This window comes from Argopecten irradians, chromosome 11 (assembly GCF_041381155.1).
Source record: "Argopecten irradians isolate NY chromosome 11, Ai_NY, whole genome shotgun sequence".
NCBI lineage: Eukaryota > Metazoa > Mollusca > Bivalvia > Pectinida > Pectinidae > Argopecten > Argopecten irradians.
Window position 1 is genome coordinate 2,845,807 of NC_091144.1, and position 72,089 is coordinate 2,917,895.

The 72,089-nt window shown below is 32.2% G+C and overlaps 3 long non-coding RNA genes across 15 annotated transcripts; all 3 read right to left on the minus strand.

Moving 5' to 3' along the window:
* Window positions 1-3,379: 3,379 nt before the first annotated feature.
* On the minus strand, window positions 3,380-11,785 carry LOC138334298 (uncharacterized). Of its 7 annotated transcripts, none has more exons than XR_011210094.1 (9): window positions 11,348-11,785; window positions 11,033-11,147; window positions 10,604-10,701; window positions 8,649-9,800; window positions 8,097-8,208; window positions 7,815-7,892; window positions 6,459-7,705; window positions 6,014-6,111; window positions 3,380-5,348 (listed from the first exon to the last, which is right to left on the minus strand). It is a non-coding gene; the product is annotated as an uncharacterized lncRNA (long non-coding RNA). The 7 variants fall into 7 exon arrangements; XR_011210089.1 differs by having other exon boundaries at window positions 8,649-9,804; XR_011210093.1 differs by having other exon boundaries at window positions 10,604-10,731.
* A 254-nt stretch (window positions 11,786-12,039) lies between these two features.
* Window positions 12,040-34,342, minus strand: LOC138334299 (uncharacterized). 6 transcript variants are annotated; one of them, XR_011210100.1, is made up of 9 exons: window positions 33,599-34,342; window positions 21,567-21,711; window positions 21,168-21,265; window positions 19,211-20,367; window positions 18,656-18,767; window positions 18,374-18,451; window positions 17,010-18,264; window positions 16,565-16,662; window positions 12,040-15,904 (listed from the first exon to the last, which is right to left on the minus strand). It is a non-coding gene; the product is annotated as an uncharacterized lncRNA (long non-coding RNA). The 6 variants fall into 6 exon arrangements; XR_011210098.1 differs by lacking the exon at window positions 33,599-34,342 and adding an exon at window positions 21,909-22,095 and having other exon boundaries at window positions 21,168-21,295; window positions 21,597-21,711; XR_011210096.1 differs by lacking the exon at window positions 33,599-34,342 and adding an exon at window positions 21,909-22,095 and having other exon boundaries at window positions 21,168-21,295.
* Window positions 34,343-56,387: 22,045 nt separating this feature from the next.
* Window positions 56,388-58,111, minus strand: LOC138335622 (uncharacterized). 2 transcript variants are annotated; one of them, XR_011210313.1, is made up of 3 exons: window positions 57,225-58,111; window positions 56,884-57,028; window positions 56,388-56,582 (listed from the first exon to the last, which is right to left on the minus strand). It is a non-coding gene; the product is annotated as an uncharacterized lncRNA (long non-coding RNA). The 2 variants fall into 2 exon arrangements; XR_011210315.1 differs by having other exon boundaries at window positions 56,914-57,028; window positions 57,225-58,110.
* Window positions 58,112-72,089: the final 13,978 nt, after the last annotated feature.

A 72,089-nucleotide genomic window follows, 5' to 3' on the forward strand; every position in this document is an offset into this window, starting at 1 on the left:
ATATTTGTTTTTAAAATCATTCATTTTTTGACTATTTCTTTAACATTCATTCATTTTTTGATAATGTGTTTTGACATTGATACATTATTATTTTTGACAATTTCTTTGACATTCATTCACTTTTTTTTGTTACATTCATATGTTTTGACATCCATACATTTATTTTTTAACATTGATTGCTTCATTCATTATTTGAGAAAAAAAAATTTCATTGATACATTTTTTTGACAATTTCTTTGACATTCATTCATTCAATTTTTTTTTCATTTTTTTCTACGTTTATACTATACATTCATTTTTTTGACAATTTTTATATTCACTCTTTTTTACATTGATTCATTCATATTTTGGACATTCTTTTGACATTCATTTGAACATTTTTTGACATTGATTCATTTAATTTTTTGACAATTTCTTTGACGTTCTTTTTTTGACAATTTCTTTGACATTCATACATTCATTATTGTGACAAAAGTTTTTTACATTTATTTTTTTGACATTGATTCGTTCATTTTATGTTTATTTTGCATTCATTCATTCATTTCCTTTGTTGACAATCCCTTAAACATTCAATCTTTGACAATTTCTTTTACCTTCTTTCATTTCTTTGCCATTTATTTTTTTGACAATTTTTGACATTCATATGTTCATTTTTTTGACAATTTGTTAACATTCATTTTTTTGACATTGATTCATTCATTTTTCGGACATTCTTTTGACATTCATTCACTCATTTTATGATTATTTTATTACATTGATTCATTCATTTTTTGACATTGATTCTTTTCATTTTTTGACAATTTCTTTGCCTTTGTACATTCAATTTTTGACAATTTTTTTTTTACATTTATTTTATTCATTTTTGTTTTGACATTTTTTTGACATTCATTCATTCATTTTCTGGCAATATCTTTGACAGTCATTCATTTTTTTGACATTCATTCCTTCATTTTTCAAGAGTTGAATTTGACATTGATACATTTTTTTTTTGACAATTTCTTTATCATACATTCATTTTTTTATGATTAATCTGACATGCAATTCATTCATTCAATTTTTGACAATTTGCTTGATATTCATTCATTTTTTGGACAATATTTTGGCATCCATTGATTCATCATTCATTTTTTGTAAAATTTTTCGCATTTGTTCATTCAGTTGTTTTTTCATATTTTTTAACATTCATTCATTTTTGACAATTTCTTTAACATTCATATTTTTGACAATTTCTTTAACATTCATTTTTTTGACAATTTCTTTGACATTTATACATTCATTCATTTTTTGACAATGTGTTTTGACATTGATACCTTATTATTTTTGACAATTTTTTTCTACATTTATACATTCACTTTTTTTTGCATTTTGTTACATTCATACATTCATTTATTTGACATTTTCTATTACATTAATACATTAATTTTTTGCATTTTTTCACATTCATTGATTCAGTTTTTTTGACAAATTCTTTGAAATGTATTCATTTTTTTACATTAATTCATTCGGTTTTTGACAATTGATTTTTGACCATCGGTTTTGACAATGATTTATTTTTGACAACTTCTTTGACATGCATTCAATTATTCAATTTTTGACAATTTGTTTGATATTCATTCATTTATTTTTTGACTATTTCTTTGTCATTCATTGATTCAGTTTTTGACAATTTCTTTGACATTCAATCATTCATTTTGGAACAATTTGTACATCCGTTCATTCAGTTTTTTGACATTTTTTTTTTACATTAATTAATTTTTTACTTTTGTTTTTTGACATTTTTCTTTTTGACATTCATTCTTTCATTTTTTGACTTTTTTGCATTCATTCATTCGCTTTTTTGACAGTTTCTTTCACATTCACCTTTTGACAATTTTGTTTGTACTTGATGAAATTAAGACATGAGTAACAAAATATGAAATTTTGAAACAAAATAACACTATAATAAAACCTTTATGGTCTGAAAGACAGTAGATAAAAAATGTTTCCCCGATTTAGAAAGTTTAGAATTTGCATAAAAAGTATTATATAAGCAGTAGCAATTGTATAAAATACTAAAATTATCAAGAGGCCCAGAGGATATGTACCATTGAAATTCCTATTTTAAATAAGTTTCTAGTACTGTGTTGATATTGCCTCAAAATTATCACTCATTGCACATATACATTAAACAAACATCTTGTTGTTTCAATCAACACTGAAAACAAATAAAGTTAGTTCCTTACAATGGCTGGTTCATGGTAGGGGAGACAACTTACGGTTTGTTTTGTGTAGACGCTTGATTACTGACCGATGCCTAAAGCTCTTCAATTGCTTAAATGGCATATTTATGCTGAACAGGGTGAATCTTTGAATTCATTTCAAAACAACAATTACAACCTCCATAATTCAATAATGTGATTGTTTTATTCAGTATATATTGATTAAATAATGTTTAAATAATTTAGAATTAAAGACTAAAAAATAAAGGGAGATAATTCCTTAATTAACAATCTGTATCAATGACAATCAAAATAGTTTGTTAAAATTGATATATCTTGCAAAATCTTGGTCTAAATTTCAAAACCTTGATGAAATATTTCAACTTGTATCAAGATTCCTATCATATTGATTATTTAATGATAATTGTATTACCATCGTTTTTTCTTGGGAAATTTAGTATAAAACAAAGCTATTTTCTGGTCTACAAGGGGATGGTCATAACAGCTCAAGCCAGTACGTTTAGAAGAAAATTTGAAATTAACACTTACTTGCAACAAAATATTTTCAATTATCATTAGAATTTATCAATCATTTATTCATATTATAAAAATATATACAATTTTGAAATTTATGGTAAAATTATTAACTGAAGAATATAGGAAAGTCCTTTGCAGTGAGAATGTGAATTAGTAGTTTTAATGATAGGGTCAGTTCGTCCCCGCCTCCCATGTCAGTCCCGTCTAATCGTTTGTGTCCTGTCAGTTGGGAGGTTTTTTTGTCAATGCAGAGTGAGTATACAGATTAAAGAACTTTTATTTTTCTATATTCTTCAATTGAATACCCAGGTACTATAAAACGAAATTTGGAAAACATATTACTAAAAGCTGGGCATGATATCAAATAGTTTGTTTACTATAAGATTTATTTAAATTTTGCACAAGATCGATTAATGCATAGTTATAATGAATAACAATTATTTTCAAAAATATACTGATTATTGCAAGAGCTAAAAATGACCTTACTGGCCCTCATAGACTAAAACATAACATTAAAAAATATGTCATTTTTATAATAAAAAATACTGAATTATTTGGAAAAAATATTAGTTTGAAAATGAAAAATAAAAGCAAAGAAAATAATTTAGAATTTTATCTTCAGTTTTTCAATATTAATATGATAATATTCTTAAGGATGTATTCTTCTGAGGTTTCAGTCCCGTTGAAGTCTCGTTTCGACAAAGATCAAAGAAGTTATGAGATTTTCAAATATATTTTATCAATATCTGTAGCAAGTTGCCAGATGCAAATTTTGTCAAAAAATTACATTTCTATTTTCAGTAGATTTTTTTATACAGGGATTTTAAGAAATGGCCCATTTGGCGGCCATTTTGAAATTGTGTCTTTTTCCTCTTTGAGTAGAGCCATAGTTTAACTATTTTTTACTGAAATTGTTTTTACTTAAATCATCACTACACCAGCATTTTTAGCTGTATCGAGCTAATTTTTGCTGTTAATCTTTCCTGGCTGAAAATAGTGTATTTTGTAGCTCAAAATTAAGGGGTAAGAGTAGCATATGTTGTTATTCTGAGAAAAAATATGAGTCTTATTAATTAAAACTTGTATATTTTTAAAGAAGACTTAAGGAAAATAGATTCTTCAAACTTCCATACATATCAAACATCTCATTAGAAAATTATGGCTTTAAACTCTTGTGTATATGGTCAAAACGGCAAAAATCCCAAAAAATCTAAGATTTTGTCAACTTGGTATCTTTGAGTGACAATAGCTCAAAAACAAACACACCGACATGTGTTTTTTCTTCCATTTTCTTGTATGGTATAAACTCCTATTTCCAAAAATCTATATGAGAAAAAAAGTTTAATACAAGAAACTTTTGACTTCTCAGAGGTGTACATCCTTAAAGTGAACAGTCGGGCAAGGATAGCTAAACTCGGTAAAAATGATGTGAGTGTATCCAGTAGAATTTCTTTTGAAATAGAAAAATAAAATATCTCGTCAAAATCTGTCTGCATACGAAGAAATTAATTTAAAGTACAGGAATCCTAAAACGTCCCCCCGGCTGACTATGTCCGTCCCCCCGGCTGACTATGTCCGTGGTTACATTTCCACGCAGCCTCGCTTTCAATGCTTTCAACTTTTCTTTATTTCAATGGTCAGAACTGGGAAACGCAAGCCGAACTTGACCGTCGTTTAATATGTGAGAACTTTTGGAAGGCCAATGAATGCATTTAGACTGAATTTCTTTGCCCGACTATTCACTTTAACCTTAAGACTGTATCTAGAAATTATGGAGGTTTCTGTTTTGATGAAAAAGACGGCTTTCTTTTTTAAAAAAGAAAGAATGAGTATACTTAAATATAAAGTCTATCTTAGCTACTTTTGACCTAAACACACCATAGTCTATCAAAGTGGTAAAGGGAGCGAGTGGGACGACTGGTATGCCTGCTTTCTGTATAATGTCTGGGTGTGCTTGTTCAGTATCTTTTAGTGACATGCTCCTGTGAGGTAGCACTAAAAAAGTTCTACAATTACAAAATAGTACAACACGAACATACTGCAGCCTCCAAAAATACAAATGACATACAACACATCAGTGAGGCTGGCCTTAAATGATTCTGGCTGTTGATTGGATATTAGTATAATCAACCAACCAAAAAACGAAAAATTTTGAAATGTAGTGATACAAATCCTCTGGACCACTCTGGATCCCTTAGTGTTCCTAGATTTCCCTTCTGTTATTATGATATCAGTAAAAAGAAAAAAAAAATATTTTTTTGAAATACTGGACCAAATGGGAGGAATTTACATAAAACATTTAAAACTCTACAAGAAAAAACTTTCCTTAATTCCATCAAATTAACATATTTTGCTACTGTCAAACAACAATAATTGCATTTTTTAGTTTCTGAAACATTAAACACATTTATCCAAAAACGCTCCAGTTCTGAATTACTCTTGCCACAAGGAAACTCTTCAAAGTTACTTCTACACAGCTGGTATGTAATGTCATTTTCCACAACAGATCCCATTCACATGGCAATAGGCTTTCCTAACCAATGATTGCTTTGATACAGGCTTCTGCGACCAAAAACGGACAAACTGCGACCGAGGTGAGAAATTCTTGCCATTCTGAAATTTACAAGCAACAATCATCATTATTAGGAATCTGAAAGGTCTTTAAGATACATCAATCTGATTAAAATACAATCCTTTTTATCACTAAATTTGATACCGTTCTCACCAGGGTAGCCATTTTGAAAAAAATCCTGAATTTCATAATTAACCAGCCAACCAGTGTCCAGGTCCAAATAATTCTATTCGGGGCTCTATCTTGTGTACACAAGGGACCGTTTCCAAGGTTTTTTTTTTTTTTTTGGTTTTTTTTTAAAGATGCTCCACCGCCGACAGAGCATAAATGATATTCATTATTTGAACAATAATTTGTGAATAATCGTGTATATAAAGGTATAATTAACACTAAAAATAACATAAAATAATTTATTTTGCCTTTGGTGCATGCGCAATCAATACTTCATTCCATATAGAATATAGTGCCACAGATTTTTTTGGGATGCAATTAATTCTTTTTCATATTTTTAACTTGAAGTAAAATTAGAAGCTCAAACTTTTCAATGGTGGTAATGGTGTAAAGTAAGTAAGTTTAGTAACTGAAGAAAAATACTATATCGTCTACTCCTGCTTTTGATAGTGAAAAAATACCATTTGTCAGAGCTGGAGCATCTTTAATATAGTTGGTGTTCCCTAAAGAAGAAGTTAAAATTTTCAATGCTCACCTGTGATGTTAATTACATTTTGGCTGTATGTCAAATCTGTGTCAACTGGTTGGTCCAGGACAGGGCTTTACCTTCGGGCAGTCACCTGCGGAGTAATCCTGTAAACATAACATGTTGAACTTTCACACTGTATTGTTAACAAATTATATATCAAATATTGAAATGGTATTGAAAGTGTTTTGGTTTTTTTGTTGATAAGATGATTAACATTTCTAAATATAATGAATAATAGGAGAGATCTCCAATCAGGGGGAGATAATTTATTTAATAATCAGAATAATCTGAAACAGGTTTTACAGAGCCTGTCTGTTAAAAATAATGTAAGATGAAACGGTTCAGCACACTTGCAGTAAGAAACAGTTATAATAAGTACACAGGTCCTGAGAAAAGACGATGCCAACAGTGATTATTGTCAATGTTCAGTTTGGAGAAATTGAAGACTCACCGTTAACTCACTGCTGTTTACGTCACACTATTAGTCTGCTTTTGACATATCGTGTATTAATACTGGTTGCACTGGTATGGCTGCTCTGATGGTTCCTGTATTGTAGGATGATGGGTTGAATTTTGAAGAGTGTTGTTTCCAGGCTGTATTCACATGAAATTTGAACGAGTTCAGGGTTTTAGCAGTTATCACCTGCGATAGACTTCCAATTATCTGTGACACGGTTTCAGAAAGAGTTTTACGCAGCAGTAGTTTGGTCATTCTGTCTTAACACGGTAAAGAATTTATCTGGTGTAGTATCTACTGTTCCATTACAGATTTTGTATTTTATCACGTCAGGTCTATCACATCTGTACTCTAAAGATGGTAAACCAAGGCTTTTAAAGAGTTCATCATTTGCCTCATCTCTTTGTTCAAGCACTAGTCTTGCGGCGTGGCGTTGTACATTTTAAGGATTATTCTGTCTTTGTTGAACATGAGGAACCAGACTGAAGCACAGTATTCCAGATGTGGTCTAACAAGGGATTTGTACAATGTTAGAAATATGTCCTTATTAATATAAAGGAAGGTTTTGATAATGAGACCGATGTTTACTTTCTTCACCTGTATATCGACATGCTCTGTAAATTTCAACATGTCGTCAAAGTTCACACATATGTCCTTTTCCAAGTTTACTTTCTGGATTGTTGACTCGCTGCCTCCTGGGATCCAGTAGAGATAATCAGGTGTATTGATGGATTTACATTTTTCCTCGTTGACAATTGCCACTTCTTGGTCTAGTTGTTGACCATGTCAATATCTTCCTGCATGGATACAATAGGGTTTGGTGCAGAAATTTCTTTGAACAATTTTGCATCATTGTAAACATTTTGATCTTGTTGTTGACTTCATTTGTTAGGTCATTTAAACAATTGAGAAACAGGATAGGTCTCAACACATTTCCTTGAGGGACTCCACTTGATACATTTATGGACCTTGAACGATTACAGTTAGTTACTACTGTCAGCTCCTTGTATAAAGTCACTAATCCATTTCCTGATGTTTCCGCCGGCTTTTTCCTGGTCATTTGTTCATCAAAAACATTGGTAACTGATGCTCTAGTTTTGGTCTTTGATCTTGTACATTTCTAGAATTGTTTTGGATCACTTTTCATGTTCTTTGCAATGTCTTTCTCCTAAGTAACCATTGACCTTCTTACTAGGTTGGTTGCCTGATTTCTTGCCTCTTTATCTTTCTCGTAGAAGGCACTTAAAGAGAAACACATGTCATATGTTAAAATCTTGTAATTACAGCAACAGGTTTTACCTGAAAAAAGGTTTCATAGAGCCAGTCTGTAAAAACATTAAGTACACTTACACTAAGAAACATTGAGTGCACAGGTACTAAGGAAATGCTGATAGAGATTATGGTCAAGGTTGGAGAAAATCTAAGGCACTGAAAGAGAAACACATGTCCTTTGTTAAAATCATGTAATTATAGCAACATTCTACATGATAAAATTAGAATCATATCTTAGATGACCACATTACTAGTGATGATTGGAAAGAAAGCAGAAACCGAAGAAGATAACAGAATATACCAGAAAGGAGTTCACCAAATCTTACTGTAATTAGCAGAAAATGATAATTCAGTTTTTACCTCAGAAGTAAAGTATATTTATGGATATATCCTTCCTGTGATTTTTGACTTGATCTATTAACCCAATTCTTCAGGACTTAATATCAGCCTCAGACATCAAACCATGGACAAACTGTGAAAAATAGTGAATTTACAATGAAATAGATTTATTGTAATTATCATATATTAATTACTGAAATGGTATTGGTCAGTTTTTTGTTTTATATTGAGTATATATTTGATAAGCTCTTTGACCAGAAACAAAGAATATTGATATTAATCAAGGGGAGACAATCTCAGACAATTCAACAAGAAGCGCTAGCATGCACTTCATGGATTTTGCCTCTGTCCAGTTGGGATTCATATTGGCTATGAATGCCAACTGAAAGATGTTAAATACTTAATTCAGATATTCATTATAATGATTCCAACATCAATGACATCTGTCATATTATTTTGTAACTGAATAATGTATTTGATAATTGGACCCAAACTTAGCATCAAATATGTTCAATTGTTTCATTTTCACTCCATTTTCACCTGTGTTTTGCTCATTAGCAAGATCTGGCCTACCTCATTTTGGTATAAAAGGATTCTTGTTCGTTATTTTTTCTTCCCTCCAGTCTTCATGTGTTCTCCATTGTTACAGGCTATAGGCTTGTCTTCTTCGCCATCCGATAACCATCTTCTTGTTAAGTAGATACTTATCTTATCAAGTAATTGTTGTGTTGCAATTTTTGCATCTGAATTTTCCACTTCATTTGGCAGTGGAAGCCGACTTATGCCGACTTACCAGCCTTGATTTGTGGACTTTGGCCACAGGTGCCTAGTTGGTAATCCAGGCAGGCTTTTTGTGATGGCAGTTTCATTTTCTGATTGAAAGACAAAGGTTCTACAGAAATCGTACAGTCAAATCAATGCAGTTGCCCCCAACAGCACAGCACTACCCTTTAAAGTGTCTACGTTAACTATAAGTCGGAAAGGTTGCCGATAATTACGGGGACAAATTACCTATTTTCTGTCTTTCCGTCTAGAAAAGTAATCCCGCCCTATATCAGTACACTCTAGTTTTTGTTGATCCTTTTGGAGTTGTGCACCGTGGTTAGTGACAAAAGTGGTGAAATCGACTGCGATTGTCATAGAACCATTCTTCAATCAAATGAAACGGCCATCAATAAGGCTGCCTGGATTACCTCTGTGACAATAATGATCGAGGTGGACTTTATGTGATGGCAGTTCAATTTTTTTATTGAAAGGCGAAAGTTCTTTTGCAATCGAACAATCAATTCAATGCAGTTGTCACCTACAGCGCAGCACTACCCTTAAAGTGTCCACATGAACTATAAGTCGGAAAGGTTGCCGATAATTACGGGGACGGATTACTCATTATCTTTCTTTCCGTCTAGAACAGTAATCCCGCCCTAAATCGGTACACCCTAGTTCATGTGGAAACTTTCGGAGTGGTGCGCCGCTGTTGATGACAAAAACAATGCAATTGACTATGCGATTGTCGTAGAACTTTCGTTCTTCAGAAAATTGAACTGCCATCACAGAGCCTGCCTAGATTATCATTGTGGCACCAGCGACCAAAGTTTTATAGTCACAAGTCAAACCTAATGGCCAATCTAAGCTGAAAATAAAGAGACAAAAATGGCACACAACATATATTGGATGAGATAATTTCCTACGTCACAAGAAGAGTCATCAATAGGTAGGAAGGGTCCCCTGTCTAACAGAAAAAGCAGCAATGTCATCTTTGCTTGAGAGAACATATGTGCATGGCCTTATGATTTAAAACGACTTCTTAAAGACACAAATATTAAGATGGTGACAAATGACACACTTTGAAGCAGACGATATATGATAAATTCAACCAGCAGCAGCAACAGAGCATAACATAATGATGAATTTACACAGCAACATCAGTACCATCCTTTTATCGTTAACCCTCTTACTGCACATTTATCTGGACCTATAACTTGTGTGAAGACCTACTATGTCAGAAGTTAGAAAACTGTTTGACAGATTACTGCTACCTACAAACAAAGGTTCATAAAGGTTATATTTAAAAGCGTTGACCACCTCTCTATGAATTGAAAATTTAAACGATTGATCATCTTGCTAAACTTTGACATACAACTGTAGCTGCTGCCATCTTTGTCTGAAACATGCACTTTGTGATGCAAGTAGAAATTTGACACAGTGTTACTATCACCTAATACAAACCATTTCAGTACAGGACCCCAACCAAATCTTGAAGCTGACTGCAATGGTGCCAATTTTTGAAAATGTGGCTTAGTTTAAACAAGAGGTCCAGAGGGTCTGTATCACTAACCTGGTTTATTTAGTAATCATCACAAAAACTTTATAATTGGAAATAGCTAAAACTCTACCTTTTTGGCCACACCATTTAAACAATTTTAATCCCCACTTCATCAAGATGCTAAAAATTAATGCAATATAAGTGTTATCTAATGCTTAGATTCAGAGAAGTCCTTAAAATATGGAAAATGAGCAATAAAACTTACATTTAAATTGACCTGAAAGGAATTGCAACTTCTAATCACTCATTGCCCGGAATGTCTGTCAGCTGATGGTTGTCGCTATCCTGATGAGTGTCACTATCCTGATGGATTAAAAGGTCCAGTTACTGGAGCTGTTATTCCAGTCAACATAGTGATATCATAAGTGTGGTTGAAAACATATGATAAATAAAACCAGTTAATGCATTGCCTGATTTGATAGTTAATGTTCTATTAAAAATATGATTTTTTGTTTTCAAACACTTCACTTGAATTTATCTTTCCTCCTACAAATATTCCAGGCCTTAATGCCAACTTAAAATAAATATTTGATATAATTTGAAAACGAATATTTTTCTTGTCACTATTCTAATGGTTGTCACTGTTCTGAAAGTTGTCACTAACCTAATGGAGATGTTCTTCCAAGATATTTACCATTTTGGATTGCCAGCAAGGGTCATCAAACAAAAACTTCCTTGTCATGGAAAGAACTGGTAAAGAGTAGAGTCAGGAGCCTCTCGGGTCACCAAAAGAGGTCCATATGCTGGAGCTGCCATTGAGGAGATAGTGAAAACAATCAGTATGGTGGAAAACATATATGCTAATTTAAACCAGCAAATGCATTGTTTATTGTTATAGTTTCTTTCAAAATCCCCAGTTATTATTAAAATCTTTGTCTTCTTTATGAGAAATAACGGGAATTGTTAATGGACAATAAAACTTTTCATTGTAGTTTTATATTGAATATACCTTGATGAAACTCTGTTCATCTCTAATGGTCGCTATCAAGGAACTTCTGCTATCGGATGTCACTGTCCTGATGGTTGTCACTATATTGCTGGTATCACTATCCTGAAAATATATTAATACTCGAAATAATCATGGCATCATGACAATTATAGCCATTGATAATTATTTTTATATACATTTTTTTTTTAATGTTTTTTTTTTTTTTTTTATGATTTTTTTTTTTTTTTTTTATGTTTTTTTTTTTTATGTTTTTTTTTTCTTTTTTATGTTTTTTTTTTTTCATAAAAACCATTTTAATACCCCAGAACATTTACACATTTTAAGGCTGCCAAGGTTGGGGCCTTGGGATCAGCCTTTTAAATATAAACAGATGTCCCCTCACAGGGGGGCTTTCATTCGTCACACATTGTCACTAGATTCTTTCTGTCCATCTTTCTTTTAACAAACAACTTTACATTCAAACTTTCTTTTTACATATCTTTCTTTCTAACTTTCTTTTCACAAAACTTTCTTTCTAACTTTAATGCTTTCTAACTTTCTTTCGAACTTTCTTTCACACAAACTTTCTCTCGAACTTTCTTTCACACAAACTTTCTCTCTTATTTTCTTTTTAACAGTCTTGTCTTTCTTACTAACTTTCTTACTAACATTCTAACATTTATACTAACATTCTACATCCATACTAACATTCATACTAACATTCATACTAACATTCTAACATCCATACTAACATTCATACTAACATTCTATCTTTTTTACTAACATTCTTACATTCATCCTAACATTCTAACATTCATACTAGCATACTAACATTCATTCATACTAACATTCTAACATTCATTCTAATATTCATACTAACATTCATACTAACATTCATACTAACATTCTAACATTCATACTATTTGTACATCCTTTCGTTCAGTTTTTTGACTTTTTTTTACATTCATTAATTTTTTACTTTTGTTTTTTGACATTTTTCTTTTTGACATTCATTCTTTCATTTTTTGACTTTTTTGCATTCATTCATTCGCTTTTTTGACAGTTTCTTTCACATTCACCTTTTGACAGTTTTGTTTGTATTTGATGAAATTAAGACATGAGTAACAAAATATGAAATTTTGAAACAAAATAACACTATAATAAAACCTTTATGGTCTGAAAGACAGTAGATAAAAAATGTTTCCCCGATTTAGAAAGTTTAGAATTTGCATAAAAAGTATTATATAAGCAGTACCAATTGTATAAAATACTAAAATTATCAAGAGGCCCAGAGGATATGTACCATTGAAATTCCTATTTTAAATAAGTTTCTAGTACTGTGTTGATACTGCCTCAAAATTATCACTCATTGCACATATACATTAAACTAACATCTTGTTGTTTCAATCAACACTGAAAACAAATAAAGTTAGTTCCTTACAATGGCTGATTCATGGTAGGGGAGACAACTTACGGTTTGTTTTGTGTAGACGCTTGATTACTGACCGATGCCTAAAGCTCTTCAATTGCTTAAATGGCATATTTATGCTGAACAGGGTGAATCTTTGAAATTATGAATAAATTAATATATATGAATTCATTTCAAAACAACAATTACAACCTCCATAATTCAATAATGTGATTGTTTTATTCAGTATATATTGATTAAATAATGTTTAAATAATTTAGAATTAAAGACTAAAAAATAAAGGGAGATAATTCCTTAATTAACAATCTGTATCAATGACAATCAAAATAGTTTGTTAAAATTGATATATCTTGCAAAATCTTGGTCTAAATTTCAAAACCTTGATGAAATATTTCAACTTGTATCAAGATTCCTATCATATTGATTATTTAATGATAATTGTATTACCATCGTTTTTTCTTGGGAAATTTAGTATAAAACAAAGCTATTTTCTGGTCTACAAGGGGATGGTCATAACAGCTCAAGCCAGTACGTTTAGATGAAAATTTGAAATTAACACTTACTTGCAATAAAATATTTTCAATTATCATTAGAATTTATCAATCATTTATTTATATTATAAAAATATATACAATTTTGAAATTTATGGTAAAATTATTAACTGAAGAATATAGGAAAGTCCTTTGCAGTGAGAATGTGAATTAGTAGTTTTAATGATAGGGTCAGTTCGTCCCCGCCTCCCATGTCAGTCCCGTCTAATCGTTTGTGTCCTGTCAGTTGGGAGGTTTTTTTGTCAATGCAGAGTGAGTATACAGATTAAAGAACTTTTAATTTTTCTATATTCTTCAATTGAATACCCAGGTACTATAAAACGAAATTTGGAAAACATATTACTAAAAGCTGGGCATGATATCAAATAGTTTGTTTACTATAACAGATTTATTTAAATTTTGCACAAGATCGATTAATGCATAGTTATAATGAATAACAATTATTTTCAAAAATATACTGATTATTGCAAGAGCTAAAAATGACCTTACTGGCCCTCATAGACTAAAACATAACATTAAAAAATATGTCATTTTTATAATAAAAAATACTGAATTATTTGGAAAAAATATTAGTTTGAAAATGAAAAATAAAAGCAAAGAAAATAATTTAGAATTTTATCTTCAGTTTTTCAATATTAATATGATAATATTCTTAAGGATGTATTCTTCTGAGGTTTCAGTCCCGTTGAAGTCTCGTTTCGACAAAGATCAAAGAAGTTATGAGATTTTCAATATATATATTATCAATATCTGTAGCAAGTTGCTAGATGCAAATTTTGTCAAAAAATTACTTTTCTATTTTCAGTAGATTTTTTTATACAGGGATTTTAAGAAATGGCCCATTTGGCGGCCATTTTGAAATTGTGTCTTTTTCCTCTTTGAGTAGAGCCATAGTTTAACCATTTTTTACTGAAATTGTTTTTACTTAAATCATCACTGCACCAGCATTTTTAGCTGTATCGAGCTAATTTTTGCTGTTAATCTTTCCTGGCTGAAAATAGTGTATTTTGTAGCTCAAAATTAAGGGGTGGGGGTAGCATATGTTGATATTCTGAGAAAAAAATATGAGTCTTATTAATTAAAACTTGTATATTGTTAAAGAAGACTACAGGAAAATAAATTCTTCAAACTTCCATACATATCAAACATCTCATTAGGAAATTATGGCTTTAAACTCTTGTGTATATGGTCAAAACGGCAAAAATCCCAAAAAATCTAAGATTTTGTCAACTTGGTATCTTTGAGTGACAATAGCTCAAAAACAAACACACCGACATGTGTTTTTTCTTCCATTTTCTTGTATGGTATAAACTCCTATTTCCAAAAATCTATATGAGAAAAAAAGTTTAATACAAGAAACTTTTGACTTCTCAGAGGTGTACATCCTTAAAGTGAACAGTCGGGCAAGGATAGCTAAACTCGGTAAAAATGATGTGAGTGTATCCAGTAGAATTTCTTTTGAAATAGAAAAATAAAATATCTCGTCAAAATCTGTCTGCATACGAAGAAATTAATTTAAAGTACAGGAATCCTAAAACGTCCCCCCGGCTGACTATGTCCGTGGTTACATTTCCACGCAGCCTCGCTTTCAATGCTTTCAACTTTTCTTTATTTCAATGGTCAGAACTGGGAAACGCAAGCCGAACTTGACCGTCGTTTAATATGTGAGAACTTTTGGAAGGCCAATGAATGCATTTAGACTGAATTTCTTTGCCCGACTATTCACTTTAACCTTAAGACTGTATCTAGAAATTATGGAGGTTTCTGTTTTGATGAAAAAGACGGCTTTCTTTTTTAAAAAAGAAAGAATGAGTATACTTAAATATAAAGTCTATCTTAGCTACTTTTGACCTAAACACACCATAGTCTATCAAAGTGGTAAAGGGAGCGAGTGGGACGACTGGTATGCCTGCTTTCTGTATAATGTCTGGGTGTGCTTGTTCAGTATCTTTTAGTGACATGCTCCTGTGAGGTAGCACTAAAAAAGTTCTACAATTACAAAATAGTACAACACGAACATATCTGCAGCCTCCAAAAATACAAATGACATACAACACATCAGTGAGGCTGGCCTTAAATGATTCTGGCTGTTGATTGGATATTAGTATAATCAACCAACCAAAAAACGAAGAATTTTGAAATGTAGTGATACAAATCCTCTGGACCACTCTGGATCCCTTAGTGTTCCTAGATTTCCCTTCTGTTATAATGATATCAGTAAAAAGAAAAAAAAAATATTTTTTTGAAATACTGGGCCAAATGGGAGGAATTTACATAAAACATTTAAAACTCTACAAGAAAAAAAATTTCCTTAATTCCATCAAATTAACATATTTTGCCACTGTCAAACAACAACAATTGCATTTCTTAGTTTTTGAAACATTAAACACATTTATCCAAAAACGCTCCAGTTCTGAATTACTCTTGCCACAAGGAAACTCTTCAAAGTTACTTCTACACAGCTGGTATGTAATGCCATTTTCCACAACAGATCCCATTCACATGGCAATAGGCTTTCCTAACCAATGATTGCTTTGATACAGGCTTCTGCGACCAAAAACGGACAAACTGCGACCCAGGTGAGAAATTCTTGCCGTTCTGAAATTTACAAGCATCAATCATCATTATCAGGAATCTGAAAGGTCTTTAAAATACATCAATCTGATTAAAATACAATCCTTTTTATCACTAAATTTGATACCGTTCTCACCAGGGTAGCCATTTTGAAAAAAATCCTGAATTTCATAATTAACCAGCCAACCAGTGACCAGGTCTAAATTCTATTCGGGGCTCTATCTTGTGTACACAGGGGCCGTTTCCAAGGGTTTTTTTTGGTTTTTTTTTTTAAAGATGCTCCACCGCTGACAGAGCATAAATGATATTCATTATTTGAACAATAATTTGTGAATAATCGTGTATATAAAGGTATAATTAACAGCTAAAAATAACATAAAATAATTTATTTTGCCTTTGGTGCATGCGCAATCAATACTTCATTCCATATAGAATATAGTGCCACAGATTTTTTTCGGGATGCAATTAATTCTTTTTCATATTTTTAACTTGAAGTAAAATTAGAAGCTCAAACTTTTCAATGGTGGTAATGGTGTAAAGTAAGTAAGTTTAGTAACTGAAGAAAAATACTATATCGTCTACTCCTGCTTTTGATAGTGAAAAAATACCATTTGTCACAGCAGTGGAGCATCTTTAATATAGTTGGTGTTCCCTAAAGAAGAAGTTAAAATTTTCAATGCTCACCTGTGATGTTAATTACATTTTGGCTGTATGTCAAATCTGTGTCAACTGGTTGGTCCAGGACAGGGCTTTACCTTCGGGCAGTCACCTGCGGAGTAATCCTGTAAACATAACATGTTGAACTTTCACACTGTATTGTTAACAAATTATATATCAAATATTGAAATGGTATTCAAAGTGTTTTGGTTTTTTTGTTGATAAGATGATTAACATTTCTAAATATAATGAATAATAGGAGAGATCTCCAATCAGGGGGAGATAATTTATTTAATAATCAGAATAATCTGAAACAGGTTTTACAGAGCCTGTCTGTTAAAAATAATGTAAGATGAAACAGTTCAGCACACTTGCAGTAAGAAACAGTTATAATAAGTACACAGGTCCTGAGAAAAGACGATGCCAACAGTGATTATTGTCAATGTTCAGTTTGGAGAAATTGAAGACTCACCTTTAACTCACTGCTGTTTACGTCACACTATTAGTCTGCTTTTGACGTATCGTGTATTAATACTGGTTGCACTGGTATGGCTGCTCTGATGGTTCCTGTATTGTAGGATGATGGGTTGAATTTTGAAGAGTGTTGTTTCCAGGCTGTATTCACATGAAATTTGAACGAGTTCAGGGTTTTAGCAGTTATCACCTGCGATAGACTTCCAATTATCTGTGACACGGTTTCAGAAAGAGTTTTACGCTGCAGTAGTTTGGTCATTCTGTCTTAACACGGTAAAGAATTTATCTGGTGTAGTATCTACTGTTCCATTACAGATTTTGTATTTTATCACGTCAGGTCTATCACATCTGTACTCTAAAGATGGTAAACCAAGGCTTTTAAAGAGTTCATCATTTGTCTCATCTCTTTGTTCAGGCACTAGTCTTGTGGCGCGGCGTTGTACGTTTTTAAGGATTATTCTGTCTTTGTTGAACATGGGGAACCAGACTGAAGCACAGTATTCCAGATGTGGTCTAACAAGGGATTTGTACAATGTTAGAAATATGTCCTTATCCATATAAAGGAAGGTTTTGATAATGAGACCGATGTTTCTGTTTACTTTCTTCACCTGTATATTGACATGCTCTGTAAATTTCAACATGTCGTCAAAGTTCACACATATGTCCTTTTCCAAGTTTACTTTCTGGATTGTTGACTCGCTGCCTCCTGGGACCGAGTAGAGATAATCAGGTGTATTGATGGATTTACATTTTTCCTCGTTGACAATTGCCACTTCTTGGTCTAGTTGTTGACCATGTCAATATCTTCCTGCATGGATACAATAGGGTTTGGTGCAGAAATTTCTTTGAACAATTTTGCATCATTGTAAACATTTTGATCTTGTTGTTGACTTCATCTGTTAGGTCATTTAAACAATTGAGAAACAGGATAGGTCTCAACACACTTCCTTGAGGGACTCCACTTGATACATTTATGGACCTTGAACGATTACAGTTAATTACTACTGTCAGCTCCTTGTATAAAGTCACTAATCCATTTCCTGATGTTTCCGCCGGCTTTTTCCTGGGTCATTTGTTCATCAAAAACATTGGTAACTGATGCTCTAGTTTTGGTCTTTGATCTTGTACATTTCTAGAATTGTTTTGGATCACTTTTCATGTTCTTTGCAATGTCTTTCTCCTAAGTAACCATTGACCTTCTTACTAGGTTGGTTGCCTGATTTCTTGCCTCTTTATCTTTCTCGTAGAAGGCACTTAAAGAGAAACACATGTCATATGTTAAAATCTTGTAATTACAGCAACAGGTTTTACCTGAAAAAAGGTTTCATAGAGCCAGTCTGTAAAAACATTAAGTACACTTACACTAAGAAACATTGAGTGCACAGGTACTAAGGAAATGCTGATAGAGATTATGGTCAAGGTTGGAGAAAATCTAAGGCACTGAAAGAGAAACACATGTCCTTTGTTAAAATCATGTAATTATAGCAACATTCTACATGATAAAATTAGAATCATATCTTAGATGACCACATTACTAGTGATGATTGGAAAGAAAGCAGAAACCGAAGAAGATAACAGAATATACCAGAAAGGAGTTCACCAAATCTTACTGTAATTAGCAGAAAATGATAATTCAGTTTTTACCTCAGAAGTAAAGTATATTTATGGATATATCCTTCCTGTGATTTTTGACTTGATCTATTAACTCAATTCTTCAGGACTTAATATCAGCCTCAGACATCAAACCATGGACAAACTGAAAAAAAAAATAGTGAATTTACAATGAAATGGATTTATTGTAATTATCATATATTAATTACTGAAATGGTATTGGTCAGTTTTTTGTTTTATATTGAGTATATATTTGATAAGCTCTTTGACCAGAAACAAAGAATATTGATATTAATCAAGGGGAGACAATCTCAGACAATTCAACAAGAAGCGCTAGCATGCACTTCATGGATTTTGCCTCTGTCCAGTTGGGATTCATATTGGCTATGAATGCCAACTGAAAGATGTTAAATACTTAATTCAGATATTCATTATAATGATTCCAACATCAATGACATCTGTCATATTATTTTGTAACTGAATAATGTATTTGATAATTGGACCCAAACTTAGCATCAAATATGTTCATTTGTTTCATTTTCACTCCATTTTCACCTGTGCTTTGCTCATTAGCAAGATCTGGCCTACCTCATTTTGGTATAAAAGGATTCTTGTTCGTTATTTTTTCTTCCCTCCAGTCTTCATGTGTTCTCCATTGTTACAGGCTATAGGCTTGTCTTCTTCGCCATCCGATAACCATCTTCTTGTTAAGTAGATACTTATCTTATCAAGTAATTGTTGTGTTGCAATTTTTGCATCTGAATTTTCCACTTCATTTGGCACTGGGAGCCAACTTATGCCGACTTACCAGCCTTGATTTGTGGACTTTGGCCACAGGTGCCTCGTTGGTAATCCAGGCAGGCTTTTTGTGATGGCAGTTTCATTTTCTGATTGAAAGACAAAGGTTCTACAGAAATCGTACAGTCAAATCAATGCAGTTGCCCCCAACAGCACAGCACTACCCTTTAAAGTGTCTACGTTAACTATAAGTCGGAAAGGTTGCCGATAATTACGGGGACAAATTACCTATTTTCTGTCTTTCCGTCTAGAAAAGTAATCCCGCCCTATATCAGTACACTCTAGTTTTTGTTGATCCTTTTGGAGTTGTGCACCGTGGTTAGTGACAAAAGCGGTGAAATCGACTGCGATTGTCATAGAACCATTCTTCAATCGAATGAAACGGCCATCAATAAGGCTGCAGGATTACCGCTGTGACAATAATGATCGAGGTGGGCTTTATGTGATGGCAGTTCAATTTTTTTATTGAAAGGCGAAAGTTCTTTTGCAATCGAACAATCAATTCAATGCAGTTGTCACCTACAGCGCAGCACTACCCTTAAAAGTGTCCACATGAACTATAAGTCGGAAAGGTTGCCGATAATTACGGGGACGGATTACTCATTATCTTTCTTTCCGTCTAGAACAGTAATCCCGCCCTAAATCGGTACACCCTAGTTCATGTGGAAACTTTCGGAGTGGTGCGCCGCTGTTGATGACAAAAACAATGCAATTGACTATGCGATTGTCGTAGAACTTTCGTTCTTCAGAAAATTGAACTGCCATCACAGAGCCTGCCTAGATTATCATTGTGGCACCAGCAACCAAAGTTTTATAGTCACAAGTCAAACCTAATGGCCAATCTAAGCTGAAAATAAAGAGACAAAAATGGCAACACAACATATATTTGATGAGACAATTTCCTACGTCACAAGAAGAGTCATCAATAGGTAGGAAGGGTCCCCTGTCTAACAGAAAAAGCAGCAATGTCATCTTTGCTTGAGAAGAACATATGTGCATGGCCTTATGATTTAAAGCGACTTCTTAAAGACACAAATATTAAGATGGTGACAAATAACACACTTTGAAGCAGACGATATATGATAAATTCAACCAGCAGCAGCAACAGAGCATAACATAATGATGAATTTACACAGCAACATCAGTACCATCCTTTTATCGTTAACCCTCTTACTGCACATTTATCTGGACCTATAACTTGTGTGAAGACCTACTATGTCAGAAGTTAGAAAACTGTTTGACAGATTACTGCTACCTACAAACAAAGGTTCGTAAAGGTTATATTTAAAAGCGTTGACCACCTCTCTATGAATTGAAAATTTAAACGATTGATCATCTTGCTAAACTTTGACATACAATTGTAGCTGCTGCCATCTTTGTCTGAAACATGCACTTTGTGATGCAAGTAGAAATTTGACACAGTGTTACTATCACCTAATACAAACCATTTCAGTACAGGACCCCAACCAAATCTTGAAGCTGACTGCAATGGTGCCAATTTTTGAAAATGTGGCTTAGTTTAAACAAGAGGTCCAGAGGGTCTGTATCACTAACCTGGTTTATTTAGTAATCATCACAAAAACTTTATAATTGGAAATAGCTAAAACTCTACCTTTTTGGCCACACCATTTAAACAATTTTAATCCCCACTTCATCAAGATGCTAAAAATTAATGCAATATAAGTGTTATCTAATGCTTAGATTCAGAGAAGTCCTTAAAATATGGAAAATGAGCAATAAAACTTACATTTAAATTGACCTGAAAGGAATTGCAACTTCTAATCACTCATTGCCCGGAATGTCTGTCAGCTGATGGTTGTCGCTATCCTGATGAGTGTCACTATCCTGATGGATTAAAAGGTCCAGTTACTGGAGCTGTTATTCCAGTCAACATAGTGATATCATAAGTGTGGTTGAAAACATATGATAAATAAAACCAGTTAATGCATTGCCTGATTTGATAGTTAATGTTCTATTAAAAATATGATTTTTTGTTTTCAAACACTTCACTTGAATTTATCTTTCCTCCTACAAATATTCCAGGCCTTAATGCCAACTTAAAATAAATATTTGATATAATTTGAAAACAAATATTTTTCTTGTCACTATTCTAATGGTTGTCACTGTTCTGAAAGTTGTTACTAACCTAATGGAGATGTTCTTCCAAGATATTTACCATTTTGGATTGCCAGCAATGGTCATCAAACAAAAACTTCCTTGTCGTGGAAAGAACAGGTAAAGAGTAGAGTCAGGAGCCTCTCGGGTCACCAAAAGAGGTCCATATGCTGGAGCTGCCATTGAGGAGAATAGTGAAAACAATCAGTATGGTGGAAAACATATATGCTAATTTAAACCAGCAAATGCATTGTTTATTGTTATAGTTTCTTTCAAAATCCACAGTATTAAAATCTTTGTCTTCTTTATGAGAAATAACGGGAATTGTTAATGGACAATAAAACTTTTCATTGTAGTTTTATATTGAATATACCTTGATGAAACTCTGTTCATCTCTAATTGTCGCTATCAAGGAACGTCTGCTATCGGATGTCACTGTCCTAATGGTTGTCACTATATTGCTGGTATCACTATCCTGAAAATATATTAATACTCGAAATAATCATGGCATCATGACAATTATAGCCATTGATAATTATTTTTTTTTTATATACATTTTTTTTTTTTTTTGTTTTTTTTTTTTTTTTTTTTTTTTTTTTTTTTTTTTTTTGATTTTTTTTTTTTTTTTTTTTATTTTTTTTTTTTTTTTTTTATTTTTTTTTTTTTTTTTTTTTCATAAAAACCATTTTAATACCCCAGAACATTTACACATTTTAAGGCTGCCAAGGTTGGGGCCTTGGGATCAGCCTTTTAAATATAAAACAGATGTCCCCTCACAGGGGGGCTTTCATTCGTCACACATTGTCACTAGATTCTTTCTGTCCATCTTTCTTTTAACAAACAAATAAATATGTAGATTGCTACTTTCCTTCCTTTCGTCTTTCTTTCTAACTTTCTTTCTGACTATCTAACTTTTTTTACATTCAAACTTTCTTTTTACATATCTTTCTTTCTAACTTTCTTTTCACAAAACTTTCTTTCTAACTTTAATGCTTTCTAACTTTCTTTCGAACTTTCTTTCACACAAACTTTCTCTCTTATTTTCTTTCTAACTTTCTTTCTTACTAACAGTCTTGTCTTTCTTACTAACTTTCTTACTAACATTCTAACATTCATACTAACATTCTTACATTCATCCTAACATTCTAACATTCATACTAACATTCTAACATTCATACTAACATTCTAACATTCATACTAACATTCTTACATTCATCCTAACATTCTAACATTCATACTAAACATTCATACTAACATTCATAACATATAAATTCTAACATTCATTCTAACATTCATACTAACATTCATACTAACATTCATACTAACATAACATTCATACTATTTGTACATCCATTCGTTCACTTTTTTTTACATTCATTTTTTACTTTTGTTTTTTGACAATTTTTCATTTTTGACATTCACTAACATTCATACTCACATTCACCTTTTGACAATTTTGTTTGTACTTGATGAAATTAAGACACGAGTAACATATGAAATTTTACTAACAACATTCTAACATTAAGCAGTCAATTACTATATAAAATACTAAAATTATCAAGAGGCCCAGAGGATATGTACCATTGAAAAATTATCTATTTTAAATAAGTTTCTTGTTACTGTGTTGATACTGCCTCAAAAATTATCACTCATTGCACATATACATTAAACTAACATCTTGTTGTTTCAATCAACACTGAAAACAAATAAAGTTAGTTCCTTACAATGGCTGATTCATGGTAGGGGAGACAAACTTTCGGTTTGTTTTGTGTAGACGCTTGATTACTGACCGATGCCTAAAGCTCTTCAATTGCTTAAATGGCATATTTATGCTGAACAGGGTGGAATCTTTGAAATTATGAATAAATTAATATATATGAATTCATTTCCAAAACAACAATTATAACCTCCATAATTCAATAATGTGATTGTTTTATTTTAGTATATATTGATTAAATAAATGTTTAAATAATTTAGAATTAAAGACTAAAATGTAAAGGGAGGGATAACTCCTTAATTAACAATCTGTATCAAATGACAATCAAAACTTATTTTGTTAAAAATTGATATATCTTGCTAAATCTTGGTCTAAATTTCAAAACCTTGATGAAATATTTCAACTTGTATCAAGATTTCTATCATATTGATTATTTAATGATAATTGTATTACCATCGTTTTTTCTTGGGAAATTTAGTATAAAACAAAGCTATTTTCTGGTCTACAAGGGGATGGTCATAACACCCTCAAGCTAGTACGTTTAGATGAAAATTTGAAATTAACACTTACTTGCAATAAAATATTTTCAATTATCATTAGAATTTATCAATCATTTATTTATATTATAAAAAATATATACAATTTTGAAATTTATGGTAAAATTATTAAATGAAGAAATATAGGAAAGTCCTTTGCAGTGAGAATGTGAAGTTAGTAGTTTTAATGATAGGGTCAGGTCGTCTGCGCCTCCCATGTCAGTCCCGTCTAGTCGTTTGTGTCCTGTCAGTTGGGAGGTTTTTTTTTTGTCAATGCAGAGTGAGTATACAGATTAAAGAACTTTAATTTTTCTATATTCTTCAATTGAATACCCAGGTACTAATAAAAACGAAAATTTGGGAAAACATATTACTAAAAGCTGGGCATGATATCAAATAGTTTGTTTACTATAACAGATTTGATTTAAATTTTGCACAAGATCGATTAATGCATAGTTATAATGAATAACAATTATTTTCTAAAAAATATACTGATTATTGCAAGAGCTAAAAATGACCTTACTGGCCCTCATAGACTAAAACATAACATTAAAAAATATGTCATTTTTATAATAAAAAAATTCTGAATTATTTGGAAAAATATTAGTTTAAAAGCAAAGAAAATATTTTAGAATTTTATCTTCAGTTTTTCAATATTAATATGATAATATTCTTAAGGATGTATTCTTCTGAGGTTTCAGTCCCGTTGAAGTCTCGTTTCGACAAAGATCAAAGAAGTTATGAGATTTTCAAATATATATATTATCAATATCTGTAGCAAGTTGCTAGATGCAAATTTTGTGTCAAAAAATTACTTTCTATTTTCAGTAGATTTTTTTTTATACAGGGTGATTTAAGAAATGGCCCATTTGGCGGCTGCCATTTTGAAATTGTGTCTTTTTCCTCTTTGAGTAGAGCCATAGTTTAACCATTTTTTTTACTGAAATTGTTTTTACTTAAATCATCACTGCACCAGCATTTTCAGCTGTATCGAGCTAATTTTTTGCTGTTAATTCTTTCCTGGCTGAAAATAGTGTATTTTGTAGCTCAAAATTAAGGGGTGGGGGGGTAGCATATGTTGAATATTCTGAGAAAAAATATGAGTCTTATTAATTAAAACTTGTATATTGTTTAAAGAAGACTACAGGAAAATAGATTCTTCAAACTTCCATACATAATCAAACATCTCATTAGGAAATTATGGCTTTAAACTCTTGTGTATATGGTCAAAACGGGCAAAAATCCCAAAAAAATCGAAGATTTTGTCAACTTGGTATCTTTGAGAGTGACAATAGCTCAAAAAACAAACACACCGACATATGTTTTTTCTTCCATTTTCTTGTATGGTATAAACTCCTATTTCCAAAAAATCTATATGAGAAAAAAAAGTTTAATACAAGAAACTTTTGACTTCTCAGAGGGTGTACATCCTTAAAGTGAACAGTCGGGCAAGGATGGCTAAACTCGGTAAAAATGATGCGAGTGTATCCAGTAGAATTTCTTATGAAATAGAAAAATAAAATATCTCGTCAAAATCTGTGTGCATACGAAGAAATTAATTTAAAGTACAGGAATCCTAAAACGTCCTCCCGGCTGACTATGTCCGCGGGTTACATTTCCACGCAGCCTCGCTTTCAATGCTTTTCAATTTTTCTTTATTTCAATGGTCAGAACTGGGAAACGTAAGCCGAACTTGACCGTCGTTTAATATGTGAGAACTTTTGGAAGGGCCAATGAATGCATTTAGACTGAATTTCTTTGCCCGGACTATTCACTTTAACCTTAAGACTGTATCTAGAAATTATGGAGGTTTTTGTTTTGATGAAAAAGTCAGCTTTCTTTTTTTAAAAAAGGAAGAATGAGTGTATACTTAAGTATAAAGTCTATCTTAGCTACTTTTGACCTAAACACACCATAGTCTATTATTAAAGTGGTAAAGGGAGCGGGAGTGGGACGACCTGGTATGCCTGCTTTTCTGTATAATGTCTGGGTGTGCTTGTTCAGTATCTTTTATGTTACATGCTCCTGTGAGGGTAGCACTAGAAAAAAGTTCTACAATTACAAAATAGTTACAACACGAACATAACTGCAGCCTCCAAAAATACAAATGACATTACAAACACATCAGTGAGGTCTGGCCTTAAATGATTCTGGCTGTTGATTGGATATTAGTATAAATCAACCAACCAAAAAACGAAAAATTTTTGAAATGTAGTGATACAAATCCTCTGGACCACTCTGGATCCCTTAGTGTTCCTAGATTTCCCTTCTGTTATAAATGATATCAGTAAAAAGAAAAATTTATTTTTTTTTAAATACTGGGCCAAATGGGAGGAATTTACATAAAACATTTAAAACTCTACAAGAAAAAAAATTTCCTTAATTCCATCAAATTAACATATTTTGCCACTGTCAAACACCAACAATTGCATTTCTTAGTTTTTGAAACATTAAACACATTTATCCAAAAACGCTCCAATTCTGAATTACTCTTGCCACAAAGGAAACTCTTCAGAAGTAACTTCTACGCACAGCTGGTATGTATTAATGCCCATTTCCACAAACAGATCACCACTTCACATGGCAATAGCGCTGTTCCTAACCAATGTGAATTGCTTGGATACAGGCTTCTGCGACCTCAAAAAAACGGACAAACTGCGACCCCAGGTGAGAAATTCTTGCCGTTCTGAAATTTACAAGCATCTTTAATCACTTCATTATCAGGAATCTGGAAAGGTCTTTAAAATACAATCAAATATGATTAAAATACAAATCCTTTTATCACTAAATTTGATACCGTTCTCACCTAGGGCGTAAGCCATGTTTTGATTTAAAAAAATCCTGGAATTTCATAATTAACCGAGGGGCCAACGCACGTGTCCAGGTCCATTATAATTAAGCTAGTGGTCGGGGCTCTATCTTGTGTAACACAGGGGCCTGTTTCCAACAGGTTTTTTTTTTTTTTTGATTTTTGTTTATAGATTGCTCATCGCCAATCAGGGCATAAATGTGTATTTATTGTTCTATTAGTTTGTGGATACAATTATAATTTGTGAATAATTCGTGTATATATAAGGGTATAATTAAGCACTAAGATATATATATCAGTAAAAATATATTTATTTTGCCTTTGGTGCGATGCGCATATTGCAATACTTTCATTTCCAGTATAGAATGATAGTGCCCAACAGATTCTTTTTCGGGAGTGCAAAGATGAATTTTCATTTTTCATATTTTTAAGCTTGAAGTAAAATTTAGAAGCTCGCAAACTTTTCAATGGTGGGTGGTAATGGTGTGTAAGTAAGTAAGTTTTAGTAACTTGAAAGAAATAATACTATATCCGTCTACTCCTGCTTGTTTTGCATGTGTGAAAAAATACATTTGTCAGCGGTGGAGCGAGATCTTTAATATAGTTGGTGTTCTACTAAGAAGAAGATAAGTTAGGAATTATTTCACATGCTCACCTGTGATGTGTTGTAATTACATTTTGGCTGTATGGTCAAATCTGTGTCAATAGCTGGTTGTCGTCCCAGGACAGATGGCTTTACCTTTCGGGGCAGTCACTGCGGAGTAATCCTGTAAACATAACATGTTGAACTTTCACCCACTGGTATTGTTACAAGAATTATATTATCAAATATTGATTGAATGGTATTCAAAGTGTTTTGGTTTTTTTTGTTGATAAGATGATTAACATTTCTAAATATAATGAATACATAGGAGAGATCTCCAATCACGGGGGAGGGGAGTATAATTTATTTAATAATCAGAATAATCTGAAACAGGTTTTACAGAGCCTGTCTGTTAAAAATAATGTAAGATGAAACAGTTCAGCACACTTGCAGTAAGAAACAGTTATAATAAGTACACAGGTCCTGATGGAAAAAGACGATGCCAACAGTGATTATTGTCAATGTTCTGTTTGGAGAAAATTGAAGGCTCACCGTTAACTCACTGCTGTTTACGTCACACCTATTAGTCTGCTTTTGACGTATCATGTATTAATACTGGTTGCACTGGTATGGCTGCTCTGATGGGTTCCTGTATTGTACGGATGATGGGTTGAATTTTGAAGGGTCTGTTGTTTCCAGGCTGTATTCACATGAAATTTGAACGAGTTCAGGGGTTTTAGCTGTTATCACCTGCGATAGACTTCCAATTATCTGTATGACACGGTTCAGAAAGAGTTTTACTGCTGCAAGTAGTTTGGTTTCATTCTTTGAGGTTCTAAAACTGCGTAAGAATATTATACTGGTGTAGTATCTACTGTTCCATTTACAGATTTTGTGTTCAATTTTTATCACGTCATGGTCTATCACATCTGTACTCTAAAGATGGTTAAACACCAAGCGTGTTTTTAAAGAGTGATCATCACTTTTGTCTCATCTCTTTGTGTCAGCGACTAGTCTTGTGGCGCGGCGTTGTACGTTTTTAAGGATTATTCTGTCTTTGTTGGAACATGGGGAACCAGACTGATGCTGCAGTAGTATTCCAGATGTGTGGTCTCCAGTAAACATAGTGCGATATTTGTTACCAATAGTTAGAAATATGTCAACTTATCCATATAAGGAAGGTTTTGATAATGAGACGATGTTTCTGTTTTACTTTTCTTCACCTGCGTGTATTGACAATGCTCTCTGTAAATGTCAAACATGTCCGTCAAAAGTTCACACTATATGTCCTTTTCCAAGTGTTACTTTCTGGATTGTGTGACTCGCTGCCATCTCTGGGATCGAGTAGAGATAATCAGGTGTATTGATGGATTTACATTTTTCCTCGTTTGACAATTGCCACTTCTTGGTCTAGTTGTTGACCATGTCAATATCTTCCTGCCATGGATACAAATGGGGTTTGGTATGCAGAAATACTCTTTCTTTGAACAATTTTTGCATCATTGTAAACATTTTGATCTTGTTGTTGACTTCACCTGTTAGGTCATTTAAACAAGTTGAGAAACAGGATTAGGTCTCAACACAACTTACTCTTGTCAGGGACTCCACCTTGATACATTTATGGACCTGGAGTCGATTACAGTTAATTACTACTGTCAGTCTCTTGTAGATAAAGTCACTAATCCATTTCCTGATGTTTTGTCGTGCGAGCCGTCCGTTGGTATGCTGTCTTAGGTTCGATGGTTGGTTGGCTTATGGCAAATGAAAGGCGTATTGCGTATGAGTACGTTACTGTTAGCTGGAGGGGTGTGGCAGGGTTGTCATTTGATCTTGTACATTTCTAGAATGTGTTTTGGATCCACTTTTCATGTTCTTTGCATGTCTTTCTCCTAATTAACCAGATTGATCCTTCTTACTAGGTTGGAATTTGGTTGCCTGATTTCTTGCCTATTTATATTTCTCGTAGAACGGCACTTAAAGAGAAACACATGTCATATGTAGAAAAATCTTTGTAATTATAGGCAACAGGGTTTTACCTGAAAAAAGGTTTTTTCATAGTGCACGGTCTGTAAAAACATTTTAAGTACACTTACACTAAGAAACATTGATGCTGCAACTGGTACTATGGGGGGAATTGCTGATGAGTTTATGGTCAAGGTTGGAGAAAATCTAAGGCACTGAAAGAGAAACAATGTCCTTTGTTAAAATATGTAATTATAGCAACATTCTACATGATAAAATTAGAATCATATCTTAGATGGACCACATTACTAGTGATGATTGGAAAGAAAGCAGAAACCGAAGAAAATAACAGAATATACCAGAGAAAGGAGTTCACCAAATCTTACTGTAATTAGCAGAAAATGAATAATTCAGTTTTTACCTCAGAAGTAAAGTATATTTATGGATATATCCTTCCTGTGATTTTTGACTTGATCTATTAACCCAATTCTTCAGGACTTAATATATCAGCCTCAGTTTACTATAATAAAACACTGAAACATCTGGTAAAAACCATGGATCAAACTATTGAAAAACAAGTATATGAATTTACAATTTGAAATAGTGATTTACAATTGTAATTATTCACCTGTCAAATTTGTTACAATTCCATGCATTAATCTTGGACACCAAGCAGTAATTGTTTTAAGTAGGATTCTTACCTCGTATTTTTCCCATTAATATTGGGCTGATTACGTCCTATATAATTTGGGGGCCATCCGAGTGCAATAGATACTTATGTTATAAGTTGGTCTGTTTCATAGTTCCCCCTAATAAGAGCATATGAATTTAATCACAATGTTACATGTTTTGACTCTAGAATCTCTTTTTTATAGGACATTGACCTAAATTTCCCCTATTGGTTGCCTAATTTCTTGCCTTGATTGTGATCTTTTTTCTTTAAGAAAATTTATAAGAAATGTTTCACATCATATGTTCCCCCAAGGATGTTTTGCCCCCAAAGCAAAGGTTTATGAAAAATGTGAAGATAAGTCGGAGAACTGCGATTTTTAGGATTAAGAAAGATTACAAAATGTATAAAGTTTTTAATGTCGGAAATAATTCATGTTTTTACCTAGAAGTAAAGTGATATTTATGGATATATCCTTCACTGTGATTTTTGACTTGATCTATTAACTCAACTTTCTTCAGGACTTAATATCAGCCTCAGACATCAAACCATGGACAAACTGTGAAAAACAAAAAATAGTGAATTTACAATGAAATAGATTTATTGTAATTATCATATATTAATTACTGAAATGGTATTGGTCAGTTTTTTGTTTTATATTGAGTATATATTTGATAAGCTCTTTGACCAGAAACAAAGAATATTGATATTAATCAAGGGGAGACAATCTCAGACAATTCAACAAGAAGCGCTAGCATGCACTTCATGGATTTTGCCTCTGTCCAGTTGGGATTCATATTGGCTATGAATGCCAACTGAAAGATGTTAAATACTTAATTCAGATATTCATTATAATGATTCCAACATCAATGACATCATCTGTCAATATATTATTTGTAACTGAATAATGTATATTGATAATTGGACCCAAAACTTAGCATCAAATATGTTCATTTGTTTCATTTTTCACTCCATTTTCACCTGTGCTTTGCTCATTAGCAAGATCTGGCCTACCTCATTTTGGTATAAAAAGGATTCTTGTTCGTTATTTTTTCTTCCCTCCAGTCTTCATGTGTTCTCCATTGTTACAGGCTACAGGCTTGTCTTCTTCGCCATCCGATAACCATCTTCTTGTTAAGTAGATACTTATCTTATCAAGTAATTGTTGTGTTGCAATTTTTGCATCTGAATTTTCCACTTCATTTGGCAGTGGAAGCCGACTTATGCCGACTTACCAGCCTTGATTTGTGGACTTTGGCCACAGGTGCCTAGTTGGTAATCCAGGCAGGCTTTTTGTGATGGCAGTTTTTCATTTTCTGATTGAAAGACAAAGGTTCTACAGAGAAATCGTACAGTCAAATCAATGCATGTTGCCCCCAACAGCACAGCACTTACCCTTTAAAGTGTCTACGTTAACTATAAGTCGGAAAGGTTGCCGATAATTACGGGGACAAATTACCTATTTTCTGTCTTTCCGTCTAGAAAAGTAATCCCGCCCTATATCAGTACACTCTAGTTTTTGTTGATCCTTTTGGAGTTGTGCACCGTGGTTAGTGACAAAAGTGGTGAAATCGACTGCGATTGTCATAGAACCATTCTTCAATCAAATGAAACGGCCATCAATAAGGCTGCCTGGATTACCTCTGTGACAATAATGATCGAGGTGGACTTTATGTGATGGCAGTTCAATTTTTTTATTGAAAGGCGAAAGTTCTTTTGCAATCGAACAATCAATTCAATATGCAGTTGTCACCTACAGCGCAGCACTACCCTTAAAAGTGTCCACATGAACTATAAGTCGGAAAGGTTGCCGATAATTTCGGGGACGGATTTTACTCATTATCTTTCTTTCCGTCTAGAAACAGTAATCCCGCCCTAAATCGGTACACCCTAGTTCATGTGGAAACTTTCGGAGTGGTGCGCCGCTGTTGATGACAAAAACAATTGCAATTGACTATGCGATTGTTGTAGTACTTTCGTTCTTCAGAAAATTGAACTGCCATCACAGAGCCTGCCTAGATTATCATTGTGGCACCAGCAACCAAAAGTTTTTATAGTCACAAGTCAAACCTAATGGCCAATCTAAGCTGAAAATTAAAAGAGACAAAAATGGGCAACACAACATATATTTGATGAGATAATTTCCTACGTCACAAGAAGAGTCATCAATAGGTAGGAAGGGTCCCCTGTCTAACAGAAAAAGCAGCAATGTCATCTTTGCTTGAGAGAACATATGTGCATGGCCTTATGATTTAAAACGACTTCTTAAAGACACAAATATTAAGATGGTGACAAATGACACACTTTGAAGCAGACGATATATGATAAATTCAACCAGCAGCAGCAACAGAGCATAACATAATGATGAATTTACACAGCAACATCAGTACCATCCTTTTATCGTTAACCCTCTTACTGCACATTTATCTGGACCTATAACTTGTGTGAAGACCTACTATGTCAGAAGTTAGAAAACTGTTTGACAGATTACTGCTACCTACAAACAAAGGTTCATAAAGGTTATATTTAAAAGCGTTGACCACCTCTCTATGAATTGAAAATTTAAACGATTGATCATCTTGCTAAACTTTGACATACCATTGTAGCTGCTGCCATTTTTTTGTCTGAAACAATGCACTTTTGTGATGCAAGTAGAAATTTGGCACAGTTGTTTCTATCACCTAATATCTAACTACTATCAAACCATTTCAGTACAGGACCCCAACCAAATCTTGAAGCTGACTGCAATGGTGCCAATTTTTGAAAATGTGGCTTAGTTTTAAACAAGAGGCCCAGAGGGTTCTGTATCACTAACCTGGTTTATTCAGTAATCATCACAAAAACTTTATAATTGGAAATAGCTAAAACTCTACCTTTTTGGCCACACCATTTAAACAAATTTTAATCCCCAACTTCATCAAGATGCTAAAAAATTAATGCAATATAAGTGTTATCTAATGCTTAGATTCAGAGAAAGAAGTCCTTAAAATTATGGAAAATGAGCAATTAAAAACTTACATTTAAATTGACCTGAATGGAATTGCAACTTCTAATCACTCATTGCCCGGAATGTCTGTCAGCTGATGGTTGTCGCTATCCTGATGAGTGTGTCACTATCCTGATGGATCAAAAGGTCCAGTTACTGGAGCTGTTATTCCAGTCAAAATAGTGATATCATAAGTGTGGTTGAAAACATATGATAAATAAAACCAGTTAATGCATTGCCTGATTTGATAGTAAATGTTCTATTAAAAATATGATTTTTTGTTTTCAAACACTTCACTTGAATTTATCTTTCCTCCTACAAATATTCCAGGCCTTAATGCCAACTTAAAAAATATAAATATTGATATAATTTGAAAACGAAATATTTTTTCTTGTCACTATTCTAATGGTTGTCACTGTTCTGAAAGTTTGGTCACTAACCTAATGGAGATGTTCTTCCAAGATATTTACCATTTTGGATTTGCCAGCAAGGGTCATCAAACAAAAACTTCCTTGTCATGATGGAAAGAACTGGTAAACGAGTATAGAGTCAGGGAAGACCTCACAGGTCACCAAAAGAGAGGTCCATATGCTGGAGCTGCCATTGAGGAGAATAGTGAAAAACAATCAGTATGGTGGAAAAACATATATGCTAATTTAAACCAGCAAATGCATTGTTTATTGTTATAGTTTCTTTCAAAATCCCCAGTTATTATTAAAATCTTTGTCTTCTTTATGAGAAATAACGGGAATTGTTAATGGACAATAAAACTTTTCATTGTAGTTTTATATTGAATATACCTTGATGAAACTCTGTTCATCTCTAATGGTCGCTATCAAGGAACTTCTGCTATCGGATGTCACTGTCCTGATGGTTGTCACTATATTGCTGGTATCACTATCCTGAAAATATATTAATACTCGAAATAATCATGGCATCATGACAATTATAGCCATTGATAATTATTTTTTATATACATTTTATTTTTTTAATGTTTTTTTTTTTTTTTTTTATGATTTTTTTTTTTTTTTTTATGTTTTTTTTTTTTTATGATTTTTTTTTTTTTTTTTATGTTTTTTTTTTTTTTTTTTCATAAAAACCATTTTAATACCCCAGAACATTTACACATTTTAAGGCTGCCAAGGTTGGGGCCTTGGGATCAGCCTTTTAAATATAAACAGATGTCCCCTCACAGGGGGGCTTTCATTCGTCACACTTATTGTCACTAGATTCTTTCTGTCCATCTTTCTTTTAACAAACAAATAAATAATGTAGATTGCTACTTTCCTTCCTTTCGTCTTTCTTTCTAACTTTCTTTCTGACTTTCTAACTTTTTTTATATTCAAACTTTCTTTTTACATATCTTTCTTTCTAACGTTCTTTTCACAAAACTTTCTTTCTAACTTTAATGCTTTCTAACTTTCTTTCGAACTTTCTTTCACACAAACTTTCTCTCTTATTTTCTTTCTAACTTTCTTTCTTACTAACAGTCTTGTCTTTCTTACTAACTTTCTTACTAACATTCTAACATTTTATACTTACAATCTAACATTATACATCAACATTCTAACATCCATACTACAAACATCCATACTAACATTCATACTAACATTCTATCTTTCTTACTAACATTCTTACATTCATCCTAACATTCTAACATTCATACTAGCATACTAACATTCATTCATACTAACATTCTAACATTCTAACATTCATTTCTAATATTTCATACTAACATTCATATTCTTACTAACATTCATACTAACATTCATACTAACATTCTAACATTCATACTATTTGTACATCCTTTCGTTCAGTTTTTTGACTTTTTTTTACATTCATTAATTTTTTATTTTTTTTTTCACTTTTTGTTTTTTGACATTTTTCTTTTTGACATTCATTCTTTCATTTTTTGACTTTTTTTGCATTCATTCATTCGCTTTTTTGACAGTTTCTTTCACATTCACCTTTTGACAATTTTGTTTGTACTTGATGAAATTAAGACATGAGTAACAAAATATGAAATTTTGAAACAAAATAACACTATAATAAAACCTTTATGGTCTGAAAGACAGTAGATAAAAAATGTTTCCCCGATTTAGAAAGTTTAGAATTTGCATAAAAAGTATTATATAAGCAGTAGCAATTGTATAAAATACTAAAATTATCAAGAGGCCCAGAGGATATGTACCATTGAAATTCCTATTTTAAATAAGTTTCTAGTACTGTGTTGATATTGCCTCAAAATTATCACTCATTGCACATATACATTAAACAAACATCTTGTTGTTTCAATCAACACTGAAAACAAATAAAGTTAGTTCCTTACAATGGCTGGTTCATGGTAGGGGAGACAACTTACGGTTTGTTTTGTGTAGACGCTTGATTACTGACCGATGCCTAAAGCTCTTCAATTGCTTAAATGGCATATTTATGCTGAACAGGGTGAATCTTTGAAATTATGAATAAATTAATATATATGAATTCATTTCAAAACAACAATTACAACCTCCATAATTCAATAATGTGATTGTTTTATTCAGTATATATTGATTAAATAATGTTTAAATAATTTAGAATTAAAGACTAAAAAATAAAGGGAGATAATTCCTTAATTAACAATCTGTATCAATGACAATCAAAATAGTTTGTTAAAATTGATATATCTTGCAAAATCTTGGTCTAAATTTCAAAACCTTGATGAAATATTTCAACTTGTATCAAGATTCCTATCATATTGATTATTTAATGGATAATTGTATTACCATCGTTTTTTCTTGGGAAATTTAGTATAAAACAAAGCTATTTTCTGGTCTACAAGGGGATGGTCATAACACCTCAAGCTAGTACGTTTAGATGAAAATTTGAAATTAACACTTACTTTTTGCAATAAAATATTTTCAATTATCATTAGAATTTATCAATCATTTATTTATATTATAAAAATATATACAATTTTGAAATTTATGGTAAAAATTATTAACTGAAGAATATAGGAAAGTCCTTTGCAGTGAGAATGTGAATTAGTAGTTTTAATGATAGGGTCAGGTCGTCCTGCGCCTCCCATGTCAGTCCCGTCTAATCGTTTGTGTCCTGTCAGTTGGGAGGTTTTTTTGTCAATGCAGAGTGAGTATACAGATTAAAGAACTTTTATTTTTCTATATTCTTCAATTGAATACCCAGGTACTATAAAACGAAATTTGGAAAACATATTACTAAAAGCTGGGCATGATATCAAATAGTTTGTTTACTATAAGATTTATTTAAATTTTGCACAAGATCGATTAATGCATAGTTATAATGAATAACAATTATTTTCAAAAATATACTGATTATTGCAAGAGCTAAAAATGACCTTACTGGCCCTCATAGACTAAAACATAACATTAAAAAATATGTCATTTTTATAATAAAAAATACTGAATTATTTGGAAAAAATATTAGTTTGAAAATGAAAAATAAAAGCAAAGAAAATAATTTAGAATTTTATCTTCAGTTTTTCAATATTAATATGATAATATTCTTAAGGATGTATTCTTCTGAGGTTTCAGTCCCGTTGAAGTCTCGTTTCGACAAAGATCAAAGAAGTTATGAGATTTTCAAATATATTTTATCAATATCTGTAGCAAGTTGCCAGATGCAAATTTTGTCAAAAAATTACATTTCTATTTTCAGTAGATTTTTTTTATACAGGGATTTTAAGAAATGGCCCATTTGGCGGCCATTTTGAAATTGTGTCTTTTTCCTCTTTGAGTAGAGCCATAGTTTAACTATTTTTTACTGAAATTGTTTTTACTTAAATCATCACTACACCAGCATTTTTAGCTGTATCGAGACTAATTTTTGCTGTTAATCTTTCCTGGCTGAAAATAGTGTATTTTGTAGCTCAAATTTTAAGGGGTGGGGGGTAGCATATGTTGATATTCTGAGAAAAAAATATGAGTCTTATTAATTAAAACTTGTATATTGTTTTAAAGAAGACTACAGGAAAATAGATTCTTCAAACTTCCATACATATCAAACATCTCATTAGGAAATTATGGCTTTAAACTCTTGTGTATATGGTCAAAACGGCAAAAATCCAAAAAAATCTAAGATTTTGTCAACTTGGTATCTTTGAGTGACAATAGCTCAAAATCAAGCACACCGACATATGTTTTTTCTTCCATTTTCTTGTATGGTATAAACTCCTATTTCCAAAAATCTATATGAGAAAAAAAGTTTAATACAAGAAACTTTTGACTTCTCAGAGGTGTACATCCTTAAAGTGAACAGTCGGGCAAGGATAGCTAAACTCGGTAAAAATGATGTGAGTGTATCCAGTAGAATTTCTTTTGAAATAGAAAAATAAAATTGCTCGTCAAAATCTGTGGCATACGAAGAAATTAATTTAAAGTACAGGAGAATCCTAAAACGTCCTCCGCGGAACAATGTCCGTGGGTTCTCTTTACACGCAGCCTCGCTTACTAATTGCTTTCAATTTTTTCTTATTTCAATGTCAGAACATGGGGGAACGTAAGCCGAACTTGACCGTCGTTTAATATGTGAGACGAACTTTTGGTGTAGGCCATGAATGCATTTAGACTGAAATTTCTTTGCACTGACTATTCACTTTTAACTTTTAAGACTGTATCTAGAAATTATGGGAGGTTTCTGTTTTGATGAAAAAGTCGGCCTTTCTTTTTTTAAATAAGGAAGACTGAGTATACTTAAATTATAAAGTCTATCTTAGCTACTTTTGACCTAAAACACACCATAGTCTATTAAAGTGGTAAAGTGGAGCGGAGTGGGACGACTGGTAATGCCTGCTTTCTGGTATAATGTCTGGGTGTGCTTGTTCAGTATCTTTTAGTTACATGCTCCTGTGAGGTAGCACTAAAAAAGTTCTTACAATTACACAAAATAGTACAACACGAACATACTGCAGCCTCCAAAAATACTAATGACATACAAACACATCAGTGAGGCTGGCCTTAAAATGATTCTGGCTGTTGATTGGATATTAGTTTAATCAACCAACCAAAAACGAAAAATTTTTGAAATGTAGTGATACAAATCCTCTGGACCACTCTGGATCCCTTAGTGTTCCTAGATTTCCCTCTCCTGTTATTATGATATCAGTTAAAAAGAAAAATTTATTTTTTTTACAATATACTGGCAAATGGGAGGAATTTACATAAAAACATTTAAAACTCTACAAGAAAAAAAAATTTCCTTAATTCCATCAAATTAACAAAATATTTTGCCACTGTCAAACACCAACAATTGCATTTCTTAGTATTTTGAAACATTAAACACATTTAATCCAAAAACGCTCCAATTCTGAATTACTCTTGCCACAATGGGAAACTCTTCAAAGTAACTTCTACACAGCTGGTATGTAATGCCATTTCCACAACAGATCCCAGATCACAGATTGGCAATAGGCTTTCCTAAACCAATGATTGCTTGGATACAGGCTTCTGCGACCAAAAACGGAACAAACTGCGACCAGGTGAGATAAAATTCTTGCCCGTTCTGAAAATTTACAAGCATCAATCATCATTATCAGGAATCTGAAAGGTCTTTAAAATACATCAATCTGATTAAAATACAATCCTTTTATCACTAATTTTGTATGATACCGTTCTCACCAGGGTAGCCATTTTGAAAAAAAAATCTTGAATTTCATAATTAACCAGCCAACCAGTGTCCAGGTCCAAATAATTCTATACTGGGGCTCTATCTTGTGTACACAGGGGCCGTTTCCAAGGTTTTTTTTTTTTTTTTTTTTTTTTTTTTTTTTTTAAAAGATGCTCCACCGCCAACAGGGCATAAATGATATTCATTATTTGAACAATAATTTGCGGAATAATCGTGTATATAAAGGTATAATTAACACAAAAAATAACATAAAATAATTTATTTTGCCTTTGGTGCATGCGCAATCAATACTTCATTCCATATAGAATATAGTGCCACAGATTTTTTTCAGGATGCAATTAATTCTTTTTCATATTTTTAAACTTGAAGTAAAATTAGACAGCTCAAAAACTTTTCAATGGTGGTAGGTAATGGTGTAAAGTAAGTAAGTTTAGTAACTGAAGGAAAAATACTATATCGTACTCCTGCTTTTGATGGTGAAAAAAATACAATTTGTCAGCAGTGGAGCATCTTTAATATAGTTCGGTGTTCCCTAAAGAAGAAGTTAAAATTTTCAATGCTCACCTGTGATAGTTAATTACATTTTGGCTGTATGTCACCAAATCTGTGTCAACTGGTTGGTCCAGGACAGGGCTTTACCTTCGGGCAGTCACCTGCGGGAGTAAATCCTGTAAACATAACATGTTGAACTTTCACACTGTATTGTTAACAAATTATATATCAAATATTGAAATGGTATTGAAAGTGTTTTGGTTTTTTTGTTGATAAGATGATTAACATTTCTAAATATAATGAATAATAGGAGAGATCTCCAATCAGGGGGAGATAATTTATTTAATAATCAGAATAATCTGAAACAGGTTTTACAGAGCCTGTCTGTTAAAAATAATGTAAGATGAAACGGTTCAGCACACTTGCAGTAAGAAACAGTTATAATAAGTACACAGGTCCTGAGAAAAGACGATGCCAACAGTGATTATTGTCAATGTTCTGTTTGGAGAAATTGAAGACACACCATTAACTCACTGTTGTTGACGTCACACACTATTAGTCTGCTTTTGACGTATCAGTGTTGTATTAATACTGGTTGCACTGGTATGGCTGCTCTGATGGTTCTTGTATTGTAGGATGATGGGTTGAAATTTTGAAGGGTGTTGTTTCCAGGCTGTATTCACATGAAATTTGAACGAGTTCAGGGTTTTAGCAGTTATCACCTGCGATAGACTTCCAATTATCTGTGACACGGTTTCAGAAAGAGTTTTACGCTGCAGTAGTTTGGTCATTCTGTCTTAACACGGGTAAAGAATTTATCTGGTGTAGTATCTACTGTTCCATTACAGATTTTGTATTTTATCACGTCAGGTCCTATCACATCTGTACTCTAAAGATGGTAAACCAAGGCTTTAAAAAAGAGTTCATCATTTGTCTCATCTCTTTGTTCAGGCACTAGTCTTGTGGCGCGGAGTTGTACGTTTTTAAGGATTATTCTGTATTTGTCCTTGTTGAACATGGGGAAACCAGACTGAAGCACAGCTATTCCAGATGTGGTCTAACAAGGGATTTGTACAATGTTACAAATATGTCCTTATCCATATAAAGGAAGGTTTTGATAATGAGACCGATGATTCTGTTTACTTTCTTCACCTGTATATTGACATGCTCTGTAAATTTCAACATGTCGTCAAAGTTCACACATATGTCCTTTTCCAAGTTTACTTTCTGGATTGTTGACTCGCTGCCTCCTGGGATCGAGTAGAGATAATCAGGTGTATTGATTGGATTTACATTTTTCCTCGTTGACAATTGCCACTTCTTGGTCTAGTTGATTGACCATGTCAATATCTTCCTGCATGGATACAATGGGGTTTGGTGCGCAGAAAATTCTTTGAACAATTTTGCATCATTGTAAACATTTTGATCTTGTTGTTGACTTCATTTGTTAGGTCATTTAAACAATTGAGAAACAGGATAGGTCTCAACACATTTCCTTGAGGGACTCCACTTGATACATTTATGGACCTTGAACGATTACAGTTAGTTACTACTGTCAGCTCCTTGTATAAAGTCACTAATCCATTTCCTGATGTTTCCGCCGGCTTTTTCCTGGTCATTTGTTCATCAAAAACATTGGTAAACTGATGCTCTAGTTTTGGTCTTTGATCTTGTACATTTCTAGAATTGTTTTGGATCACTTTTCATGTTCTTTGCAATGTCTTTCTCCTAAGTAACCATTGACCTTCTTACTAGGTTGGTTGCCTGATTTCTTGCCTCTTTATCTTTCTCGTAGAAGGCACTTAAAGAGAAACACATGTCATATGTTAAAATCTTGTAATTACAGCAACAGGTTTTACCTGAAAAAAGGTTTCATAGAGCCAGTCTGTAAAAAACATTAAGTACACTTACACTAAGAAACATTGAGTGCACAGGTACTATGGAAATGCTGATAGAGATTATGGTCAAGGTTGGAGAAAATCTAAGGCACTGAAAGAGAAACACATGTCCTTTGTTAAAATCATGTAATTAATAGCAAACATTCTACATGATAAAATTAGAATCATATCTTAGATGACCACAATACTTAGTGAAGATTGGAAAGAAAGCAGTAAACCGAAGAAAAATAACAGAATATACCAGAAAAGGAGTTCACCTAATCTTACTGTAATTAGCAGAAAATGATAATTCAGTTTTTACTCAGAAGTAAAGTATATTTATGGATATATCCTTCCTGTGATTTTTGACTTGATCTATTAACCCAATTCTTCAGGACTTAATATCAGCCTCCAGACATCAAACCATGGACAAACTGTGAAAAATAGTGAATTTACAATGAAATGGATTTATTGTAATTATCATATATTAATTACTGAAATGGTATTGGTCAGTTTTTTTTGTTTTATATTGAGTATATATTTGATAAGCTCTTTGACCAGAAACAAAGAATATTGATATTAATCAAGGGGAGACAATCTCAGACAATTCAACAAGAAGCGCTAGCATGCACTTCATGGATTTTGCCTCTGTCCAGTTGGGATTCATATTGGCTATGAATGCCAACTGAAAGATGTTAAATACTTAATTCAGATATTCATTATAATGATTCCAACATCAATGACATCCTGTCATATTATTTTGTAACTGAATAATGTATTTGATAATTGGACCCAAACTTAGCATCAAATATGTTCATTTGTTTCATTTTCCACTCCATTTTCACCTGTGCTTTGCTCATTTAGCAAGATCTGGCCTACCTCATTTTGGTATAAAAGGATTCTTGTTCGTTATTTTTTCTTCCCTCCAGTCTTCATGTGTTCTCCATTGTTACAGGCTATAGGCTTGTCTTCTTCGCCATCCGATAACCATCTTCTTGTTAAGTAGATACTTATCTTATCAAGTAATTGTTGTGTTGCAATTTTTGCATCTGAATTTTCCACTTCATTTGGCAGTGGAAGCCGACTTATGCCGACTTACCAGCCTTGATTTGTGGACTTTGGCCACAGGTGCCTAGTTGGTAATCCAGGCAGGCTTTTTGTGATGGCAGTTTCATTTTCTGATTGAAAGACAAAGGTTCTACAGAAATCGTACAGTCAAATCAATGCAGTTGCCCCCAACAGCACAGCACTACCCTTTAAAGTGTCTACGTTAACTATAAGTCGGAAAGGTTGCCGATAATTACGGGGACAAATTACCTATTTTCTGTCTTTCCGTCTAGAAAAGTAATCCCGCCCTATATCAGTATCCACTCTAGTTTTTGTTGATCCTTTTGGAGTTGTGCACCGTGGTTAGTGACAAAAGCGGTGTGAAATCGACTGCGATTGTCATAGAACCATTCTTCAATCGAATGAAATGGCCATCAATAAGGCTGCCTGGATTACTGCTGTGACAATAATGATCGAGGTGGGCTTTATGTGATGGCAGTTCAATTTTTTTTATTGAAAGGCGAAAGTTCTTTTGCAATCGAAACAATCAATTCAATGCAGTTGTCACCTACAGCGCAGCACTACCCTTAAAAGTGTCCACATGAACTATAAGTCGGAAAGGTTGCCGATAATTACGGGGACGGATTACTCATTATCTTTCTTTCCGTCTAGAACAGTAATTCCCGCCCTAAATCGGTACACCCTAGATTCATGTGGGAAACTTTCGGATGTGGTGCGCCGCTGTTGATGACAAAAACAATGCAATTGACTATGCGATTGTCGTAGAACTTTCGTTCTTCAGAAAATTGAACTGCCATCACAGAGCCTGCCTAGATTATCATTGTGGCACCAGCGACCAAAGTTTTATAGTCACAAGTCAAACCTAATGGCCAATCTAAGCTGAAAAATAAAGAGACAAAAAATGGCAACACAACATATATTTGATGAGACAATTTTCCTACGTCACAAGAAGAGTCATCAATAAGGTAGGAAGGGTCCCCTGTCTAACAGAAAAAGCAGCAATGTCATCTTTGCTGAGGAGAAAACATATGTGCATGGCCTTATGATTTAAAAGCGACTTCTTAAAGACACAAATATTAAGATGGTGACAAATAACACACTTTGAAGCAGACGATATATGATAAATTCAACCAGCAGCAGCAACAGAGCATAACATAATGATGAATTTACACAGCAACATCAGTACCATCCTTTTATCGTTAACCCTCTCTTACTGCACATTTATCTGGACCTACAACTTGTGTGAAGACCTACTTTGTCAGAAGTTAGAAAACTGTTTTGACAGATTACTGCTACCTACAAACAAAGGTTCGTAAAGGTTATATTTAAAAGCGTTGACCACCTCTCTATGAATTGAATTTTTAAACGATTGATCATCTTGCTAAACTTTGACATACAATTGTAGCTGCTGCCATCTTTGTCTGAAACATGCACTTTGTGATGCAAGTAGAAATTTGGACACAGTGTTACTATCACCTAATACAAACCATTTCAGTACAGGACCCCAACCAAATCTTGAAGCTGACTGCAATGGTGCCAATTTTTGAAAATGTGGCTTAGTTTAAACAAGAGGCCCAGAGGGTCTGTATCACTAACCTGGTTTATTCAGTAATCATCACAAAAACTTTATAATTGGAAATAGCTAAAACTCTACCTTTTTGGCCACACCATTTAAACAATTTTAATCCCCACTTCATCAAGATGCTAAAAATTAATGCAATATAAGTGTTATCTAATGCTTAGATTCAGAGAAGTCCTTAAAATATGGAAAATGAGCAATAAAACTTACATTTAAATTGACCTGAATGCAAATTGCAACTTCTAATCACTCCATTGCCCGGAATGTCTGTCAGCTGATGGTTGTCGCTATCCTGATGAGTGTCACTATCCTGATGGATTCAAAAGGTCCAGTTACTGGAGCTGTTATTCCAGTCAAAATAGTGATATCATAAGTGTGGTTGAAAACATATGATAAATAAAACCAGCTAATGCATTGCCTGATTTGATAGTTAATGTTCTATATTAAAAATATGATTTTTTTGTTTTCAAACACTTCACTTGAATTTATCTTTCCTCCTACAAATATTCCAGGCCTTAATGCCAACTTAAAATAAATATTTGATATAATTTGAAAACGAATATTTTTTCTTGTCACTATTCTAATGGTTTGTCACTGTTCTGAAAGTTGTCACTAACCTAATGGAGATGTTCTTCTAAGATATTTTACCATTTTGGATTGCCAGCAAAGGGTCATCAAACAAAAAACTTCTTTGTCATGGAAAGAAACTGGTAAAGAGTAGAGTCAGGAGCCTCACAGGGTCACTAAAAGAGGTCCATAATGCTGGAGCTGCCATTGAGGAGAATAGTGAAAACAATCAGTATGGTGGAAAAACATATATGCTAATTTAAACCAGCAAATGCATTGTTTATTGTTATAGTTTCTTTCAAAATCCCCTCAGTTATTATTAAAATCTTTGTCTTCTTTATGAGAATAACGGGAATTGTTAATGGACAATAAAACTTTTCATTGTAGTTTTTATATTGAATATACCTTGAATGAAACTCTGTTCATCTCTAATGGTCGCTATCAAGGGAACTTCTGCTATCGGATGTCACTGTCCTGATGGTTGTCACTATAATTGCTGGTATCACTATCCTGAAAATATATTAATACTTGAAATAATCATGGCATCATGACAATTATAGCCATTGATAATTATTTTTTATATACATTTTTTTTTTAATGTTTTTTTTTTTTTTTTTTATGATTTTTTTTTTTTTTTTTTATGTTTTTTTTTTTTATGTTTTTTTTTTCTTTTTTATGTTCTTTTTTTTTTTTTTTTTTTCATAAAAAACCATTTTAAATACCCCAGAACATTTACACATTTTAAGGCTGCCAAGGTTGGGGTCCCCCCTTGGCCTTGGGTATCAGCCTTTTAAATATAAACAGATGTCCCCTCACAGGGGGGCTTTCATTCGTCACACATTGTCACTAGATTCTTTCTGTCCATCTTTCTTTTAACAAACAAATAAATATGTAGATTGCTACTTTCCTTCCTTTCTTCTTTCTTTCTAACTTTCTTTCTGACTTTCTAACTTTTTTTATATTCAAACTTTCTTTTTACATATCTTTCTTTCTAACGTTCTTTTCACAAAACTTTCTTTCTAACTTTAATGCTTTCTAACTTTCTTTCGAACTTTCTTTCACACAAACTTTCTCTCGAACTTTCTTTCACACAAACTTTCTCTCTTATTTTCTTTTTAACAGTCTTGTCTTTCTTACTAACTTTCTTACTAACATTCTAACATTTATACTTACAATCTAACATTCATACTAACATTCTAACATCCATACTAACATTCATACTAACATTCATACTAACATTCTAACTAACATACTAACATTCATACTAACATTCTAACATTTTTACTAACATTCTTACATTCATCCTAACATTCTAACATTCATACTAGCATACTAACATTCATTCATACTAACATTCTAACATTCATTCTAATATTCATACTAACATTCATACTAACATTCATACTAACATTCTAACATTCATACTATTTGTACATCCTTTCGTTCAGTTTTTTGACTTTTTTTTACATTCATTAATTTTTTACTTTTGTTTTTTGACATTTTTCTTTTTGACATTCATTCTTTTCATTTTTTTGACTTTTTTTGCATTCATTCATTCGCTTTTTTGACAGTTTCTTTCACATTCACCTTTTGACAGTTTTGTTTGTACTTGATGAAATTAAGACATGAGTAACAAAATATGAAATTTTGAAACAAAATAAACAGCTATAATAAAAACCTTTATGGACTGAAAGACAGTAGATTAAAAAATGTTTCCCCGATTTAGGAAAGTTTAGAATTTGCATAAAAAAAAGTATTATATAAGCAGTACCAATTGTATATAAAATAACCAAAATTATCAAGAGGCCCAGAGGATATGTACCAATGAAATTCCTATTTTAAATAAGTTTCTAGTACTGTGTTGAGTACTGCCTCAAAATTATCACTCATTGCACATATACATTAAAACTAAACATCTTGTTGTTTCAATCAACACTGAAAACAAATAAAGTTAGTTCCTTTACAATGGGCTGATTCATGGTAGGGGGAGACAACTTTCGGTTTGTTTTGTGTAGACGCTTTGATTACTGACCGATGCCTCAAAGCTCTTCAATTGGCTTAAATGGCAATATTTATGCTGAACAGGTGAATCTTTGAAATTAATGAATAAATTAATATATATGAATTCATTTCAAAACAACAATTATAACCTCCATAATTCAATAAATGTGATTGTTTTATTAGTATATGATTGATAAAATAATGTTTAAATAATTTAGAATTAAAGACCTAAAATGTTAAGGGGAGATAACTCCTTAATTAACAATCTGTATCAATGACAAATGGGAAAAATATTTTGTTTAAAAATTGATATATCTTGCTAAATCTTAAAAAAACGTCAAAAATTTCAACACCTTGATGAAATATTTCAACTTGTATCAAGATTTCCTATCATATTGATTTATTTAATGATAATTGTATTACCATCGTTTTTTTCTTGGGAAATTTAGTATAAAACAAAGCTATTTTCTGGTCTACAAGGGGATCGGTCAAATAACACCTCAAGCTAGTACGTTTAGATGAAAATTTGAAATTAACACTTACTTGCAATAAAATATTTTCAATTATCATTAGAATTTATCAATCATTTATTTATATTATAAAAATATATACAATTTTGAAATTTATGGTAAAATTATTAACTGAAGAATATAGGAAAGTCCTTTGCAGTGAGAATGTGAATTAGTAGTTTTTAATGATAGGGTCAGGTCGTCTGACCGCCTTCCCATGTCAGTCCCGTCTAGTCCGTTTGTGTCCCCTGTCAGTTGGGGGGAGGTTCTTTTTGTCAATGAGCAGAACTATTATATTTTCATATTCTTCATTGAATACCCATGTACTATAAAACGAATTGGAAAACTATGTGAACTATAAGATTTATTTTAAATTTTACGATTAATGGGGGGGGGGGGGGGGGGGGGATTAATCGAACTTTATATTTTTCTATATTTCTTCAATTGAATAGCCCAGACGGCCTGTATACCTGTTGGTATAAAACCGAAATTTGGAAATTAACATATTACTAATTTAAGCTGGGCATGATGCAGAACTCAATTAGTTTGGTTTACTAATTCCCCTTAAACTGGCCCGCCCCTCCTGCCCCCCGGGGTCAGATTTATTTTAAATTTTGCCAGACAAGATCGATTAATGGGCAATTTATAGAAATTAACCTCTATTTTCCCCTATTGGCCCCGCCCCTCCAATTGGGCCAAAATTTATACAATAACAATACAATCCATTTTCTCAAAAATATACTGCCAAATTTTATACAAGTTCTGTTCTGTCCGCCTTCCCCGCAAGGATGTTTTTGGCCAAGAGCTAAAAATGAACCATATTTCCCCTATTGGCCCCGCCCCCTTTGGCCCAAAATTTATACAAGTTCTGTCCCCTTAGGACTACAATCCACACTCTAGGACAAGTACATTATAAAAAATATGTCATAGTTCTTTTATAATAAAAAACTCTAGACAAGTCTGAATTATTTGGAAAACAATATTAGTTTGCAAAAGCAAAAGAATTTAACCCTCTAATTTAGAATTTTTCTCTTCAAGGATTGTATCTGGCCAAATTTTTCAATATTAATATGATAAATATACAAGTTCTGTTCTTAAGGATGTATTAGCAATTTAAAGGAAATGTTCTGAGGTTTCAGTGCCCGTTGATTGTAGGTCTCGTTTCTGACAGTCCCCGTTGAAGATCGGACTAAAGAAAAGAAGTTATGAGATTTTTCAATACTTATTTATTATCAATATCTGTAGCAAGTTGCTAGATGCAAATTTTGTCAAAAAATTACTTTTCTATTTTCAGTAGATTTTTTTATTACAGGGATTTTAAGGAATGGCCCACTTTGGCGGCCATTTTGAAATTGTGTCTTTTTCCTCTTTGAGTAGAGCCATAGTTTTAACCGATTTTTTACTGAAATTGTTTTTACTTAAATCATTCACCTGCACCAGCAATTATCAGCTGTATCGAGCTAATTTTTTGACCTGTTAATCTTTCCTGGCTGAAAAAAATAGTGTATTTTGTAGCTCAAAAATTAAGGGGGTGGGGTAGCATATGTTGATTATTCTGGAGAAAAAATATGAGTCTTATTAATTAAAACTTGTATATATTGTCTAAAGAAGACTACAGGAAAATAGCATTCTTCAAACTTCCATACATATCAAACATCTCATTAGGAAAATTATGGCTTTAAACTCTTGTGTATATGGTCAAAACGGCAAAAATCCAAAAAAAATCGAAGATTTTGTCACCTTGGTATCTTTGAGTGACAATACTCAAATAAACAAAGTCACACCGACATATGTTTTTTTTCCATTTTTTCTTGTATGGTATAAACTCCTATTTCCAAAAAATCTATATGAGAAAAAAAAGTTTAATACAAGAAACTTTTGACTTTCTCAAGAGGTGTAACATCCTTAAAGTGAACAGCATCGGCAAGGATGGCTAAACTCGGTAAAAAATGATGTGAGTGTATCCAGTAGAATTATTCTTTTATGAGAAATAGAAAAATAAAAGATCTCGTCAAAATCTGTGTGCATACGCGAAGAAAGTTTAATTTAAAGTACAGGGAATCCTAAAACACGTTCGCCTCCCGGCTGACTATGTCCGTGGTTACATTTCCACGCAGCCTCGCTTTCAATGCTTTCATATTTTCTTTATATTCAATGGTCAGCAACTGGGAAACGTAAAGCCGAACTTGACCGTCCGTTTAATATGTGAGAACTTTTGGAAGGCCAATGAATGCATTTAGAGCTGAATTTCTTTGCCCGACTATTCACTTTAACCCTTAAGACTGTATCTAGAAATTATGGAGGTTTCTGTTTTGATGAAAAAGTAGGCTTCATTTTTAAAAAAAGGAAGAATGAGCTATACTTAAATATAAAGTCTAATCTTAGCTACTTTTGACACTAAACACACCATAGTCTATTAAAGTGGTAAAGGGAGGCGAGTGGGACGACTGGTATGCCCTGCTTTCTCGTAGAAATGTCTGGGATGTGCATGATTCCGTATCTTTTAGTTGACCATGCACCCTGTGAAAGGTAGGCACTAAAACAAAGTTCTACAAATACAAAATAAGTACAACGTACGAAAATAATGGGCAGCATCCAAAAATTACACAATGACATACTACACAATCAAGTGAGACTCGTCCTTAATAATGAAGTCTGGTCTCGTTAGAAGGGATAATAAGTATATATCAACACAGACTCCAAAGAAAGCGAAGAATTTTGAAATTGTAGTGAGACAACTCCTCTGGCCCAACTCTGGATCCACTTAGTGTTTCAATAGATTTCCCGTCTCGTATTTTGATTATCAGTTAAAAATAAAAAAATATTTTTTTGAATACTGTAGGCCCCAATGTGAGGAATGTACATAAAACCATTTAAACTCTACATTTAAAAACTCTACAAGAAATAAAAATTTTCCTCTAATTCAATCAAATTATAAATATTTTGCCAACCTGTCAAACAACAAGACCATTGCATTTCTTAGTTTTTGACACATTAAACACATTTAGTATCCCAAAACCGGCTCATCAATATCTGAATTACTCTTGACCCATCAAGGACAATCTCATTCAACAGTAACTTATACACAGTCTGGTATATGTCATTGCCACTCTATCCACAACAGATCTCCCTTCAAATGTGGCAATTAAGCTTTCGCTAAACAATGATTGAATTGCGATACAGGCTACTGCGACCAAAAACGGTACAAACCTGCGACCCAGAGTGAGGATAATTCTTTGCACCGTACATGAATATTTTACAAGCAATCTCATCTTATCATTATCGAGGTAATCCTGAATAGGCTCTTATCAGGAATCTGAAAGGTCTTTAAATTTCATCAATCAGATAAAAATAACATTACTTTGTGATCACTAAATTTGATACCTTTCTCACTCAGAGGTAGCCATTTTGAAAACCAATCCTGAATTTCATAATTAACCAGACAAACAGTGACCAGGGTCATAATAACTTTGTAATTCGGGGCTCTATCTAGTGTACACAGGGGCACGTTTCCAAGGTTTTTTTTTTTTTTTGGTTCTTTTTTTTTATTTTCTCAAGTTGTCCACGCAAAAGAGCTTAAATGATATTCACTTATTGGAACAATACATTTTGTGAATAATCGTGTATAATAACAGGTTAATTAACACAAAAAATACATAAAATAATTTATTTTGCCTTTGGTGCACATGCGCAACCTCATACTTCATTTCCACTATAGATTATAGTGCCACAGATTTTTCTTCAGGATCGCAATTCAATTCTTTTTCAATATTTTTAACTTGAGTAAAATTAGAAGCTCAAATTTTTCTAATGGTCTAGGTAATGGTGTAAAGTAATTAAAGTTTAGTAAACCTGAAGAAAACAAATACTATATCGTCTTCTACTGCTTTGATGGTGAAAAAATACAATTTGTCAGCTGTGGCAGCATCTTTAAGTATAGTTGGTGTTCCCTAAAGAAGAAGTTAAAATTTTCAATGCTCACCTGTGATGTTAATTACATTTTGGCTGTATGTCAAAATCTGTGTCAACTGGTTGGTCCAGGACAGGGCTTTTACCTTCGGGCAGTCACCTGCGGAGTAGTATCCTGTAAACATAACATGTTGAACTTTCACACTGTATGTTAACAAATTATATATCAAATATTGAAATGGTATTTAAGTGTTTTGGTTTTTTTGTTGATAAGATGATTAACATTTCTAAATATAATGAATAATAGGAGAGATCTCCAATCAGGGGGAGATAATTTATTTAATAATCAGAATAATCTGAAACAGGTTTTACAGAGCCTGTCTGTTAAAAATAATGTAAGATGAAATTTGGTTAGTTCAGCACACTTGCAGTAAGAAACAGTTATAATAAGTACACAGGTCCTGAGAAAAGACGATGCCAACAGTGATTATTGTCAATGTTCAGTTTGGAGAAATTGAAGACTCACCGTTAACTCACTGCTGTTTACGTCACACCATTAGTCTGCTTTTGACGTATCGTGTATTTAATACTGGTTGCACTGGTATGGCTGCTCTGATGGAACTTGGATTGTATTGTAGGATGATGTAGGTTGAATTTTGAAGGGTGTTGTTTCCAGGCTGTATTCACATGAAATTTGAACGAGTTCAGGGTTTTAGCAGTTATCACCTGCGATAGACTTCCAATTATCTGTGACACGGTTTCAGAAAGAGTTTTACGCAGCAGTAGTTTGGTCATTCTGTCTTAACACTGTAAAGAATTTATCTGGTGTAGTATCTACTGTTCCATTACAGATTTTGTATTTTATCACGTCAGGTCTATCACATCTGTACTCTAAAGATGGTAAACCAAGGCTTTTAAAGAGTTCATCATTTGTCTCATCTCTTTGTTCAGGCACTAGTCTTGTACATAGCGCGTTGTACGTTTTTAAGGATTATTCTGTCTTTGTTGAACATGGGGAACCAGACTGAAGCACAGTATTCCAGATGTGGTCTAACAAGGGATTTGTACAATGTTAGAAATATGTCCTTATTAATATAAAGGAAGGTTTTGATAATGAGACCGATGTTTCTGTTTACTTTCTTCACCTGTATATTGACATGCTCTGTAAATTTCAACATGTCGTCAAAGTTCACACATATGTCCTTTTCCAAGTTTACTTTCTGGATTGTTGACTCGCTTCCTGGGATCGAGTAGAGATGAAATCAGGTTATTGATGGATTTACATTTTTTCCTCGTTGACAATTGCCACTTCTTGGTCTAGTTGTTGACCATGTCAATATCTTCCTGCATGGATACAATAGGGTTTGGTGCAGAAATTTCTTTGAACAATTTTGCATCAATTGCCAAACATTTTGATCTTGTTGTTGACTTCATCTGTTAGGTCATTTAAACAATTGAGAAACAGGATAGGTTAACACACTTCCTTGAGGGACTCCACTTGATACATTTATGGACCTTGAACGATTACAGTTAATTACTTCTGTCAGCTCCTTGTTTAAAGTCACTAATCCATTTCCTGATGTTTCCGCCGGCTTTTTCCTGGTCATTTGTTCATCAAAAACATTGGTAACTGATGCTCTAGTTTTTGGTCTTTGATCTTGTACATTTCTAGAATTGTTTTGGATCACTTTTCATGTTCTGTTTTGCAATGTCTTTCTCCTAAGTAACCATTGACCTTCTTACTAGGTTGGTTGCCTGATTTTTTGCCTCTTTATCTTTCTCGTAGAAGGCACTTAAAGAGAAACACATGTCATATGTTAAAATCTTGTAATTACAGCAACAGGTTTTACCTGAAAAAAGGTTTCATAGAGCCAGTCTGTAAAAACATTAAGTACACTTACACTAAGAAACATTGAGTGCACAGGTACTAAGGAAATGCTGATAGAGATTATGGTCAAGGTTGGAGAAAATCTAAGGCACTGAAAGAGAAACACATGTCCTTTGTTAAAATCATGTAATTATAGCAACATTCTACATTTGTTCATTAGAATCATATCTTAGATGACCACATTAAAAGTGATGATTTAAAAGATTCTGCCAGATTGTTGAAACAGAATATACCAAAAAGAGTTCACCAGTAATCTTACTGTGTAGCTAACAGAAATTTGATAATTAGAAGTTTTTACCTCAGAATATAAAGTATATTTATGGATAATCCTTCCTGTGATTTTTGAGACCGATCTATTAACCCAATTCTTCACCTTAATATCAGCCTCAGACATCAAACCATGGACAAAAACTATGAAAAATAGTTTTCAATGAACTTTCTGGATTTTAACTGCCTCCATGTAGAGATAATCAGGTGAAATAATGGATTTACAATTTTATTGACAACATTTATAAGACTACCATGTCCAATGCTTTTAAATAAATCTTTAAACCTATTGGAAGTTTTGCAGAAATATTAATACTATAAAGGAGCACATTTATCAGCTCTGAAATTTTTAAAAACATATAAAACAATTGAGAAAAGGGGATTTTTGCAAAAATTTTCAATTTGAAGAAACTTGTTTGAAATTAATTTTAAGGAAATGGAAACCATTATTAGAACTTTACTTTGTACATTTTTTCACAATTTTTTTTTTTTTCCGGGGATCTTTTACACACATTTTTCAATTTAATTTATTAAGATTTAATTAGTTTATGTATATATATCATTTTTTTGTACACATTACATGAATGTTTTGTATACGTACTTTTCATGTGACATATATCTATATCAATCAACACAATAACCATTATTTTAACAGATTGTTTTTAAGTTTGTCTTTGACCCTTTCAGTGACCCCGAATTAAAGATATAAAATTTCCAGTCAAAATATTTAAATACAATTTTCCTTCCTCTAGAGTATATTAAAAAACAATGATTGAATCTCCCTACCATTGGCCTAGCCCTCCCATCTTTTACTAAAAAACTTCTCTTGCTTTGTATTCCATATACAGTATTCCATTTCTTTTAAAAAATTTTTTTCTTGTTCTTCCATGTGTAATTGGCACGATGTGTATCTGAGTGTGGACTTGTGTGGTGAACTTGAAAGGTGAGCAGACATGTAGTGTATTGTGAGATGAAAGTGTACGTTAAGGTGTGTATAAGAGTGTGTAAACACGGTGTATGTGTACGTTTATGAAAGGGCAATAATGGATGATGTATGGTTGATGCTTATGATCGATAAGGATTGACGCTGTTTGATTTTGATGGTGAATCTTAGGAATTATAATGATAATGATGTTCATGGGATATTGATCAGATGTGATAATGATGATGATGCTGATAATGATAAGATACTGCTACTGATAATGATTAATCATGATGATAGATAAGATCGTGATATGATAATGATGATGATGATTATGATGATAATAATGAGGATTGATGACAAAATGATTGCCTTTTTGTTTCTTTATTTACACTGTATTGTCTGACTTAATATCAGCATCTGACATCAATAAACAATTACAAACTGTGAAATAATAGTGAGTTGACAATGAAATAGATATATTGTATATTATCATATAATAATTACTGAAATGGTATTGGTCAGTTTTTTGTTTGTTTGTATATTGAGTTATATTATTTTGATAAGCTCTGTTGACCAGAAACAAAGAAACAAAGAATATTGATACTTAATCAAGGGGAGACAATCTCAGTCAAGTGTCAACAAGAAGCGCTAAGCATGCCACTTCATGGATTTTTGCTCATACCTGTCCAGTTGGGATTCATTTTGGCTCATGATTGCCAACTGAAAGATGTTAAATTACTTAATTCAGGATATTCATTTTAATGATTCCTAAACATCAATGACATCTGTCCATCGATTATTATTGTTAAAGACTGAATAATGTATTTTGCACTAATTGGACCCCAAACTTAGCATCAAAATATGTTCAATTGGTTCCATTTTCACTCCATTTTCACCTTAGTTTTGCTTCTATTTAGCAAGATCTCGGACCATACCTCTTTTTGGTATATATAATGGATTCTTCGTTCGTTATTTTTTCTCTTCCCTCCAGTCTTCATGTGCTTCTCACCATTGTGTACAGGAACTACTAGGCTTGTCTTCTTCCCGCCATCCGATAACTCATCTTCTTGTTAAGTATCGATGACTTATCTTATCAAGTAATTGTTGTGTTGCTCAATTTTTGCATCTGAAATTTTCCACTTCATTTGGCAAGTGGACAGACCGACTTAATGCCGATAATACTTACCCACCCTTGATTTGTGGACTTTGGCCACAGGTGCCTAGTTGGTAATCCAGGCAGGCTTTTTTGTGATGGCAGTTTCACTTTTTCTGATTGAAAGACAAAGGTTCTACAGAAATCGTACAGTCAAATCAATGCAGTTGCCCCCCAACAGCACAGCACTACCCTTTAAAGTGTCTACGTTAACTATAAGTCGGAAAGGTTGCCGATAATTACGGGGACAAATTACCTATTTTCTGTCTTTCCGTCTAGAAAAGTAATCCCGCCCTATATCAGTACAACTCTAGTTTTTGTTGATCCTTTTGGAGTTGTGCACCGTGGTTAGTGACAAAAGCGGTGGTTGTGAAAATCGACTGCGATTGTCATAGAAACCATTCTTTAATCAAATGAAACAGGCCATCAATAAGGTCCTGCCTGGATTACCTCTGTGACAATAATGATCGAGGTGGACTTTTTATGTGATGGCAGTTCAATTTTTTTATTGAAAGGCGAAAGTTCTTTTGCAATCGAACAATCAATTCAATGCAGTTGTCACCTACAGCGCAGCACTACCCTTAAAGTGTCCACATGAACTATAAGTCGGAAAGGTTGCCGATAATTACAGGGGACGGATTACTCATTATCTTTCTTTCCGTCTAGAAACAGTAATCCCGCCCTAAATCGGTACACACCCCTAGTTCATGTGGAAACTTTCGGAGTGGTGCGCCGCTGTTGATGACAAAAACAATGCAATTGACTATGCGATTGTCGTAGAACTTTCGTTCTTCAGAAAAATTGAACTGCCATCACAGAGCCTGCCTAGATTATCATTGTGGCAACCAGCGACCAAAGTTTTATAGTCACAAAGTCAAACCTAATGGCCAATCTAAGCTGAAAATAAAGAGACAAAAATGGCACACAACCAATATATTGGATGAGATAATTTCCTACGTCACAAGAAGAAGTCATCAATAGGTAGGAAGGGTCCCTGTCTAACAGAAAAAGCAGCAATGTCATCTTTGCTTGAGAGAACATATGTGCATGGCCTTATGATTTAAAACGACTTCTTAAAGACACAAATATTAAGATGGTGACAAATGACACACTTTGAAGCAGACGATATATGATAAATTCAACCAGCAGCAGCAACAGAGCATAACATAATGATGAATTTACACAGCAACATCAGTACCAATCCTTTTATCGTTAAACCCTGCTTACTGCCACATTTATCTGGACCTATAACTTGTGTGAAGGACCTACTATGTTCAGAAGTTAGAAAACTGTTTGACAGATTACTGCCTACCTACAAACAAAGGTTCATAAAGGTTATATTTAAAAGCGTTGACTCACCTCTCTATGAATTGAAAATTTAAACGATTGATCATCTTGCTAAACTTTGACATACAACTGTAGCTGCTGCCATCTTTGTCTGAAACATGCACTTTGTGATGCAAGTAGAAATTTGACACAGTGTTACTATCACCTAATACAAACCATTTCAGTACAGGACCCCAACCAAATCTTGAAGCTGACTGCAATGGTGCCAATTTTTGAAAATGTGGCCTTAGTTTAAACAAGAGGTCCAGAGGGTCTGTATCACTAACCCTGGTTTATTTAGTAATCATCACAAAAACTTTATAATTGGAAATAGCTAAAACTCTACCTTTTTGGCCCACACCATTTAAACAATTTTAATCCCCACTTCATCAAGATGCTAAAAATTAATGCAATATAAGTGTTATCTAATGCTTAGATTCAGAGAAGTCCTTAAAATATGGAAAATGAGCAATAAAACTTACATTTAAATTGACCTGAAAGGAATTGCAACTTCTAATCACTCATTGCCCGGAATGTCTGTCAGCTGATGGTTGTCGCTATCCTGATGAGTGTCACTATCCTGATGGATTAAAAGGTCCAGTTACTGGAGCTGTTATTCCAGTCAACATAGTGATATCATAAGTGTGGTTGAAAACATATGATAAATAAAACCAGTTAATGCATTGCCTGATTTGATAGTTAATGTTCTATTAAAAATATGATTTTTTGTTTTCAAACACTTCACTTGAATTTATCTTTCCTCCTACAAATATTCCAGGCCTTAATGCCAACTTAAAATAAATATTTGATATAATTTGAAAACAAATATTTTTCTTGTCACTATTCTAATGGTTGTCACTGTTCTGAAAGTTGTTACTAACCTAATGGAGATGTTCTTCCAAGATATTTACCATTTTGGATTGCCAGCAATGGTCATCAAACAAAAACTTCCTTGTCGTGGAAAGAACAGGTAAAGAGTAGAGTCAGGAGCCTCTCGGGTCACCAAAAGAGGTCCATATGCTGGAGCTGCCATTGAGGAGATAGTGAAAACAATCAGTATGGTGGAAAACATATATGCTAATTTAAACCAGCAAATGCATTGTTTATTGTTATAGTTTCTTTCAAAATCCACAGTATTAAAATCTTTGTCTTCTTTATGAGAAATAACGGGAATTGTTAATGGACAATAAAACTTTTCATTGTAGTTTTATATTGAATATACCTTGATGAAACTCTGTTCATCTCTAATTGTCGCTATCAAGGAACGTCTGCTATCGGATGTCACTGTCCTAATGGTTGTCACTATATTGCTGGTATCACTATCCTGAAAATATATTAATACTCGAAATAATCATGGCATCATGACAATTATAGCCATTGATAATTATTTTTTTATATACATTTTTTTTTTAATGTTTTTTTTTTTTTTTTTTTTTTTTTTTTTTTTTTTTTTTTTTTTTTTTTTTTTTTTTTTTTTTTTTTTTTTTTTTTTTTTTTTTTTTTTTTTTTTTTTTTTTTTTTTTTTTTTTTATTTTTTTTTTTTTTCATAAAAACCATTTTAATACCCCAGAACATTTACACATTTTAAGGCTGCCAAGGTTGGGGCCTTGGGATCAGCCTTTTAAATATAAACAGATGTCCCCTCACAGGGGGGCTTTCATTCGTCACACATTGTCACTAGATTCTTTCTGTCCATCTTTCTTTTAACAAACAAATAAATATGTAGATTGCTACTTTCCTTCCTTTCGTCTTTCTTTCTAACTTTCTTTCTGACTATCTAACTTTTTTTACATTCAAACTTTCTTTTTACATATCTTTCTTTCTAACTTTCTTTTCACAAAACTTTCTTTCTAACTTTAATGCTTTCTAACTTTCTTTTCGAACTTTCTTTCACACAAACTTTCTCTCTTATTTTCTTTCTAACTTTCTTTCTTACTAACAGTCTTGTCTTTCTTACTAACTTTCTTACTAACATTCTAACATTCATACTAACATTCTTACATTCATCCTAACATTCTAACATTCATACTAACATTCTAACATTCATACTAACATTCTAACATTCATACTAACATTCTTACATTCATCCTAACATTCTAACATTCATACTAACACTCATACTAACATACTAACATTCATATACTAACATTCTTACATTCATCCTAACATTCTAACATTCATACTAACATTCATACTAAACATTCTAACATTCATACTAACATTCCTAACATTCATTCTAACATTCTAACATTCATACTAACATTCATACTAACTCATACTAACATACTCTAACATTCATACTAACATTCTAACATTCATACTAAACATTCTAACATTCATTAACATTCATTCTAATATTCATACTAACATTCATACTAACATTCATACTAACATTTCATACTAACATTCATACTAACATTCATACTACACACATTCTAACATTCTAACATTCATACTAACATTCTAAATTCATCTATTCTAACATTCATACTAACATTCTAACATTCATACTTACATTCTAACATTCATACTAACATTCTAACATTCATACATTAGAACAATTCATACTGGCGCACGCCGACGGACGAAAGCATGACGGCTATAACATTCATACATAATAAAAATACTAACATACTAACATTACTAACATTCCAACATTCTAACATTTGAAGGATTCGGGCTGTGTCTATCCATCTCATATTTCATTCTAACACTCATACTAATAACTAACATTCATCGGGAACATGTCATAAACATTCATACTAACATTTCAACCATTCATACTTAACATTCAAAACATTCAATAGGCGCTGTGGCAACCATTCCAACATTCAAATACTAACATTCTAACATTCTTACTAGCATTCAATCATTTCATACTAACATTCTAGCACATAGGTATCATTCTAACATTCCAACCAACATTCATACTAACATATCATTCTCAACATACTAAATTCTTACTACAACATTTTACATTCCATACTAATCATTCTACCACTTCATACTAACATGGGTAGAACTTCATTACTAACATTCTAACATTCATAACGCAACATTCGACAACATTCATACGTAACATACACTTGACCCCGCTAAAGGTCATCCTGACCAATCTCAATTCATACTAACATTCTTAAACATTCTTCATACTAACATTTCTAACATTCATCCAACATACTAACATTCAACTAACATTCTAACATTCATACTAACATACCAACATTCAATACTAACATTGCTTACTAACATTCATACCAACATTTCTAACATTCATACTAACATTCTAACATTCATACTAACATTCTAACATTCATACTAACATTCATAACATCAATACTAACATTCTACTAACTTCATACTCACATTCTAAACTAACATTCAATAACCATACATACTAACAGTCATACTAACATTTATACTAACATTCATACTAACATTCTAACATTCTTATACCAACATACTAACATTCATACAAACAACAACATTCATACTAAACATTATAACATATCATACTAAATTACTAACATTCATACCAACATCCTAACATTACTAACATTCTAACATTCATCATACTAACATTCTAAACATTCATACCAACATTACTAACATTCATACATAAACATTATAACATTCATACTAACATTCTAAAAAATTTTAATACCAACATACTAACATTCATACTAACATTACCATACATACTGACATTCTCAACATACCCCAATACCAACATACCAACACATTCATAACATTTATACCAACATTCTAACACCAACATACTAACATTCATAACATTCATACCATTCCTATAACAATCTACAATTCATTACTACACAAAACATACTAAAATTCTAACATTCATACTCACATTCTAACACTTCTAACATTTATAGTTCATACCAACATACTACTTCACTCATACCAACATTCTAACATTCATTATAAACATGTTAACATTCATTACATTTAAACATTCTAACATTCATACTAACATTTACTAACATTCACTAATACTAACATTTCATACTACCATTCATACTAACATTCTCCAACTAACATTCATACTAACATATAACATTCTAACACTAACATTCTAACATTATACTAACATTCTAACATTCATACTAACATTCATTATACTAACATTCTAACATTTATACTAAAACATTCTAACATTCTATACTATAACTATTAACATTCTAACATTCATACTAACATTCTAACATTCATACTAACATTCTAACATTCATACTAACATACTAAACATTCATACCATCCTAACATTTCTAACATTCATACTAACATTCTAACATTCATACTAACATACTAACATTCTAAACATTCATACTAACATTTCTAACATTCTAACTAACATAACTAAACATTCATACTAACATTCTATACATTCATACTAACATTCTAACCATCATACTAACATTCTAACATTCATACTAACATTCTAACATTCATACTAACATTCTAACATTCATACTAACATTCTAACATTCATACCAACATACTAACATTCTAACATTCATTCTAACATTCTAACATTTTTACCAACATTCTAACATTCTTTACTAACATTCTATTCTCATCTCTTATCTAACATTCTATACAATCATACTAAATTCATTTAGGCAAATATTCATACTCAATATTCCATTCATCATACTAGCTTTCATTCTAACACTTCTCATTTACTAACATTATACACATTCATTACTAAACATTCTAATCTTCTTCATACTGATATTATACTAACATTGATCTAACATTCATTTACTAACATTCATATAACATTTCCATACTAAGATTCTAACATTCTACTAAAACTAACATTCTAACCATCCTACTAACATTCTCATACTAACATTTCTAACACTTCCTTACTTACATTCTAACAATATACTAACATTCTACTAACTATACTAATATTTCATTACTAACATTCATACTACATTCATACCAACATTCTAACATTCATACTTAACATTCTAAATTCATTATAACATTCTAACATTCATCACTAAACATACATACTAACATTCATAACATACATACTAACATTCTAACATTTCATACTAACATTCTAAATATTACATTCATACTAAACATTCCATACTAACATTCTAACATTCATACCAACATTCTAACATTCATACTAACATTCTAACATTCATACTAACATTCTAACATTCATACTAACATTCATACTAACATTCATAACATTCATACTAACATTCTATACATTCATCTAACATTCATACCAACATTCTAACATTTCATACAAAATTCTAACATTCATACTAACCTTCTAACATTCATACTAACATTTCTTACATTCATACTTACATATCATACTAACATTCTAACATTCATACTAACATTCTAACATTCATACTAACATTCTAACATTCATACTAACATTCTAACATTCATACTAACATTCTAACATTCATACTAACATTCTAACATTCTACTAACATTCTAACATTCATACTAACATTCTAAACATTTCTACTAACATTTAATATCAACATTCTAACATTCATACTAACATTCTAACATTCTAACATTCTCATACTAAACAAATTCTAACATTCATACTAACATATACATACTAACATTCTAATCATTACGAACATACTAACATTCAAAACATCATACCAACATTCTAACATTCATACTAACATTCTAACATTCATACTAACATTCTAACATTCATACTAACATTCTAACATTCATACTATACATTCTAAACATTCCTATCAACATTCTAACATTCATATCTAACATTCATACTAAACATACTAACATTCATACTAACATTCTAACATTCATACTAACATTCTCATACTAACATTCTTACATACTAACATTCTACACATACCAACATAATAACATTCTAACATTCCATACTAACATTCTAACATTCATACTAACATTCTAAACATTCATACCAATATACTAACATTCATACTAACATTCTCAATTCATACTAACATTCTAACATTCATACATATCATTACAACATTTCTAACATTCATACTAACATCTAAACTATTCATACTAAACATCCTAACATTCATACTAACATTCATACTAACATTCATACTAACATTCTAACATTCATACTAACATCTCTAACATCTCTAACATTACCATAACTAACATTCGATACTAACATTCTAACATTCATACCAACATTCTAAACATTCATACTAACATCTAAATCTAACACATACTAACATACTAAAATACTAACATTCTAACATTCATACTAACATTCTAACATTCATACCAAAATTCATCATACTAACATTCTACATTCATACTAACATTCTAACATTCTTACTAAACATTCTAACATTCATACTCTACATACTAACATTCTAACATTCATTCCAACCTTCTAACATTCATACTAACCATATCTAACATTCTCTACTAACATTCCTAAACATTTCATACTAAACATTCTACATTCACTAACATTCATACTAACATTCTATACAGTCCATACTAATACTTCTTACAATTCATCCTAACATTCTACTAACATTCATTTCCTAACATTCATACTAACCTTCATTACAAACATTCTAAACATTCTACACATTCCATACTAACATTCTAACATTCATACTAACATTCTAACATTCATACTAACATTCATACTAACATACTAACATTCATACTAACATTCTAACATTCATACTAACATTCATACTAACATTCATACTAACATTCATACTAACATTCATACTAACATTCTAACATTCATACTAACATTCTAACATTCATAACCAACATTACTAAATCATTCATATAGCTAAATTCATACTAACATTCTCATACTTATCATACTAGCATTCTCATACTAACTACATTACTACATTCATACAACATACTAACATTCCTACGAACATTCATTACTCAAACATAACTAACATTGTTACTATCATTCTAACATTTCATACTACACATACCTAACCTATCAAACTCCATTCCTACTAACATTCAAACAAAATTCATACCCACACATTCTAACATCCCTATACTACCACAAATACTAACATCCCAAGCCACCATTTCATACCCAACCACTCCCCATTCATACCTAACATTCTAACATTCATACACAACATTCCTCCTAACATTCATACTAACATTCTAACATTCATACTAACATTCTAACATTCATACCAACATTCTAACATTCATACTAACATTCTAACATTCATACTAACATTCTAACATTCATACCTACATTCTAATATTCATACTACTAACACTCAATACTAACAATTCATACTAACATACCTAACATTACTCCACAACATTTCATACTAACATTCTAACATTCCTACATACATTTCTAACATTCATACCAACATTACTAACATTCATACTAAACAATCTTACATTCCATACTAGCATTCATTCATATTCTAACATTCATACCAACATTCTAACATTCATACTAACATTCTAACATTTCATACTAACATTCTAACATTCTAACATTCTAACACATTCTAACATTCATACATAAACATACTAAACATTCATATATTCTAACATTATCATACTAACATTCATACTAACATTCTAACATTTCATACTACATCCATTTCTAACATTCATACACATTCTAACACATCTAACATTCATACTAACATTCTAACATTCATACTAACATTCTAACATTCATACTAACATTCTAACATTCATACTAAACATTCTAACTCATACTACATTCATACTAACATCTCATTCATACTAACATTCATAACTATCATACTAACATTCTAACATTCATACTAACATTCTAACATTCATACTAACATTCTAACATTCATACCAACATTCTAACATTCATACTAACATTCTAACATTCATACACAAACATTCTAAACATTCATACTAACATTCTAACATTCATACTAACATTCTAACATTTCTAACATTCATTCTAACATATTCTAACATTCATACCAACATTCATACATTCCATACTAACATTCTAACATTCATACTAACCTTCATACTAACATACTAACCATTCTAACATTCATACTAACATTCTAACATTCTACCAATTTCATTCTAAATTCATACTAACATTTCATACTAACATTCTAACATTCCATACTACATTTATTAAAACATTCTAACATTCATACTAACATTCTAACATTCATACTAACATTCTAACATTCATACTAACATTCTAACATTCATACTACACATACTAACATTCATACTAACATTCATACTAACATTCATGACTAACAACCTTCTAACATACTAACATTTCTAACATTCATACTAACATTCTAACATTCATACTAACATTCTCAATATTCAATATGCATTCTAAACATTCATACTACACATTCTAACATTCATACTAAAAACATTCTAACATTCATACCTAACATTCTAACATTCATACATAACATTCTAACATTACCCATACCAACATTCTAACATTACATACTAACATTCTAACATTCATACTAACATTCATACTAACACTTCATAACTAATTCATTCTACTAACATTCTAACATTCATACAAACTCAACTAAACATACTAACATTTCATTACTACACATTCATACTAACATTCTAACATTCATACTAACATTCTAACAATTCATACAAACATTCTAAAACATTCATACTAACATTCTAACATTCATACTAACATTCTAACATTCATACTAACATTCATACTAACATTACTATACAATCTAAATACTTTCATACCATTCATACTAACATTCTAACATTCATACCTAACATTCTTAACATTCCTCCATTCTAACATTCATACTAACATTCTAACATTCATACTAACATTCATACTAACATACTCAAACTAACATTCTAACATTCATACATACATTCTAACATTCTAACATTCATACTAACATTCATACTTACATTCTAAAATTCATACTAACATCGAACTAACAACATTCATACTAACATTCTAACATTCATACTAACATCATCTAACATTAATACATTCTAATCATTCATACTAACATTCATACTAACATTCAAACTACATCAACATACTAACATTCATACAACATACTAACATTCTACATTCTTACTTATAACATAACTTCTAACATTCATACCAACATTCTAACATTCTTACTAACATTCTAACATTCTTACTAACATTCTAACATTCATACTAACATTCTAACATTCATACTAATATTCATACTAACATTCTAACATTCATACTAACATTCTAACATTCATACTAACATTCATACTAACATTCATACTAACATTCTAACATTCATACTAACATTCTAACATTCATAACATTCACTAACATTCATACTAACATTCTAACATTCATACTAACATTCTAACATTCATACTAACATTCTAACATTCATACTAACATTCTAACATTCATACTAACATTCTAACATTCATACTAACATTCTAACATTCATACTAACATTCTAACATTCATACTAACATTCTAACATTCATACTAACATTCTAACATTCATACTAACATTCTAACATTCATACTAACATTCATACTAACATTCATACTAACATTCTAACATTCATACTAACATTCTAACATTCATACTAACTAACAACATTCATACATAACACTAACATTACTAACATTCATAATAACTTTCAAATACTAACATTCTAACATTCATACTAACATTCTAACATTCATTCCAACATTCTAACATTCATAACATCACATTTCTAACATTCATTCTAACATTCATACTAACATTCATACTAACATACTAAACATACTAACATGCATACTAACATTCATACTAACATACATACTTAACATTCTAACATTTCATACTAACATTCTACATTATACATTCTTACCTAACATTCTAACATTCATACTAACATTCTTAACATTCATACTAACATTACTAATATTTCACTTCTAATATTTCAACATTCTAACATTCATACTAACATTCTAACATTCATACTAACATTCTAACATTCATACTAACATTCTAACATTCATACTAACATTCTAACATTCATACTAACATTCTAACATTCATACTAACATTCTAACATTCATACTAACATTCATACTAACATTCTAACATTCATACTAACATTCATACTAACATACTAACATTCATACTAACATTCTAACATTCATACTAACATTCATACTAACATTCTAACATTCATACTAACATTCTAACATTCATACTAACATTCTAACATTCATACTAACATTCTAACATTCATACTAACATTCTAACATTCATACTAACATTCTAACATTCATACTAACATTCTAACATTCATACTAGCATACTTACATTCATTCTAACATTCATACTAACATACTAACATTCATACTAACATTCTAACATTTCATACTAGCATTCTAACATTCATACTAACCATTCAACATTCATACTAACATTCATACTAACATTCATTATTAACACTCATACATAATCTAACATTCATACTAACATACTAACATTCATACTAACATTCATACTAACATTTCACACTGATCATACTAACATTCTAACATTCATACTAACATTCTAACATTCATACTAAACATACTAACATTCTACTAACATTCATACCAACATTCATTAACAACATTTCTTACTAACCAACATTCTAACATTCATACTAACATTCTAACATTCATACTAACATTCTAACATTCATACTTCTAACATTCACTACCTTCTAACATTAACATACTAACATTCTAACATTCATACTAACATCCATCTAACATCATACTAACTTACATACTCAACAATCTAACATTCTACCATTCATACTAACATTCTAACATTCATACTAACATTCTAACATTCATACTACAATTCTTACATTCATACCTAACATTCATACTAACATTCATACTAATCATTCTAACATACTAACATTCCATAAAAACATAAACATTCTTACATTCATACTAACATTCTACTAACATTCATACTAACATTCTAACATTCATTCTACCATTCATTCATACCAACATTCTAACATTCATACTAACATTCTAACATTCATACTAACATTCATACTAACATACTAAACATTCTAACATTCATACTAAAACATTTCTAACATTCATACTAACATTCTAACATTCTTGATTCATTACTAACATTCAGACTCTACAACATTCTAACATTAACATTCTGATTCATACTAACATTCTATTCATCATACTACTAAATTCCATTCTAACATTCTACATTTTAACATTCATAACATTCATCACTATTCTAACATTCATACCAACATTCTTACCATTCATACTAACATACTTACATTCAAACATTCATACTAACATTCTAACATTCTTACTACTACCATTGCATACTAACCATTCTAACATTTCATACTAACATTCTACATTCATACTAACATTCTAACATTCATACTAAACATTCATACTAACATTCTACTTCATACAACTTCATACTAACATTCTAACATTCATACTAACATTCTAACATTCATACTAACATTCTAACATTCATACTAACATTCTAACATTCATACTAACATTCTAACATTCATACTAACATTCTAACATTCATAACTAACATTCTAAACATTTCATACTAAACATTCTAACATTCATACCACATTCTAACATTCATACCACATTCTAATATTCTTACTAACATTCTATCATTCATAATTAACTTCTAACATTCATCAGACCTCATACCAACATTCTAACATTCATACCAACATTCTAACATTCATACTAACATTCTAACATTCATACTAACATTCTAACATTCATACTAACATTCATACTAACATTCTAACACTCATACTAACATTCATACAAACATACTAACATTCTAACTTTCATACCAACATTCTAACATTCATACTAGCATTCTAACATTCATACCAACATTCTAACATTTATACCAACATTCTAACATTCATACTAACATTCTAACATTCATACTAACATTCATACCAACATTCTAACATTCATACTAACATTCTAACATTCATACTAACATTCTAACATTCATACTAACATTCTAACATTCATACTAACATTCTAACATTCATACCAACATTCTAACATTCATACTAACATTCTAACATTCATACTAACATTCTAACATTCATACATTCATACTAACATTCATACTAACATTCTAACATTCATACTAACATTCTAACATTCATACTAACATTCTAACATTCATACTAACATTCTAACATTCATACTAACATTCATACTGACATTCTAACATTCATACTAACATTCATACTAACATTCATACTAACATTCTAACTTCTTCTTACTAACATTCTTTTCTACATTCCTAACATTCTTACTAACATTCATACTAACATTCTACTAACATTCATACTAACTTACTTTCATTTACTAACTTTCTTTCTAACTTTCTAACTTACTTTTCTTTCTGAATTTCTTACTATCTTTCTTCTAACATTCTTACTTAAATTCAAATTAACTTCCTTTCTAAATTCTTTCTTCTACTTACTTCATCTTTTATTTCTAACTTTCTTTCTGAGTTTTCTTACTAACTTTCTCACTAACATTTTCTTTCTAACTTTCTTACTTACTTTCTCATTAACTTTCTTTCTAACTTTCTTACTTACTTTCATTAACTTCTTTCTAACTTACTTTCTAACTTACATTTACTTACTAACTTTATTCTTCACTAACTTTCTTACTAACTTTCTTACTAACTTTCTCACTAACTTTCTTTCTAACTTTCTTACTTACTTTCTCACTAACTTTCTTTCTAACTTTCTTACTTACTTTCTCACTAACTTTCTTTCTAACTTTCTTTCTGAGTTTCTTACTAACTTTCTCACTAACTTTCTTTCTAACTTTCTTACTTACTTTCTTTCTGACTTTCTTACTTACTTTCTCACTAACTTTCTTTCTAACTTTCTTTCTGACTTTCTTACTACACTACATTACAGTACAATATATATAACATCACATCACATAATCCTGATGCCAAGCTGGTCTGCGGGTGGCACGACCAGATCTGCAGATAGGAGCCGGTGATGCTGGGACTGGTACTGCGGGGACAACAGAGCTGGAGCTAGGCTGGTCAGCAGCAGGGGCAGGGAAAACCTCTCCTCCGCAGCAGCAGGTAGCATACACAACCTGCAAGATCACAAGTACACAGTTCAGTAAACAAGTATAGGCATATATTACACAATATTCAACAGATATACCAGCGATGAATATTGCCGAAATATTGGCCAGATATGTTCATGGTTTATCAAAAAAAATGATATCATTTATGTATATAAAAGACTCATGAGTATAAGAATATGAAGGATGAGGGTAGTATAATCGACTCGGGGGCAAAGAACATTTATTACAGGACAATGTACGTACATGTTGTGATCCCGAGTGCAGAATATTCTTCCTACCAGTAAAGGTATATGAAAGGGTACTTTTCTCTCATATACATCGATCTACATTCTAGGAAAACCATGACACAAATAACTTCTCCATACATGAAAATTGTGATGTGTTTTTTAGCGTGAATTCAACTGTTCGTCTCCTTCACAGTAATATCAGATTAGTATCAAATCATTCTGATTAAAATGAGTTTCATATAATCACTCTGTTACATAGAGAATCTGACAACATTCCATAAGAGGTCACTTTCTGGTGACCTTTATACCAGGTGAACTTCATGCAGAAGAAACACATTTTCTATACCTATAGGTACAAAGCTACGTATACATCAATTGAACCAGACATCTTATAACATTATAAATATATATTCAGCTTTGTTGTGCTGTTTGGAGGAGATGTCTACATACATGAAAAGAAATCGTTAATATTGTTGATGGGAAAATAGGTTGTAATAATAACAAGAGGCCTATGGGCCTTAACGGTCATCTGACTATTAGTACAATACAACATAGTCATTTAAAGATTTTAGCCTATTTGACCCCTGTGACCTTGATTGAAGGTCAAGGTCCTTCATTTGAACAAACTTGGTAGCCCTTCATCCCAGCATGCTAGAGGCCCAATATCAGTATCATGGGCATTCTGTGTCTTGAGAAGAAGATGTTTAAAGATTTAAGCCTTTTTTACCATGACCTTGAATGAAGATCAAGGTCATTCTTTGAACAAATTTAAGAGCCCCTCATCCAAGCATGTCAAAGGCCCAATATCAGGTCTCTAGGCCTCTTAGTTATTGACGAGAAGTTGTTTAAAGGATTTTAGCCTATTTGACCACTGTGACCTTGTATGAAGATCAAGGTCATTCATTTGAACAAACTTGGTAGACCTTTACCCCAGCATGCTACATGCTTAATATCAGTACCCTGGGCCTTCTGGTTCTTGAGAAGAAGATGTTTAAAGATTTTAGCCTATTTGACCCCCGTGACCTTGAATGAAGATCAAGGTCATTCATTTGAACAATCCCAGCATGCCACAGGCATAATATCAGGTCTCTAGGCCTCTTCGTTATTCACCAGAAGTTGTTTAAAGGGTTTTAGCGTATTTGACCCCTGTGACCTTGATTGAAGGTCAAGGTCATTTATTTGAACAAACTTGGTAGCCCTTTATCCCAGCATCCTACAGGCCCAATTTCAGTACCCTAGGCCTTCTGGTTCTTGAGAAGAAGTTGTTTAAAGATTTTAGCCTTTTTTACCCCAGTGACCTTGATTTTCACCTATTTGACCCCTGTGACCTTGAATGAAGGTAAAGGTCCTTTATTTGAACAAACTTGGTAGCACTTTATCCAAGCATCCTACAGGCTCAATATCAGTACCCTGGGCCTTCTAGTTCTTGAGAAGAAATTGTTTTAAATATTTTAGCCTATTTGACCCCTGTGACCTTGAATGAGAATCAAGGTCATTTATTTGAACAAACTTGGTAGCCCTTTATCCCAGCATGCCACAGGCCTAATATCAGGTCTCTAGGCCTCTTAGTTATTCACAAGAAGTTGTTTAAAGGATTTTTAGCCTATATGACCCTGTGACCTTGAATGAACAAACTTGGTAGCACTTTATCCCAGCATGCTGCAGGCCCAATATGAATATCCTGGGCCTTTCTGTTCTTGAGAAGAAGTCATTTCATGATTTTAGCCCATTTGACCCCTGTGACCTTGAATGAAGATCGAGATCATTCATTTGAACAAACTTGGTAGCCCTTTATCCCAGCATACTACATGCCAAATATCAGTACTCTGGGCCTACTGGTTTTTGAAAAGAAGTTGTTTAAAGGATTTTAGCCTTTTTGACCCCTGTGACCTTGAATGAAGATCAAGGTCATTCATTTGAACAAACTTGATAGCCCTTTATCCCAGCATGCTACAGGCCAAATATCAGTACCCTGGGCCTTCTGGGTCTTGAGAAGAAGTCGTTTAAAGATTTAAGCCTTTTTGACCCCTGTGACCTTGAATGAAGGTCAAGGTCATTCATTTGAACAAACTTGGTGGCCCTTTGTCCCAGCATGCTACAGGCCAAATACCAGTACCCTGGGCCTTTCGGTTATTGAGAAGAAGTCGTTTGAATGAAAAGTGCGGACAGCGCACGGCGCACGACGACGGCTGGTGCATGATGACAATAGGTCATCCTGACCCTTCGGGTCAGATTACCTAAAAAGATCCCTTCAGCACTTTCTGAGAAATAGCAGTAACAAGATTTGTTAACAGACGGATGGATGGACGGACGGACGGCCCGACGGACGGACGGACCACGGACGAAAGGCGATTTGAATGGCCCACCTTCTGATGATGGTGGGCTAATAATATTCTTTGTAATCAAGAGGCCTTGATCGTCACCCAAGTATTGATTCACCTTTGTAAACGAGTCCCACTAACAAGAGGCCCAGAGGGCCTGTATCGCTCACCTGGTTTGTAATGTAAGTCATGTCAAGTTCATTGTTTCTTTTCTGAAGGAATTTGAATATTTACCTCTTATTTCCCTATTGCCCCCCCCCCCCCTCCTGCCCCCGTGGGTCTGAGCCAAAATTTTATACAAGTTCTGTTCCCCTTCCCCCAAGGATATTTGTGGCCAA